This window comes from Nicotiana tomentosiformis, chromosome 11 (genome assembly GCF_000390325.3).
Source record: "Nicotiana tomentosiformis chromosome 11, ASM39032v3, whole genome shotgun sequence".
NCBI classification, from domain to species: Eukaryota; Viridiplantae; Streptophyta; class Magnoliopsida; order Solanales; family Solanaceae; genus Nicotiana; species Nicotiana tomentosiformis.
This window is the reverse complement of record NC_090822.1, coordinates 44,198,773-44,270,861: the sequence shown is the minus strand read 5'-3', so window position 1 is coordinate 44,270,861 and position 72,089 is coordinate 44,198,773. Positions and strand designations below refer to the sequence as shown.

Genomic DNA, 72,089 nt, shown 5'->3' with positions numbered 1-72,089 from the left:
AGAATCCTTGGTTCAAAAATTGATCAGAGCCGGTTATTACTGGAACGAGATGGAAAAGGATGTGAAAGACATTGTTTAAAAGTGTAACGAATGTCAGAGGCACGCACCGATGATCTAACAACCGGGGGAGATACTTCACCCGGTCCTTTCCCTTAGCCGTTCATGAAATGGGGAATGAACATCGTCGATCCCTTGCCCTGGGCACCCGACAAAGCTTAGTGCATCTTACTTATGACTGATTACTTCTCCAAGTGGGACGAAGCACATGCGTTAGAGAAAGTTAGGGAAAAGGAGGTCATAGACTTTATTTGGGATCATATAATAAGCCGGTTCGGAGTACAAGCCATGATCACGTGTGATAATGGGAGATAGTTCATCGACGGCAAGATTAATAAGTTTTTTGAAGATCACAAAATCAAAAAGATTTTATCAATACCTTACCACCCAAGTGCAAACGGTCAAGCGGAGTCAACAAATAAAACTATACTACGGAACCTGAAGAAGAGATTGATCGACTCAAATCAAAAATGGAATGAAATTTTGCCCGAGGTCCTATGGGCATATCGAACAACTTCGAAGTTGTGTACCGGTGAAACACCGTTCTCTCTAGTCTACAACGCATAAGCTCTGATTCCGGTAGAGGTGGGAGAATTGAGCATAAGGTTCCAATACGCTGCAGAGATGTCAAACAACGAGTCCATGGCCATGAGCTTAAATGTAGTAGACAAAAGGTGAGAAGCTGCCTTGGTCCGATTAGCAGCCCAAAAGCAACGAATTGGGAGATACTACAACCGAAGGGCAAAACTTCGACACTTCCAAGTCGGGGACTTGGTATTTAGGAAATTTACACTGCATACCTAGAACCCAAATGACGGAAGACAAGGTCCGAACTGGGAAGGACTGTACAAAGTCACTGGTATAACCGAGAAAAGCTCATACCAGTTCGAGTCCGAAAATGGGGTACAACTAACCAACAATTGGAATGTGGCACACTTAAAGCGGTACAACTGATAAGGTATCAACACAATTTTCTTTATGGTTTATTATGCTTTAAACTAACCCGTGCAGGTACTTAGCCGAAGTCAAATCTAAGGATTAGGTCTAAAAGTATGTGTTGAACTCTTTTTTCCTTGGACCGGTTTTTTCTCGAAGTGGGTTTTATGGCAAGGTTTTTAACGAGGCAACAGTAAAGCGTGCTACCCTAGTTTTGAAGATCGGTCTAAGATCGGGGACTGCAAATCGTCCGTATTAGATTAATAGTATTCGAGCCCTCAAAATTCAGTCTCGAACACTAGGGGCCATCACACCCTAAGTCAAGAACCGAAGTCCTAAGTTCGGAAATTTAGAAGGAATTCTTATTCGATATTTAAAGCCAAGTCTTGAATACTAGGATTAATTGTAAGGGTCAAACGGTCAAATGAATCGTGCCCATATAGCTCATTCTCGCCATGGCAGATAGCTTTTGTACCATCGATTTTTTACACGAAATTCAAACTAATAAAGGAAATTTGTCTTCTATGTTTCATGAACCAGGTCTCCTCCGTGTTGTTGGCAAAGTGACAGAGAAGGGGCACGATTCTCCAAAAGGACGGATGGATCTATCCGAGGCAAACCTCGTATCTCTTACAGAAGTAAAGAACCACAGTGTCCATCGGTCCGAGCATGAAGGGATACGTATAAACAATTAAGTATCCCTCCACATGCGTCGTGATGTCATCATCAGGACCGGGAATGACCATGTTCTTGCCCACCCATTTGTAATCCTCCCGGACCGCGTGGAGCGTTTCCTCGGTAATGGAGCACATATACCTCCATGCCTCCTTGCCTCGATCTCTTTGTTTGGAGGCTTTTTCGATCTTAAAGTCGTTATCTATGAAGCAGCCTACGGGGATAAAGTCTTTAAGAGGGGGTTCCAGGGCCACTACCGGAGGAGTCACCTTGGTGTTTGCGGCTGGGGTAGAAGTTGAAGGAGGTGTATTTTGAGGCATCTATTTTGAAGTTTTTGCTATCTCGACCTAAGAATATGATGGTTTGAAGGTTGGTATGAAGTTTTGAAGGTTGATATGAAGATTTGAAGATCTGGGATGAAGATTTGAAGATAAAATATGAAGGTTTGAATACTAAGGATAAAGAAATGAAGATGTAGAGAATAATTTATGAAGATTTGAGAGAGTGATGAACAAGTAAAAAATTCGAGGGTAACTCAAGATGATTCGAAATCAAAAAATAAAACAGTGAATAAAGGAAACCGTAGCTTTTATAGTAAAGAAGTAATAAATACGTGGCGTTTCACATTCGGTACCTACTGAGGATGGTCAACCAGTGGCTGACACGTGTCCGAAGTCAGAACAACGTGACTGATTGGGCATTTTGGCGGCTTGTTAACTCGTTTGTGGTGTACAGGAAGGAACCGGGGTCAATTAATCACTTCTCGTCGTTTCAATAAATCTAATCTCCGAAAAGTGAGGGACTATCTATGTTCGGGTAAAATCAGAGATAAAGTTATCCCCGATTTTCTGATAAAGAAATAGAGGATGACGTGGTTCATTGCAGGCTTGGGTACAACCGAGGGTTCCCTAGATCAGAACCCTGGATGAATGATACACCGAGATTCGGACATGGCCAAACATGAAAGGAATCGAGCTCCAGCAAAACGAGGAAGCGAGGCTAAAAGAAAGACGGTTAGAAAGGACAAACGAGGGGCCGAAATGTCCGCCCTCAATCGGATATTACGGCATAAATCTCGCCCGATATCAGCTGCGTATCATGATTTACTAAATGAGAAAGATTTTTACCTTATTTAGACTTGTACTAGGATTGAAACTCCCCTACTATATACAGGGGAGAACCTATTCATTTTTCATTCACTGTTGGCACGCATCATAGTAATAAAGTTTATTTTTGTTTTCTAGCTACTATTCATAGTGTTCTTTTGCTGCTTATTTATTTAGTTGCAACCGAGCCCGTCTCAAGGGCTCAATCGGAGTAAATTTTCAATGTTCATCCTAAAGCCAGGCTTAATTGTCCATCATGTTTGGTTTGATCCTTTTGTTTCTCTTTAATTTAATTATTTGTTGTTCATAGAATCATTCGTGTTAAATTAAATCACATGTCCTTTAAACCGCATACAAATTTAATTGTCACTCATTTTAAGGGTAAACAAACTCTTTGATGTTATGTAACTCAAATATTGTAACATTTTATGTTTATACTTTAGTGCACTCTTCGACATACAAAATCAAAGAAAAAATATATGTAATTAAATTTAAACCAAAAACGTAATAGTTGATTTTAATTCAATCTGCAATATAAATTAAAGGTAGAATAGTCAATTAGACACTTGTACTTATTGCGGTTTGTCATCCCGGTCCCTATACTCTACAAAGTTTCATCTAGACACTTTTAATTTATCAAAACCTATATTTTAAACCTCTCTGAAGGTTGACCAAGCTTATATGAAATTTATTTTGCTGAGTCAGATAATTGCGTGGTTACACACAGTTAAAAGCACGTGCATCAATTATTTTGATTAAAGAAGTTATTTAAAAAATCATAAGAAAAAGAAACAATAAAAATAAACGGAAAAACAATTTAAAAATCCCAAAGACACAACCCCTCATAACGCCTTCCGCGACCCCCCGTTCCCCTCTTCCCGTCATCTGCAGTAAGAAGAAAGTGATGATTGGCCCTACTCCTCCCCTTCCACCACCACCACCTTTGTCGTTCTCCTTTTTTTCCTCCTCCACCACCACCTCCAACATCTTCCTCCATTTTAAGATCAGTTGCAAAAGGAGAGATTAAACGTATCCGGTGTATTCTCAAATAAATCGTGTGATTCTTGAAGTTGGATGATAGAAAAGAAGATCTTGTTACTTTCTGAAATATTGGCGACGAAAACTGAAGCAATCAGTACGACGGCTGTAATGGTTTTCTGTGGTGCTTTCTGGTGGCTTCATGTAGTTTTTGAGGCGAGATAAACAAGAATAGTGAAGATATTCCTTGGGAAGAAATTCAACTCCGGCCATGGCTTTTTCCAATTTGGGTATTTGACAGAGGGAAGAAATTTGTGTGAATGCAGAGATAGGTCTAAAAGAAAATTCTGTGTTTTAATGGTTGAATTTGAGTTGAATATAGAGATTGTTGAAAGAATTTGAGTAGTTCAAAGAAAAATGGTGGCAAGCTAGTGGTGCTTATGGTTGAAATTGTATAAATGTGGAGATGGGTCTAAAATAAAAGGTGAAAATGGATGGCGTAGCAATGGTAGTGGGTTTTGCTAGAGATGGGTTGAATTAAATTTTTTTTAAAAATAGCTTTTGTACCAAAAACAAATAGTTTTATAAAATTTGAAAATGATGTGGCATATTGTGTCTGACATGGATATTGATATCAGGGCGTCTGAGAGACACACAAGGTCGGAGGGTTCAAAGTAATGTGTTTCAATAAGTATAAGTGTTCATTTGACAAACCATTGAGTATAGGGACCGGGATGACAAACGAAATAAATAGAGGGGTTTATTAGGCTATTCTGTCTAAATTAAATAAACTTTATTTGCTATATCATATCGAGTGTACATTTATGACAAGAGGACGCACGAAAGAAATGAGAAATACTTTGATAAACACTATCGCCAAATTAACGAAAAAGGGTCAAAACTACTCCTATCGTTTGGTAAATAATTTAAAATTACTCTGGGTAATACCCGCACGTGGCTCCTGGTGTCGGCCTATACATATGGGTAATACCCACACATTATTTGACCTGCCCCAATCTTTTTATCACCGGACTAAAAATAGATTCATTACCCATTCTAACAAAAAAGAACTTTATTACTTATCCTGATTTTGCCACGTGGCTAAATTTAAATGCTCCCCTTTTTACCCCTCCCTCTGAAATCAAACGAGTAGTCTTTGACCACTACCTTCACACCTCCGCACTTCATAGCCATAACCACCGGCAAAAGCTTTAAAAATGGTGAATGAGTAATCATTTGCTCTTTGAATCTTCTTATTGTTTTATGAAATTTAGGAATAAACTCTCTTGTTTTTTGCTTCTTATCACAGTAGAAAACAACCCCAATATCCAATACACATGCAATATTAATATAAGGAACAATCAGAAAAGGACATTCCAACAATTCAATAAAAGGAACGATTATAGAGGCAAAATATTCTGCAAGGTGTAAAGTAGTTTGGGCCAGGCTAAATCAAAAATAATCCGGGAGATTATAGTTCAACAAGTCAGATAATGGTGCACTAATTCAAGTAAAAGATAAACAAGTCGATGTTTGAAGACTGATCTATACACAGATGCGGTGACCAGGGCCAGCTCCATAAGATTGGGGGCCTAAAGCCAAGCTTCACAGAGAGGCCCTAAATTTTAATTTTATTTTTTTTAAAAAAAGGAAAGATCGTCATATATATTTTTATTTAAGTCTACTTTTCTAGCCTTTTTAGATGAAAAATCATTAATTATTATCTTATAATCAATTTGTTCTAATAATTCCTTTTGAATTGATAATATAGCTATTTTTTATGTTATAGGGCTCTTTCTCTCTCTTCGCACTTTCTCTCTCCCCGCTAGTTCTCTCTCTCCCATCTACTGTAAATCACACCGGCGTGATCGCCCGCACCGGCAACCACAGGTAAGCCATCATCTCTCCCTCCCTCTCTCCTCTATACCTCTTCTCTCTTCCTCATCCCTTCTCTCTCTTTCCCATGTTTTCTGCTTCGCGTCATTCCCCGTCGGAAATTTCCGGTCGGCGACCCCAATCGCTTCTCCTATGTCTTTCTTCTCCTCTCCACCATCTTATTTCTTATCCTCCTAAGCCCTTCTCTCTTTCCATGCTGCTCATTTCCCCAACCCTTCTTGTGCCCAAATTTCAGTCCCAAAACCCTAGCCGCCCTGCCGGTGACCTCTGGCCGGCGACCTCCCTGGTTGTCCCTCTCTTTTCACTTCTATCCAGGTCACCCATCCTCTCACCCTCCCCCCCTCCTCTTCCTTTGTGTTTGATACCTCGATTCGTCAACCATCTCCGTTGCACTTGACGGCGGTCTGCCGCGTAGTTTAGTTGGACTGCCCGGGCTATCCTAGAACTAAATAGGTGGAGTGGCAACAGGTTGACAACCCCCCTCCCCTATTGGTTTTATGGTGGTTGTGTGTGATTTTTCAGGGAACTAGCTGCGGCTGTCGAGACGAACGTGAGGCGTACGGGAAAGCAGAGCGGAGCATCCCCGACTGGTGTGTGCAAAGGCTGGTGAGAGTTGGAAGGATGCATGACAGATTCCGTGACCTTGGGTGTGCACCAAGTCATATCTCTGGGTTCTTTCCATCGGGAGTTGGTACCTTCCGCTTTCCTGTTTCTCTCTTTGTGATAGTTAAATTGTGGTAATTTAGTTAGCATTAGTTTAAGCATATTATTAGCGTGCTTGTAGTTGTTACTTGTTATCTTCTAGTTGGGTCCTATTATCTGTTAGTGATTTTTCGTAGTCTGTCGTAGGTATAGTGGCTGTGGTCTGGGATGGTAGATTAAGGTCATGTCTTCGGAGGGTGAATAGGGGTGGGAAGGGGGTGGAAGGGGGTCAGAGGGTGGGACGAGAGGCAAGGAGGGTAAGGGGAAAAATGGAGCTTGTAGGTTGAGGATCGGGTCATGGAACATAGGCACGCTAACGGGTAAGTCTATTGAGTTGACGAAGATTCTCCAGAAGAGGAAGGTCAATATAGCTTGTGTCCATGAGACTAGGTGGGTAGGGTTGAAGGCGAGGAATGCGGACAGGTATAAGCCGTGGCACTCTGGAGTCGTGAAGGGTAAGAATGGAGTGAGTATCTTGCTGGATAGGGATCTTAGAGAGTCTGTGGTTGAGGTTGGGTGGGTGAATGATAGACTAATGTTTATTAAGTTTGTGATTAGTGTTAGCACACCCTCAATGTCGTTAGTGCTTACGCGCCGCAAACGGGCTTGGATGAGAAGGTTAAAAGACACTTCTGGGAGGGTTTGGACAAGATTGTGCATAGTATTCCACCTGCTGAGAGGTTATTTATAGGAGGGGATTTCAATGGACATATTGGGTCGGCTTCTAGTGGCTATGGCGAGGTGCATGGTGGCTTCGGCTTTGGTGATAGAAATGGAGGAGGTTATTCGCTGTTTGATTTCGCTAAGGCTTTCGAGCTGGTGATTGCGAACTAGAATTTTCCGAAGAGGGAGGAGCATCTGGTAACTTTCCAAAGTTCGGTGGTGAAGACTCAGATTGATTACCTCCTCCTCAGAAGGTGTGATAGAGGGTTGTGCAAGGATTGCACGGTTATCCCGGGTGAGACCCTCGTGACTCAGCATAGGCTCTTAGTAATGGACATCGGTATTATAATAAGGAGGAAGAAGAGGTATGGTCGAGGTCGACCGAAGATTAGGTGGAGAGCCTGGAGGACTAGTAGGGACGTGAGCGCTATGTGGTCAATAACAGTGAACTGTGTTAGGGAGGTGGCGAGAGAGGTGCTAGAGATATCGAAGGGTTACTCTGGCAGGCACCAAGGCGACTGGTGGTGGAATGACATAGTCCAAGGCAAAGTGGAGGCGGATAAGGTAGCGTATATGAAGTTGGTAGGGAGCACAAGCGAATGGGATAGGAGAGTGAATAGAGATAGGTACAAGGTAGCGAGGAAGGAGGCAAAGTTGGCGGTCACGAAGGCTAAGAATATAGTGTTTGGTCATCTATATGAGGAATTGGGGAAACAAGGCGGGGATAAGAAGTTGATTCGGCTGGCTAAGGTGAGGGAGAGGAAGGCTCGGGATCTGGACCAAGTGAGGTGCATCAAAGACGAGAACGGTAGAGTATTGATGGGGGATTCTCAGATTAAGCAGAGATGGCAGACGTACTTTCATGGTCTTCTAAATGATGAGGGGGACTGGGATATAGTGCTAGGGAATCTGGGGCATTCAGAGAGTCTCCGAGACTTTAGGTGTTATAGGCGCATTAAGGTGGAGGAGGTCGTGGGGCTTTGCGTAAGTTGAGTAGGGGCAGAGTGATCGGGCCCGGCGAAATTCCGGTTGAGTTTTAGAAGTGTGTGGGTAGAGCAGGCTTGGAGTGGCTGACTGGGTTATTTAATATTATTTTTAGGACAAAGAGGATGCCGGATGAGTGTAGGTGGAGTACACTGGTACCATTGTACAAGAACAAAGATGACATCCCGTATTGTAACAACTATAGGGGTATCAAGTTACTAAGTCACACCATAAAAGTTTGGGAGAGGGTGACAATCCTAAATCCCCTTGAATCAGTTCGAGTTCATGACGGGTCGTTTGACTACGAAAGCTATCCATCTTATTAGGGGGTTGGTGGAAAAGTACAGGGATAGGAAGAAGGATCTGCACATGGTGTTTATTGACTTAGAGAAAGCGTATGACAAGGTCCCTAGGGAGGTGCTCTGGAGATGTATGGAGGCAAAGGGTATGCCGGTAGCTTACATTAGAGCAATCAAGGACATGTATGATGGAGCTAAGACTAGAGTTAGGATTGTGGGAGGCGACTCTGAGCATTTACCGATTGTTATGGGCTTACACCAAGGATCTGCGCTTAGCCCGTTCTTATTTTCCTTGGTGATGGATGCACTGACACACCATATTCAAGGGGAAACGCCATGGTGTATATTATTCGCTGATGACATAGTTATGATTGATGAGACGCGAGGCGGTGTTAACGAGAGGTTGAAGGTTTCACTACTAAAAAATGGCCAATTTTCGACCGAAATATTCCAACTGAAAAAAGTAGTCTGAAATTTCCGACGGAATCGGTCGAAAATGGCATAAAATTTTTTTTTTCAATGTTTGTTAATGTTTGCGGCGGATATTCCGTCTACATCTGTCGCAAAATTTGGCGGAAAATATCGCGAAGGAATTTTCGACCGATTCAGTCGGAAAAATTAAAAAAAAAAAACAAAAAGATTGCGATCGATTCGGTCGCAAAAAATTATTAAAACAAGGTCTGACTTTGTTCGTCTCATTTGCGACCGATTCGGTCAAAAAAATTTAAAAAATTAAAAAGTTACGACCGATTCGGTCGGAAAAATGATAAATAAAAAAATAAAAAAGTTGTGACCGATTCGGTCGCAAAAATTTATTAAAATGAGGTCTGACTTCGTTAACCTCATTTGCGACCAAATCAGTCGATTTTTTTTTATTTTTTTAAATTTCCGACCGATTCAGTCGGAAATAGTTTTTAAAACCCCCCGACCCCTTTCTTTTTTCTATATATATTTTCTTCCTTCTCTCTTTTCTTTCCCTCCTTGCTGGAAACCTACCCCTCTCAGGCATCTGGGTGCTCCGACGACAACCCTCTTTCTCCGGTGACACCTCTCTCTCTCTCCCCCCTCGCGGTCAGTTTTCCCATCTCCCTCGATTTTTTCTTCTTTGTTTCAATTTTTTGCTAAGCCTCATAGAGAAAAACACATTGTTTGCTGAAATTGGTGTTTGTAATTTTCGTTTTTTCATAGTATCTTTATTATCAAAACTCGAAAAGCCACAAAGAATTAATAGTGGAACAAGTTTGGGATGATTTACTAAGAAAGATAAGAGTAAATTAGTATGCACTTTTTGATTTTTTTTTGTGCAACTAATTATTATTCTTATTATGCTTTTATTACACGTTTCATATTAATTTGGTAGTTGAATCTAGGTTTTAGATTGTTGTCGAAGAATTTGATTGAATCTAGGTTTGAGATTGTTGGCTGTTTTATTTGGCAGATGGTATAGTTAAAAATACAGGAGAATTCTGCTAAATATTTTCAAATCTAGAGCGGATTGCGACTGAGTCAGTCGCAAAACATTCTCAGATTTGCGATCGATTCGGTCGCAAATTATGAATTTTTGATTTGTTTTAAATTTATTTATTCTCAAAATTTACGACCGATTCGGTCATAAATTTAAATTATGTATTTATTTTTTTATTTAAATTTGCGACCAAATCGGTCGGAAATTTACCGACCAATTCAGTCGCAAATCTCTTATATTTAAGCGTGTCCTTATTTTTCAATTTGCGACGAATCCGTAGGAACTTTCCGACCGATTTGGTCGCAAATTATTTGCGATCATGTGTTTTCCGACTGACCTTTTTCGGTCGGTAATACGTCGGAAAAGCTCAATTTTTGACCGATTTTCGACCGATTTGATGGTAAAAAATTTGTCATTTTCTAGTAGTGTTTGGAGACGAGCCCTTGAGTCTAAGGGTTTCAAGTTGAGCAGGACTAAGACAGAGTACATAGAGTGCAAGTTCAGCACGAAGTCGAGGGAAGTGGCATGGATGTGAGGCTTGGATAACAAGTCATCCCAAAGAGAGGTAGTTCCAAGTACCTTGGGTCGGTTATACAGGGGGACAGAGAGATCGACGAGGACGTGACTCACCGTATATGGTTGGGGTGGATGAAATAGAGGCTAGCATCTGGAGTCTTGTGTGACAAGAAAGTGCCACCGATACTCAAAGGTAAGTTTTATAGCGCGGTGATTAGACCGACCATGTTGTCTGGGGTAGAGTGTTGGCCGGTTAAGAATTCTCATATCCAGAAGATGAAGGTAGCAGAGATGAGGATGTTGAGATGGATGTGTGGGCACACTAGGATGGATAAGATTAGGAATGAAGATATTCGGGAGAAGGCCCTATGCATGACAAGATGCGGGAAGCGAGGCTCGGATGGTTTGGGCACGTACGGAGGAGAAGCCTTGATGCTCCGGTAAGGAGGTGTGAGCAGTTGGCTTTGGTGTGTACGAGAAGAGGTAGAGGGCGACCTAAGAAGTATTGAGGAGAGATGATCATGCAGGACATGACACGACTACAGATTTTCGAGGACAAGACCCTTGATAGGAAGGTCTAGAGGTCGGGCATTAGGGTTGTATGCTAGGGGATAGTAGAGCTTTTTCTACTCATACCAGGGGTGAGGCTGGTTTGATAGGGTTGATCTTAGACCGCTTTTAATTAATGTTGAGTCCACACTATCCTTTTTATTTTTTATAACCTCGTGCCTTAATTACTGGTTATTGTTATTGCATGTCATCAATTTTATGGTTTTTATGATGTTGCTACTATTTCTATGGTTTCTGTTAACGATACTGATGAATTATCTCTTCTTGTTTTATTTCTATCTGCCTGAGCCGAGTGTCTATCGAAAATAGCCTTTCTGTTTGATCGGGAGTAGGGGTAAGGTCTGCGTACACACTACCCTCCCCAGACCCCACTTTTTGAGATTTTACTGGGTCGTTGTTGTTGTTGTTGAATTGATAATATAGCTAATCCATTCAATCTCTCTTGAGACTTTGTTGATCTTAGATAAGATTTTATCATTTTTAGTCTTGAAAAACTTCTTTCAGTTGAGACAACAGTTACAGGAACTGTTAATATTATTCTATAAGCAACTAGAGGAGGTAAACCTCGTGCTGTGCACGAGCCCAATATTGAAAATCTAAAATTATTTTGAGGTGTTTGAACCTTTTCAAATAATCTTTTCAAGTATTTAAGGAAATATTTATAAAATATTTAAGTATTTAACTGATTAAAATATGTATATTTGCCGAAGAATAAATAAGTATAATATACATTGCATGGATTAGTAATAGAAATTGTTCCAAGTCCATACAAGCACTGAAATTCACGAACAAAAGTGTAGATGGCATCCATAATTAAAGAAACTCAGTAACCATTATTCGGTTGTATTCACCAATAACTTCAAATAGCTTCTGAATTTTAAAATGCCTAATATCCAATTTAATATACATAAAGAAAGATATGTAAGGTTCCAAAATAGGTTGTGCATTAATCAATTTTTCATGTATCAATCATTATTAGCTCGTTAATAAATCAACAAAAAACTGTCCCAATTTATTTCATCCTTATGAATAATCAAGGAGCTTGAATTTTTCTTCTTTGACATTTGATTAGTTAATAATATTAAATAAAATGATATATTTTTTTTTTAACAGGAGAAAAAATAATCATAAAATACAAAAGATAAAGATATTAACCTTTGAAAAGTAATACCATGAGTTCTAATTGGATCCCATCATATTAACCTCAATTTCTCTTGTCAAAGGGAATGCAAAATTCACATAAGATATAAAAATATAATTAATTTACCACTAATATTTAAACTAAATTGGAGCTCGTGTTTTTTTTTCTAAATGGGAATGTCTTGAGTACTGATTAATAAAAGTAACTACGTTTTGATTTAGATGGTGCAATATCATTTAAGAATTAGCCTAATGTAAATAATAAATATAACTTGTAAGAGCTGAAAGATAGAGTATTGTACCACATACATACAATGATATCTTTCAGTAGTAGTGGAATCTAATAAGTAAAGAAATAAGAATATAGTGGGCCCACCATAATCAATGTAGAAGTTTTAATAAGATGCACAAGCAAGGGCAAATATATTATTGATCTAAGCTCCTCTCTTAGTCGCTTCTATTGACCTAATAAGACGCAAAAGCAGGGGCAAACATATTATTGGTGAAGCAGGCATGTCAACGTAATAGAAACTCAAAGGGTATTTTTGTCAATTCACTGGACGACCCTAAGCTCCTCTTAGCCGCTTCTATAATAGTAGTAATATATGTATTTGGAAAAGAATTATTATTTTTATTTAATTTAGTATTTTGATTAGATCATAAGCTTCTACTTTTATTATTTCTCTTAACACTTTTAATTCAAAAAATAAATCTAAACCACCAATATCAGAATAACTATTATGGGTTAAAGAAAATTCAAGGTTAAAACAACGCTTTTTCAATTTCACTTCATCTAGTGATCCTAATTTTTTACCACTAAATAAGAACCAAAAATATTTTCATATGTACATTTTTTTTAAAAAAATAATATATAGAATACATCTTTAAAAGAAAGCCTGGACCCCAAAAAGTTGAGGCCCCAAACCATTATTTTAGTGGCCTTATAGTACAGCCGCCCCTAGCGGTGACCGGCTCTGATAGGTGGCGGTAACAAGCGGAGAGACGGCAAGTTCGAGATTACTGGGGAGGTTAAGTTTATTTTTCTATAAACTAGATTATAAAAGAACTGTGCGGGTCAAATAATGAACGGATATTATACCTATATATATGGACAGATATTAGGTACCACATAGCCCAATAAAATGCTGCCAACGCATTAAAATTATGGCTCACACCTGCTACCATTAAATCAAGGGATATTTTAGCAGTAGAAATAACGATAGGAAATTTTTTGGATCAATAGATAGATGAAGAGTAATTTAAAAATATTTACCAAACTACAGAGATGTTTGGATCAATAGTTTTGACTCTTTACCGTATACAATCCAAAAGCTAATGATGACATGTTCATTATGCCATCGAAGTACTCAAATTAATGCAACAACAGTTTCTTACAAAAAGGGTATTTTGGGGGAGGGGGCAAATGAAAAATGTTTTGGGAGAGGGGGGGGAGAGGAAATGAAAAATGTTCCCTAAAAGACCGCGTAGGGCCCAAACTCTTAAGAATATTAAAAAATGAAACAATCATTTTCACATTCAAATTAAAAAATAGCGTCACCTCCTTTTCCTGTTAATAATGCCAATTAAATACCGATCCCAATATACCACCCTTCATCATGCGTTTCTATTTTACTTGCGTATTTTCTTGTCTTATTACGAATCAAAGGGGGAAAGGATTCCACTTTAAGTTTTTTCCATGTTTGATCAAGTTATAAAAATTAATTTATTTAAGAAATATTTTTTTTAGAAGTATTTTGGGTGAGAATCAATTTGTGTTTGACTAATTAATTTGAAAAACAGTTCTAAACAATAACTAGTGTTTGGTCAAACTTTTAAAAATTGCTTATAAGTGTATTTTTCTTAAAAATGCTTTTCAAAAATTGCTTTTGGAGAGAAACTTTTTTCTGGTTCACCAAAACTACTTCTACTTCTTCTCAAAAATACTTTTTTTCCCAAAAGTTTGGCCAAACACTTCAACTTTAAAAAAAAATATTTTTTTTGAAAAAAAAAAGTTCTTTTAGGATTGGAGAAGCTTGGTCAAACAGGCTATTAGAGACTATTCGATAATGCTTTTAGGAGGTCAAAAGTATTTTTTGAAGTGTAAAACCTATCGCTTCGCTCAAGTGACTTTACGGTATGTATAAGTATCAATCAAGTAAATTTTGTTCTAATTTTACCGGGCTGACATCCATGCCAATACAATTAATTTAACTCATCACTATCTTGCATGGACATTGAGATTTGTTTTTGCTTTTTTTTTTGTTGCTAAAAACATTTTCAAAAGTATTCAAAGAGGAGTTGCCTTTGGCTGAACCTCTAAAACTAGACTTAGGCAAGCTACCAAGCTCCTCTTTTTTCATTCATCACTCTCTACCTCCTGCCCTTGCAGCACTAGTTAGCTTGCACTTTCCTGGCTTGCCTTTTTGAGTTTTCAAAGTAAAGGTGCTTTTTCCTACCAGAACTTATAGTTTTTCAGCCTTTTCCCGAAATCAGATTGGTTTTGACTTGGTTTTGGGGTGGGTTCTCCGTGGATAATGTCACCTTAAATCATTTTTTAGTCTTCAACAAATACTTCCCTTTATTTTAGTAGGCGCTAGTCTTCATCATCTGGCCGCATTGCATCAATATGCATCCAATAATTCATTGGGTGAAAAGTATTTTTTTTGTCCAAAAAATACTTTTTTAAAAAAAAATTTGAGATGTTTGACCAAGATGGGAAAGTGTTTTTGAGCATTTTCTACTTTTGGGATGAAGTTATAAATTTTAGCTTATCAACGAAGTAGAAGCAAAAGCAAAAAATAATATTTTCAAGACACTAATATCCTTAACAAAATTTATTTTTTCAATATCCCTTATTAATTGAACCTTTTTTTTTTTACTTTTTTTTTTTGATTTCTACCATCTCGTTCTTCTTTTCTTATTTCTACTGTTTTTTTTAATCCTTCTAGTGATTTATGGAGTAAATGTTTACTTTATATTACGTGATATATTTTAATATATTTAAATCAACATATAGAAGATAAGCAATTATACCAGATACTCAATATTATTGCTTTGTTAAAAGTATATTTTATATTGATTAAAATCTTTAATATATATTTTATTTATGTTTAAATTTTTTATAATAAATATTTAATTTTATTTCTCTCTTTCAAATAGTACTAATTATAAATTGAATGAACCTAAAAATTAATAGAAAATAGAGCACTGTCGATTTAGACTGTCACACGGGCAACAAGAGCAGTGATAGCATATAGTGGAACGAAACTAGCACTGGATAAGCTATACAATCTATTTTTGTATTTTGACGCTCAGAAGTACTTTTTAAGAAGAATATTGGTCTAATACAAATTGCTTATCAAATAATGCAAAAAAATACTTATCAAATGAATTGGCCAAATATAATAAACAAATATATTTTTCAAAATAAGTAATTATTTGCAGTTTGGCCAAACGGGCTCTAAGCAACCTACCTTATTTTCTTTACTCATACTTTAATTATTTAATGAACTTGTGAAATTAAGCTACTTTTATTGTTGTGCACATTTAACCTCCCAATTTTTTTTTAAAGAAAAACAATGGCGAAAAGGAATTAAAGAGCTAGCTACGTCTGAGCAGGGGCGGCCCGACCATAAAGCAAGTGAAGCACTTGCTTTAGGCCCCAAAAATTTAAGGGCCCCGAAATTACTATTTCTCTATATATAGTAGTATATTATTTATATAATTATCTCTTAATATTGATAAATTTATTTCTTTATTGTCATACTAATTTTTGATAACTCGATTTCTTCCTCTAATTAATATAGCAAATAGTTTTCTGTCAATCTTATTTTACTTTTTTACTTAATTATATTTCTCTATTCATTAGTTGGTCACGTAACTATATCTAATAATCTAACTTAATAATTATTTTCCTTACATAAATTATACTCTCTCCGTCCCAATTTATATAAAAGTGTTTGACTGGACATGGAGTTTATGAAATAAAGGAAGGTTTTTGAAACTTGTAATCTTAAATAAATCATAGAAATCATCTCATTAATGGTAAAAAAAAAAATCTAACGTTGAATTGTTACCAAATATAGAAAGGGACTTACTAAAAAAAAGGAGTCACTTGAGTTGGGACGGAGGAAGTATGTTGGGTTCTCCCATTTCAGTTGTGATGCAATCAACATTAAATTCATTTAATTTTCTGTACTTTATAAAACTAAGTTCTCATTTTTTTTTAATTCTACATCCTCACTTGTCTAATTTTTTAAAAAACGATGTTCATTAAATAATATATATATATATATATATATATATATATATATATATATATATATATTATATATATTAAGGCCTCTTATAAAGGCTTTGCTTTAGGCATCAGATGATGTTGGGCCGCCCCGCGTCCGAGTTACTTATTGTATTGCACATGTGAAATAGACACAAAAGTACCAACGGGATGTACAATCTTTTCTTCCATTGGTTATCAACTAACTATATCCATGTCCTAATTTCAAATAATGGTGGTCCGATGAAGTATCATCTTTAATTCTATAATGTTCAATTCATTTGTTTCAAGTCCAAGGTCATTGGTATTTTATTCAAGAATTTTCACCGAATGTTCTCTTCAAAACTTGGTGTTTAACTTACGTCAAGCATCTAGCCACAAAGTCAGAAACACTTTTGTTCATCCCGTTCCACCAATAAAATTCTCGCAAATTCTTGTATATTTTTGTGGACTCTAGAGATACGGAATACCTCGAACTATGTGTCTCAGCTATAATCTCATCGTGAAGTCCATCAACGTTTGGTACGCACAAAAGACCATTTATCTTCAATATCCCATCCTCGTCGAGAGTAAAAGCAAGGCTATCTTTAGATTGTACACCATTTCGAATATTTATCTAGTTTGTACTTCAAATTGTTTAGCATTGACATGTTCAATAAGAGAGGAACGTGCGCACAAGTAGCAATCTCTTTGGCTATCCGTAAATGTGCCAAAGTACCTTCCGACTTTCGGCTTAGCACGTCGGCTACCACATTCTTCTTTCCCGGATGGTAAAGAATGCTTAAATCACAATCCTTCAATATTTCTAACAATCTTCGTTGCGTCCATTTTAGTTTCCTTTGTTTGAAAATATATTGCAATCTTTTATGATCAGTGTACACTTACAATGCACACCGTACAAGTAATGCTGCCAAATCTTCAAAGCAAACACAACTACGTCAAGTTCCAAGTCATGGGTAGATAGTTCTTTTCATATATCTTCAGATGCCTAGAAGCATATACGATAACTTTACCTTTCTGTATCAAGACACAGCCCAACCCAACTCTAGGGGCATCACAATAAATCGCAAAGTCACTCGAACCTATGGGCAAAGTCAACATTGGTATCGTAGTCAATCTAGCTTTCAACTCTTGAAAACTTCTCTCACAAGCATCCGACCACTGAAACTTAGGAGCTTTCTATATAAATCTTGGTAAACGAAGATGCAAGAGTAGAAAATTCTTCAACAAACCGTTGATAGTAGCCAGCTAGCCCCAAGATACTTTAGATCTTTGTCGGTGTTGTTGGTCTAGGCCAACTCTTTACCACTTCAACCTTTTGAGGATAAACCTTGATACCTTCCCGCGATACCACATGATCTAAGAAAGCAACTGATTCAAGCCAAAATTCACACTTAGAGAATTTGGCATACAACTCATGCTCCAAAAGTGTATGCAACATTGTTCTCAAATAGTTGGCATGCTCTTTCTGACTCCGTGAATAGACTAGGAGGTTATCAATGAAAACAATCACAAACTTGTCAAGGAATGATTTGAAAACCCGATTCATTAGATCCATAAAAGTTGCAGGTGTATTTGTTAACCCAAATGATATCACCAAGAAGTTATAATGCCCGTAGCGGGTTCGTAAAGCCATTTTAGGAATATCCTTCTCTCGGATTTTCAACTGATGATACCCCGAACTTAAGTCAATCTTCAAGAAGCATTTCTCCCCTTGACTGGTCAAACAATTTATTTATCCAAGGTAATGGATACATATTCTTGATAGTCACTTTGTTAAGTTGTTTGTAGTCAATACACATCCTCAATATAATAAACTTACCGGTTGTTTTGAGAATTTAGCCTCATTTCCCCTATTTGACACTTTACATATGTGTAATTGTGATTAAGTGACTTGCCGTGATGGTTGTTTTGGCTTCAGAGAGGTGGGGGAGTGAATTGGAACACTTAGTCCCATGATTGGAAGCTTAAGTTTAAAGAGTTTATCGGAGTTTGACTTTTATGTAGATGACTCTGAAATAGAGTTTTGATAGTCTTAACAGTTTTGTATGGTAATTTTGGATTTATAAGCATGTCCGTATATGAATTTGGAGGTCCGTAGGTTGGTTTGGTACTTTTTGGCGATAGTTGAAAAGTTGAAGGTTTAGAAGGTTGAGAGGTTTGACCGGGAGTTGAATTTATTGATATCGAGTTTGGATTTTGGTTTTGGGGTCGGAATAGGTCCGTTGTGTCATATGTAACTTCAATGCAAAATTTGAGGTCATTCCGTGTTGGTTTGATGTGATTCGGCATAAGTTTCAAAAGTTAGAAGTGCATTAGTTTCATTAGGCTTGAATTGGGGTGCGATTCATTTGATGTGATTTGAGGCTTTGAGTAAGTTCATATTGTGTTGTAGGACTTGTTCGTACGTTTGGATGGTGTCCTAGGGGCCTCGGGTGTGATTCGATTGGTTGGCGGATAATTGCTAGGCCTTGAGGAGTTGCTGAAGTTTGGGAACTTTGGTGCAATTGCACCTGCGACAGATTAGCCGCAGGTGCGAAGCCGCAGAAGCGGCCTGTTGTTCACATAGACGGATGAAGGCTGGGCTAGGGTGGGTCCGCAGATGCGAAAGGGATATGCAGATGCGGATACACATATGCGCGAAGGCCCGCAAATGTGGACTTGGATAGGAGTAGGGGAGATCGCATATGCGGAGGTAGGATCACAAAAGCGATCCTGCAGGAGTGGAGAAGGGACCGCAGGTGCGCATGGTCGGGACTTAAGTGGTTTTCCTGGATGCAAAATTTTAATCGCAAATGTAGCGTCGCAGGTGCGACTTGGTGTGCCGCAGATGCGGGATCGCTGGGCAGAAGGTTTAAAATGAGGGTTTGGTCATTTTCTCATATTTGGATGTTTGGAACTCGGTTTGAGGCAATATTTGGAGTACTTTTCATCCTAATTGAAGAGGTAAGTAAAGTTTATTCACTTTTGATGATAGATATTGATTACACATTGATTATTACACCTAGTTTATGTGAGTTTAAGATAACATTTTGGGAGTTTAGACTATGTTATTGGAGAATGAGATTTAGTGATTTGAAGGTCAATTTATGGTTAGAATTGGATGAAATTGGTATGGTTGGACTCGTATTTGAATGGATGTTCGGAATTTATGATATTTTTCGGATTTCGAGGTACGGGTCCGGGGTTGACTTTGCATATTTAATTCAAGACATTAGCTTTATCATTTAGAATTATTTCCCATAGTTTTTATTGATGATATTAGGTTGCTTTGGCTAGATTTGAGTCGTTCAGAGGCTGATTCACGTGACAAGGGCTTTTTGGAGTATTGATTTACACATTTTGAGGTAAGTAAATATCTAAACTTGGATTTGAGGATATTTAACCCTGTGAACTATGTTATATAAGATGTATCAGGGTGACGTATGCGCTAGATAACATGCGTGTGTGCGTCCACCAGAGTATTCATGATTAGAGGTGGCTTTTAGGCTATTATGGGATTGTTTTGCTATCATACCTTGTTATATCCATATTTTCTAAACCTGTATGATCATTGAAGTTCTGATTCATGTTAGAAATCATGTCTAGGTTATGTGCTACTTGTTTGAGACTTGATAGGGCTATTCTTGCCATTTTGAGTTATTTGCCTTAATTGTATACATACTCTCAGTCATGATGCTATATTAGCATATGATATCTTTGTCTCAGTGCTTTCCTATTTGATTCTTCACATGTTATTGATACCTTATATGTGTAACATTTTTGAATTGGATATTGTGGGATGTGGTTAACTAAGACTTGACCAGTCGATGATTGAACTTGGGCCATAGAGCCGATTTGGTATTGAGTTTGAGGTGACACGTACGACATGTTCATATTGGGCTAAGTGTTACTAATTTGGGATGACGCATGCACCAGACTGTACTATTAGGATATGTGATTATGATTAGCGCTTGGGCAGGATCTACCCCTCCGGAGTCTGATATACCAGCAGTGGGCGCTTGTGATTATACGTGCTTGGATGATGGGCATTCATGCCAGGCACCTGTACTGTGCTAAGCATGGCTGAATGGTTATTCTTGATGGTTTCACTATGATATTATTGATTTGAAATGTAGGCATAAAAATGTACTTTCCTCACGGTAGACGGTAAATGAAATATTTTATCCGTGTTGTGCTTTAGCTATTATACTTTGAAAGCATGTCTAAATTCCTAAAATGTGAACGAGCTGAACCTGATATGATTGAGTTAATTACTTATACTGTCTTCTTTATGATTTGAGCTGTTACTAGTTAATGCTATTGGTCTTTGACTACTGCTTCTGAGCTCGTCACTGCTTTTAGTCCAAGGTTAGACTTGTTACTTATTAAGTACATGGGGTTGGTTTTACTCATACTACACTCTGTACTTCGTGTGCAGATCCAGGTACTTACGGACGAGGTGATTTCTAGAGTTGAGTTGCTACTAGCCATTGGGAGACTACGAGGTAGCTGCTATGTCGCCCGCATACTTGAAGTTCTATTTCATTTATTTTCATTGTTATTGTCCTATTGTTCAGACAGTTGTATTGAGGATTATGCCTTGTATTCAGTTATTTAGTAGTGCTCATGTGCTGATTGAAACCAGATCATTGGGGTGGTTGTAGTAGTATTGTTGTTTCTTTCTCAGTTATTTCATGATATTTTCACTGTTGAGTTTATTAAACCTTGTTTTATCAAATTCGTAGTTATTGTGTGACTGTTGGCTTGCTTAGCAAGTAGTGTTAGGCGCCGTCATAGATTCGATTTGAGTTGGGTCATGAGAAGTTTGTATCAGAGCCTAGGTTGCTTAGGTCTCATGAGTCATGAGAAAGTTTAGTTGAGTCTTGTGGATCGGTACATAGGCGTTTGTACTTATTTTTGAGAGGCTATCGAACTGTTAGGAAAACTTTACTTTCTTGCATTCTGTTGTGCGGATTTGTTATTTCTGAAGTTTGAACCTTGACTCTTCTATTCTCTCATAGATGTTGAGGACATATGCGATCGGATCAAGCGGACGGCCACCAGTGTCACCAATTAGAGCCGCGAAAGGCCGGGGCCACGGAAGAGGCCAAAGTGGGGCTCGCACTAAAGCTAGGGAAGCACATGTGGAGCCACCAGTTAATCCAGTTGAGGAGAAAGTTTTGGATATGTTACACCCCATATTTTCGTACGTGAAAGTACGTCGTTAGTCAATTGATGTAAGCTCGGAAATGAGATCCTCTTTGAAAGTATATAAAGTGATTTAATGATGTTACGCCCCATTTTCGCAAGCCTTTAAGAGTTAACATTCAGAGATGAATGCTTCTAAGGGCGCAAGGATGTTACACCCCATACTTCAGACGTCACTGTCACTATAATATTATCTAAGGTAAGCTCAAAAAGGATGAAATCCTTCTACAAGGCTAAGGAAGATTTATCGAAGTCTTTAGTAAGTTAAGATAAATGAGACTTGGAAATCATGATTTAAATGAGTGTAAAGTCATAATATGACTATATATGATATTTGGATATAAAATATAAAGTTTGGAAAAAATCGGATTTAACTGACGGAAAAATCGAGTTAAGATTTGCCTTGTAACGACCCGTTTTGGGAAATTAAATTCGTAAGTTCTATGATGTTATTTTAAACATATATCGTACCAAAATGAAGGTCCTGGAACCTAGTTTCCAAAGATCCAAACCATTTATTATTACGACATCGGGAAAGAGAAATATGAATTTTTAATGTAGGGTTGCCAAGTCACGTTGCCTCACTTCGGAGAAACTGTCAGGTTTATAGGCAAGGTTGCGAGACAGTTTTCTCCCAATCTATTGAGAGTTAAAGGGAGATAGTTATATTGAGTCTCATGTGTCTAGTTTCCAATTCTGCAAACTGTTTATCAATACGATGTCAGAGTAGAGAGATACAAGCGTCCGAAGTTGCACCGCTGAAGCTGCCAAGCAGGCAGCCTACCCACTTGATTGGAGAATTGAGGCGGTGGGATTATAAGTGATCTTTTACCTTATGTCTCGTCAATATACAGAGAGTACATATACTAAAACACTCTCAAGCTCTTCAAGGACTGCTCCAAGAAATTCCAGGCAAGATCAACATTTCTTTTATGAAATCAAGAAACGATAACATTAGAACGATCCCTACGACGTAAGTATCATTATACCACCACTTTTTTCTTTGTAGTTTGAGTTTTTGAGGGTAATTCATGGTTAATAAAATGCATACTTACTGTATTTAAGCTTTTAAAATCTCAAGGAAGGTTGATAAATTTGTTTCCTAATAGTCAGAACTCACGGGACGGTGATCGGAAGCCATGAGTTTGATTTATTCCACTTGTAGTGAAATGTTTTGTAGTCCACTCATGTTGGCCTCTTGTGCTACTGATTTATGGGGATTGGAAAGTTAAAGGGCGTGGAAAAATGCCACATGTGGTACGATAGTGGGATGGTCATTCGTCGTTGCAATTTCAGGCTAATTGATAACTTGTTGATTGGGTGTGTTATGGTATATTTAAGATTTTTGTTGTATTAAAGGTCCCAAATTGTAGTTAGGTTGTTTTTGAGTTGCTGATTGTAGTGTGTTGTTGTCTCGCCTATACTAGTCTTGAGGAAGCAGTAAAATCAGGAGAAAGACTGCCCGTTTTGTTACAGATTAAGTTACTTTCGTTATATAAATGAGAGAGTCATTCGTAGCTTGACAATAGCTTCACTGTCGTTGTTGTAGATTAAGGTGCAGTGAGCTTAGTTGAGCATTATTGTTTGACATATTTCTATAAGGTATGTTAAGGCTATCCATTCTTTCCTTTTGGCATGATCCATATGATACAACGAAACGAGCAAACACGCAACTTTCACAAATGACTATATTCTTAGAAGTACTAAGGTTGCCTATGTTCTTGATTCCCCATATGTTCTATTATTATATCGTCTGTTCATAGGTCTCCGAAAATACGTAAGTTGATAAAGTTTTTTTTGTGATATTAACCGAAGGCATATTGATCTTATGACATCCCGAGAGATCTTATTGATTTACTTCTTATGCATTGCATTCATTAATATATGTACATTGACCCATGACCAGATGGAGTTATGTACACATATATTATATGTATATGAGGTATGGGAAAATGTTATGACATTATATAAGCACCACCACCTGATCAGTTGGGATACGTTGTTGATTTCGCCCATTGATGCCGAGATGATATGATAGGATGCCCTCAGAGGCTTGATGATATTATGTACGTATATACCTATGCATGATATGACATTTATATGCATATGCATGATATTATATTGATTCACTATGTTATTCAGACTTACAGGTTGAGTCCTTTACTCCAGGTTTCTTTCATGTCTTTTATATACTGCTTTTCATGCCTTACATACTCGGTACTTTATTCGTACTGACGTCCCTTTTGCCTGGGGATGCTGCATTTCATGCTGCAGGTCCCGATAGATAGGTTGACAGTCCTCCTACTAGGCTACCAGTTTAGAGGTGTTGGTACACTCCACTTGCTCCGGAGTTACTATTTGGTCAGTATGCTTTGGACATGTATATATTGTTATGGTGGTGCCCTGTCCTGACCATTATGACGTTTATGTACTCTTAGAGGCTTGTAGACACATGTCATGTATATGGATGATCGTATGGCCTTGTCGGCCTATGTTTTGAGTGTACAAATGATCATTTCGGTCCTATAGGCCCGTATGTCACAGGTATAAGTTTGTATACCATGTTGGGTCGTCCTATGTCGAGTATTCCCTTATGTATTATCTTGGTTATCTCATGACGGCCTTTCCGGCTCATTTACCCATGATAGTATGATAAGAAAGATACGTTACGTAGGTACTCAGTTGAGTAAGGCACTGGGTTCCAGTCACGGCCCATCGGTTTGGGTCATGCCAAAAGTGGTATCAGAGCAGTTCTGTCCTAGAGAGTCTATAAGCCGTGTCTATTAGAGTCTTGTTTATGAGTGTGTTTTGTACCACACTTATAAATAGGAGGCTATAGGGCATTTAGGACTGTCAGTCTTTCTTCTTACTCTAAATCGTGTGGTAGAGCTCAGTTGTAAGAATTCAAACTCCTAAATTCTATTTTATTCGTAATACAATGATACATACATCTAGAAAGACAGTTGGTAAGAGATTGAATGTGGTTGTGAAAGATTTGAGACAGAGGAACTCAATTTTGCATCATGCTTATGATGAGTAAATGTGAGGTCTTCAGCAGATCCTGTGTGTATTAAGACGTGTAAGCTTCTTGATAAGGAGCCCTAAGGCAAGAATATCTATCCACCCATATGGTAAAAAGAAATAAGAGAATCAGAAAGTAGATATAAGTTTCAGCAAGTAAAAGAAGTAAGGTGAAGAAGTGTACGAGGTACCCAGTTAATGAAGATTATCAATATTTACAATTAAGGCAGAGAAATATAAGAATTTTGAGTTACCTTCTACAGTAACAGAGATATATACAATTGACCACACTCATCTCAGTTATGACCAATGGGAGCTAACATATATAGTTTAAGAGAATGCTGGGACATCAAGATCCAGCTGGGGTAGAGTAACCCAAAATGGTGGATGGATTGTTAGTGTTAGCTGACATTTTCGAAGCATATTGCAAATGTGGTAATAGTTCTCCTTGTGAGGCACACGGGTGGTGCACTCTAGAACAGTACAGTCAGATATGAATACTAGAATATACATAAATTTGAGAAGATAAGCACTGGAATCCTAGAAGGGATAAATATTTACTTTAATATGGCTCCCATCCCTAGCAAAGAGAGAATGTTACGCGACCCGAAGAGCCAGTGGATGAAGCAAGGGGAGCTAAAAGTGAAATAATATTTTGTTGAAGTTTTTAGAATAATGTGATAGACAGAAATATTAGCGGGAGAATAAGAAAAAAGTAAATGAAGCATTATGAGTAAGATATGATAAGGGACTGATAACGGTAAATCAAAATATGACAGGATAACATAGTCTATAGTCAAGTGAAGGGAAAGACAAGAGGAGACATGCCTTGAAATAATAAAAGAGTATAAGCTATAAAGTCATATCCTCATTTCAAGAAATAAGTTGGTGACTCCAAAGCGATTACCAGAAGGAAAAGTTAGACCCTCTGGAGTAATAGAAATCAGTATGGGTTAGTGAACAAGATAAACTGAACATGAATTAGGGACCGAATGATTTGATAATAGTCGGCATCGTGAGAATTTCAGAGATTGCGTTCCGATGATAACAGAATGGATAACAGAAGAATAACCTTTTAAGGTCATTCAGGAAGACGCTTCCTTAAAGCGAGCACTGTGAGTAAAGTTAAGCTTAAGGGACTAAGTGTGCCAGTTACACTAGGTGTCACCCTCGTGAGTAAGAAATTTTGTTATCCTTGGTACAAAAGGGTTACTGCAAGGCGAGTAAGAGTCAGTGAAGATGTGAAAAGACGCAAAAGATGAAGAGAGGGGGGAAGATGGTATGATATGGTATTAAGTAGGAGTTATATGGTTAAGGTAACTATGGAATAGTAAAGGAAGAATGTGGTAAAAAGGCGAAAGGAATGAGATTGGATTTATATAGATTCTACATATATGTTACGAATCCAGAACATTATGCAAGCACGATGCCGGGAAAAAGGCAGTAAGGGTTCCTGCCCAGGATGTTATTGATAAATAAGTGCGAATTAACACTTGATACATAAGGAGGTAGTGCAAGAGGTAAGTTAAGACAAAGGAAATAATCCAAGAGAGATTACGTAGAATATAGATATGAGAATGGATCAATGAGTAGTTAGTAGGTTATTCAGGAAGAGTCTAGTTATGGCTAGATAAGAGGATACAGATAAATCAATAGATCGTGCAACGTAAATGTAGTGAACCCAAAAATAGGGAATTCAGTCTCGCAAATATGACGTCGTGATCCTTGAGAAATATTCAGATAAGAGTTGAGGTAGTTAAAGGTACCGTATAGGTGTTACGAAAATAAAAGAGAGTGCCACTAGGGATTTTAGGCCGATTCGCGTGGCAAGGGCTTTTTGGAGTATTGATTTTCGTATTTTGAGGTATGTAACATATTTAAACTTAGATTTGAGGGTATTTAACCTTGGGAACTATATTATATGAGAGTTATTGGGGTGACGTACACGCTAGGTGATGAGCGTGTGTGCGTGCACCAGCGTATTCATGATTAGAGGTGACGTTTAGGCTATTATAGGATTGTTTCGCTATCATGACTTGGTATATCCGTGTTTTCTAAAAATGTATGATCATTTGAGTTCTGATTCATATTAGAAATCATGTGTAGGCTATGTGCTACTTGTTTGGGACTTGATAGCGCTATTCTTTCCGTTTCTGAGCTATTTGGCTTAATTGTACACATACTCTCAGTCATGATGCTATATCCGCGTATGATATCTCTATCTCAGTACTTTCTTATTTGATTCCTCACATGTTATTGATGCCTCATATGTGTAAGATTATTGAATTGAATATTGTGAGATATGGTTAACTGAAACTTGACCAGTTGATGACTGAGCTTGGGCCATAGAGCCGATTTGGTATTGCTTTTGAGGTGACGCGTATGCCAGGCTCATATTAGGCTAAGTGTTACTTATTTGGGGCGACGCGTGAACCAAGATCCACTATTGGGCTATTTGATTATGGCTAGCACTTGGGTAGGATCTGCCCCTTCGGAGTTTGACATACCAGTAGTGGACATACTCTGATGATGGGCATTCATGCCAGGCACCCGTACATAGCTAAGTATGGATGTGTGGTTATTCTTGATGGTTTCACTGTGATATTATTGATTTGACATGTATATTTGACATGTAGGCATACATATATACTTTTGTCATGCTAGCTGGTAGATGTAATGTTTTATCCGTATTGGGCTTTAACTGTTATACTAGAAAATTATGTCTAAATTCTTGAAATGTGAACGAGGTGAACATAATATCATTGAGTTATTTACTTATACTGTTTTCTTTTTGATCTGAGCTGTTACTGGTTATTGTTATTGGTCTCCGACTGTTTCTTCTGAGCTTGTCACATGTTTCAGTCCATGGTTAGACTTGTTACTTATTGAGTATATCGGGTCGGTTATACTCATACTATACTCTGGACTTCGTGTGTAGATCCAGGTACTTTTGGACGAGGTGATTACTAGAGTTGAGTTGCTACCAGCCTTTGGGAGACTACGAGATAGCTGCTATGTCGCCCGCAGACCTTGAAGTTCTTATTAATTTATTTTCATTGTTACTGTCCTATTGTTCAAATAATGGTATTGAGGATTTGGCCATGTATTCAGTTATTTAGTAGTGCTCATGTGCTCATTTACACCAGATCATTGGGATGGTTGTAGTAGTATTGTTGTTGCTTTCTTAGTTATTTTATGATATTTCCGCTGTTGAGTTTATTAAACCTTATTTTATCAAATTCATAGTTATTGTGTGACTGTTAGCTTGCCTAGCAAGTAGTGTTAGGGGTCGTCGCAGTTCCGGTGGGAGTTGGGTCATGACACTCAAAGATCCATCTTTCATTTTTACAAATAACACTCGCGCATCCCGATGTGTTACACTAGGTTCAATGAAACCTTTATCGAGTAAATCATTCAACTGATCCTTTAATTCTCTCAACTCAGCCAGGGCTATTCGGTACGGGGGAATATATATTGGTTGAGTGTCCCACACTACATCTATCCTGAAATCAATAACCTGATTTGGTGGAATACTTGGAAATTCATTGAGAAAGACATCCAAAAACTCATTAACAACTGGTACAGACTAGATGCTTAGCACATCAGCAGTTGTGTCAGTGGCTTTGACTAAATGATAAAAAAAATTCCTTTGTGATCATCTGCTTTGCCTTAAAGTATGAAATAAACATACCCCGGGGCTCCATAATATTACCATTCTATTCACAAACTGACTCATTAGGAAAGTCAAACTTGACCACTTTAGCATGTCAATCAAGAAGGGCGTAACACTTGTAAAACTAATCCATCCCCATGATTATGACAAAGTCAACCATTTCTAGCTCGATAAGATCTACCTAGTCTCTCGATCTTGAATTACCACCACACAACTCCTATAGACATGGGAAGTAATAAAAGAATCTCCAATCGGAGTTGACACAGAGGATGGTTCAAGTAATAGTTCTGGTTTAATCTTAAAATCCAAAGCGAAATACGAAGTAGCATGGGAATATGTAGATATAGGTTCCATATGAGTATAAGCATCAAGAGCACAAACAGTAAGTATACCTATGACCACAACATCTAAATCCTCTATGGTACGCTAAGTAGGCATGATATAGAAATGGGGATGGGTCCCCTGAGAAATAGAATTTGTCTATGGAACCATCCTCGCACTACACCCACTATGGGACCAATTACCCCTAGGTGGGGGTAGTGCAACCGAAGTAGTAGCCATGGAAGGTATATGCTGAGATCTCGAACCCTGTTGCTCGTTGGGGAAAAACTTCTTCATATGGCCTATCTGACCACACTCATAACATGACCCCTAAATAGCAGAATGCGTAGGGAATGAACCAACACTACTATGAGATTATTGAGTAGGCATGTGGTTAGTCTGCGCTAGTATGTTCTAACTTACATGCCTCAAACTACGCACAACTAGAAGGCTACTAAAAGCGATCTGCACTATGGATTGGGGTAGACTAGATGGCCCCCTACTACTCTTACCCTTCCTGGAGCTGGGCACTATGTTGAAAGTACCAAAAGTGTGACCCTTCTTGTTTTGCTCTCTATTGGTCCTTTCTTCATGATGAATCATCTCGAGATCCATTACCAAGTCAACAAAGCCGACAATGTTGGTGTTTCTCCTCCTACTATTTGTATCTTTTTTGATGCCGGTATCAAACCACGAGCAAAACGCTTAATCTTGTCATCATCCATAGGGATGAGGTAAGGAGCATAACGAGGCAACTTCTCAAACTTAATGTTGTACTCCATTACAAACATAATGTCTTGACTCAAAGTCTTAAAAAATACCGCAAGGGCGGCTCTCACCCTTGGCAATAATCGCTTCTCAATGAACATTTTCTTGAACTCTGCCCAAGTCATTGGAGGTGCATCCTCCAGTCGACTCTTCTCTACCCCTTAAACCAGAGGTCGACAATGTCTTTTATATGATAGGCCACCAACCTGACAACTTGATGATCCTTCACCCCCTAGTAGGGTTGTAGCCTTCTCAACTTTCTCCAGGAAATCCTAAGGATCTGCTGTGGGATCTGTACCGGTGAACATGGGTAGCTCAAGTCTCAAATAATTCATAGCCAACTGTGCCATGTCCTCAACCACTGGTACACTCATCCTCCTTGTTAGAGTGACTGAATACACACTTGAAGATTCTGTAGGGTCTGCACAACCATGAGGTCAGCAAAAGTATCCATAGCTTTCTTCATATGAGTTAGTGTCTTCTCCGAGCGATTTGGCTCTGGAGGTGGAGCAGTTGCCTCATCAACCTTTTTGTCAAGATCTTGAACCATCCTTGGAGCCATTAGAATTGGCACAGTTTGTTCCCTTACAAACTTCGAAGGTCGTCCCCTAGGTCTAGAGGCAACCCCTCCCGAAGCCGCATCGGGTGTAGGAGCAGCTTCTAGATTCATATTACTACCACGTGTGTTCACCATATTCTCCAAATTGAGATAGCGCACGAGTTAAGTAACTCCCTTAGATTCAAGCTCTATTGCATCATTCTAGAATAAGAAGAAATAATGAGATAATCCTATAATATCAATGTAGCCTTCCCGATATAAGTGTGATGCACAACATACGGATAAGGAGAACTCTAATAGATACGATTTAATAGAATTTCTAGTACTCGAATTAGAATTTAGTCTTCTGATACCAAGTTCTTCACACCCCAAAACTATGTGACCGGCACCCTACCCGAGTGAACCAACCCATATAATAGTATTACACATCTGTATGCTTAATAGATGCATGCAGATGTACTCTAAGTTAGTTTTACATTTTAGCACTAGCATCAGTACTAGTTTTAGCTTCCTTCATATTGTACAAACTTAGATGTTGTTTTGTTTTGAATTACTTATAAAATTAGCCACTAGGCAATCAACCTAGTGGTATATTAGCATAATAAAATAGATGCATGCAAAAGCATTTTTAAAATCTAAATAATTAATCAATAAAGAGATACGCAAATATCATCTTTAAGTCCATCCTTTCATTTATATGAAAATAAGGAAAAGGAGTTCCATTCCTGCATGCCATATGAGTAACCATAGAATTACAACCCGAAATAAATATTACCACTCTTTATGAAATCTTTATAAGAAATCAAATAGTCATCCGATATATGCCCAGTGACTCAAAATAATAGTAGTAAAGTCATCTACGAACACAAGTGTGAAGTCTCATAAAAAAGTAGTAACAGAGAATGTGGAGCAATCCTATCTACAAGGCTCAAGCTGCACAGGTCCTGTCCCTAAAACAGATAAATGAAAAGTTGGCCGACGAGGCTAACCTCCACATGCCTAGTACAAATCATAAACCATTTCACCAAAAGAAGTGGGACAATTTACACTTAAATAATTAATATAAAAAAGAAATATTATATCAATTTACACTTAGATAATAAAATAAAATAATAATATAAAATATTTCAAAGTCTTCCTTTAGCATTAAGCTTAATAAAAAATCATGTGAGCTTTTACCTTTAATTGGAAGCACTATATGGATACCGATCTAATAGAACAATACTAGGTAATCAACCTAGAAATAATTATTTGACCCTACTTTATCCGGGCTTTCCTTAGTACCGTACAAGTCGGCTTAAACTCATCACTTTAAGTAATGATCATTTACCCTCACAATTGAAAATTTTATCCTACAAACCTCGGCTTAGCCTTGGAATGTGTCCCTACAACGGTATGTATAGTTCCATGATAACAAACTCAAAATTCGAACCAATTTCGACGGTCTCCACTAATAACTCCCAAAATATTTGCATTTACCATTTATGATTTTCATAGCCAAACCAATCGCTTGTGAATAATTAATTATAAAACATATCACAAATCATGTATTTTCATTTAACAAAATACTACAATTGTTATTCCTCCTAGAAACTAAAATAATTTTACATTTAAAGAAAATAATAGCAATAGTATTTAAACATTTTACGATGCAAGGAATAGTGAAATCCCAACCTGCTCGTCCCCACAAGCTAGGACTAATATTTAGAATTAGTTTTAAAATAAATTTACAATATGAATTTGGAGAAAAGCTTCGAGGCTAGTAAGTTTCAACGTACCTCAAATCGTCTTCCAAATCTTGCCCCCAAGGTTCCAATATAACCAACCAACTTACAATTTACATGTAAGCAATCATTTTCAATCAATTAATATTTTAGCAATTATTACTCAATTCAAGTCATAAACACAAAGTGGTCATAAGCCTTGGTTAATCCAAATCTTCATCTCTTTCTCATGTTATACTCGACAAAACAATATAAGATAGTTGAATTGCTTTCAAGACCATGAATAATATCAATTAACTCATATACCACCAAACAGACAGAATTCACTATCTGCCCCAAATATCCATTAAATTCAAGAACACTAGCTATTAGGGTTTACTCAATAACTTGTTGGAATGATACTCTCAACTCAACATCATCATCTACAACTTTTTATACACTAATAAAGAGTTTGGTATAGTTGGATTACCTTTGTCAAGAAACCATAACTCTTTTCTCCTCTTTGGGTTCTTGAAGAATTTCTTGAAATATCTATGTTCCAATGATGATTTGGTGTAATAATTAGCATTTTTAGCTTGAATTTCACCCATAATATCACGATCTAAAATCTCACTAAAGATCATGATGGCACCTAACCTCCAAGATTAGGTAAGCCAATATGCAATATAGATACAAGCCAACAAAATAAGATATAATATGAGTGAAGTAGCATAAATAACAGAATAAATCCTCAACAACATATGATATATATAAGTGTCACAATATTAAATTCCTCAAAACCAGGTAGTACATAGTCATGAACTTTAAAACTAAGTCGAAAGAAATATCTAAATAGTACAATAAATAACAATATGAAAGATAGGGGAAGGTGACTCCAAGGATCTGCAGTAATCATGCAACATTACCTTGAATGCTCTCTGTCAGCAATAAGACTCACTCAAGAGGTTTGCTACTGCAAATTCCCGAATCTGCACAAAATATGCAGAAGCGTAGTATGTGTACGGGACAACGTGTACTCAGTAAGTATCAAGACTAAACTCGGTAAAGTAGTAATGAGTATTAAGCCATGTGATACTCACTAATCAAATAAACCTATGAAATTTATAATGATTTGCAACAAGAATATAACACAAAATGCAATATCATCAAATTTCATATCAAGAGATATCAATTCAACATGGATAATTTAATCTTGACTAACGAGTCAACAACTTATAACAGAGGCATCGAGTAGCATGTTTGAATTCAACATAGAAAGCACATAGAATGCATAACAAGGCATAAAGGATTTATTTGCATGGTCAAAGCTTTCACCTTTATGCTCATAACTCACCATCATCAGATTCTATATTAGAAATAACCAAAATCATTCAATTTATCACAGTTTATATGTATGCCATCAAGAGAGAAACATAAAAGAGCGACCCTAAGGGGTTGGATCCACATCCACATGCTGCGCGGTATATTACTCATACAAAATAGTAACAATATTATCATAAATGCATGACAAAAACCTCGTTCCACCATAACAATACCATAATAACTGCACATGAGAGACCTCATGCCATTTCCAAATCAATATGCTCAATATGTCCATATGTGCCATAATTATAACAATCCAAAATATCATTTCATCATAAAAGAGACATATGCTCACAATTACTTAATAAGGTGCACAAGGGCAAAAATTATAAAGTGCGGATGTGTGCTCTAGATGTGAAGCATGACTACGACCAGATCAATTATAGCAAGCATTTCACAAATAGCCCATCTTGGCCAATTAAGAGATAATAATCCTAAGCATGATCACTAGCATGATAAGATAAGCTCACTTAGTCATACAAATGATTAAGCATGAATCATAGAAAGCATACAATCCAAACAAAGTGTAATACATTTATGACGCTTCTTACACATACTAATTAGACAAATAAGGTCATATCCCAAGGGTTATGCCCTCACAAACAAGGTTAGGTAAGATATATACCATAACAAGCCAAATCTATCTTTCAAAATTATCTTTCCTTTAGAAATCATCTCCAACCGGCTTGAATCTTGACAAATAGTACTCAATAATGTTAAACAACATCACGGGAATTTATTTCAAATAATAAAGCTTCAATATTTAATCAATTTCTAAAAAGTCAACAAAGTCAACCCCGGGCCTACATGGTCAAAACTCGAGTCTAGAGGTAGATCTCGTTTACCCATAACCCCACGTGTCCAAATATATATTTAGTTTTCAAATCCAAGTTCAAATCATGGCTCAAAACTTTAATTTTCACTCTGTTGGATTGTCGGTAAAACCCCCAAATTTCACGTAAATATTCCATATTTTTGTTGTTAATACTCCATATAGATTCTTGAAATAATACAAAAAATGACTACTAATCACTTACCCTTGGACTTGTAATCTCAACGCAAAATCGCCTCTTCTCCAAGTGTAGGGTTTAAAATATAAGAGAATGGGCTAAAATCTCAAAATAACAACTTAAAATAGTCTGCCCAGGGGTACTCTTCACGAACGTGGTCCATGCCTCACTTTTGTGAGGCATAAAATTGCTTCTGCCAAAATTCTCGTATTTGCGATCACGGAAGACCCCTCGTGATCGTGATGCACTGCCTGATCCACCTAGGCGAACGCGACACAGACCCCGCAAACGCGATGGCTTACCTGTCAACCTTCTCCACCAACACGACCAAGCCTTTGCAAACGCGACCAAGCCTTAGCAAACACGACGGCTTTCTCCCAGCTTCCATCTCCTTTTTTGCGAATGCGACTGCCCCATCGCGAATGGAGAGAGCAATTCTCCTCCAGCCCAAATCCTTCATCGCGAATGCGAAACTCCCCTCGCAGACGCGTTGAACACTGGACATCAGAAAAATCTACCAATCCAAACATTGTCCCGGATGGTCCGAAACTCACTCGGGCTACCTGGGACCCGTCCAAGTATACCAAAAAGTTCATAAATACTAACCAGACCTATCCAAAGCCTCCAAACACGTATGACACCATCACATATATGAATCTAGAATCAAACCACAAGTTGCACTTCTCTTAAGTTTAAGAACTTATAAACTTCCAACCAATCATCTGATTCATGCTTAACTACTCCGGATCAGCCATCAAATTTTGCACACAAGTTTCATACAACAAAATAAACCTATCTCAAGTTTCGAAACAACAATCGAAGCTCGATATCATCAAAGTCAACTATCAATCAAACTTAAGAACTCTCCAATTCATCAAATTGCCAACCTTCGGCAAATCGGCTCAGAATCCTATAGGAACATCCAAAACTAAATACGAACATACGCTTAAGCCCAAAAATTAAACCTTTGTCATTTCTTTCAATTTAAGGCTTCCAAAATGAAACTAAGTATTTCTACTCACTCTCAAACCCCGTGAAGACCAAACCACCCATCCCTCCAAGTCACAAAACATTAAAATATACATACGGGAAGTATCAAATAAGGGGAAAGGGGTTTAAACACTCAAAACGACTGATCATGTTGTTACATTCCACCTCTTAAACACATCTTCATCCTCGAACAAGTTTAGAAATGTACCTGAACTGCTAAAAAGATGTGGATATCTGCTCTGCATATCTGAATCGGTCTCCCAAGTAGCCTTCAAGCTCAGATGTCTTCTCTAAAGCACCTTTGCCGATGCGATTTCCTTAGACCTGAGCTTCTAAACCTGTCTATTTAAAATGGCCGCAGGCTCATCCTCATAAGCCAGATTCTCATCCAACTACACTGTGTTGAAGTCCAAAATATGCAACTTATCTTCATGATACTTCTGAAGCATAGAAATATGGAATACCGGATGAACTCTCAAAATACTAGGAGGCAAAGAATGTCTATAAACAACTTCTTCAACTCTCTCCAATACCTTAAATGGACCAATAAACCTCGGGCTTAGCTTTTCCTTTTTCCTAAACCTCGTTACACCCTTCATAAGCAAAACTCTAAGAAGAACTTTCTCACCATCCATAAATGCCGCATCGTGAATCTTCTTGTCCGCATAACTCTTCTATCTGGACTGAGCTGTGCGAAGCCTCTCCTGAATCACCTTCATCTTTTATGAAGCATCACGAACTAAATCAGTGCCTAGAAACCTAGCATCACTGGGCTCAAACCAACCAACCAGAGAACAACATCGCCTCCCATATAAGGCCTTATACAGAGACATCTTGATACTAGACTGGTAGTTTTTTTTGTAAAACAATACCGTTAACAGTAGAAACTAACTCCACTGGCTTCCAAAATATAAAATGCATGCCCTTAACATATTCTCGAGGATCAGAATGGTCCGCTTGGACTGCCTGTCCATCTGAGGGTGATATGTAGTGCTGAGCTCCACCCGTGTGTCCACTCAGTTTGAATGTCCCTCCAAAAGTGCTATGTAAACTAAGTGTCGCAGTCAGAAATGATAGAGATGGGTACACCATGCAAGCGAACAATCTCTCTTATGTAGATCCGAGCCAATTTCTTTGATGTGTAAGAAGTCATAACCGGAATGAAATGCACCGACTTGGTCAACCAATCAACAATTACTCAAATGGCATCATACTTCCTCAAAGTCCATGGCAAACCTACCACAAAGTCCACCGCTCCCACTTCCACTCCGATATATCAATCTTCTAAAGCACACCACCTAGTTTCTGATGCTCATACTTCACCCGTTGACAATTCAAACACCGTGAAACATGCACAACAATATCCTTCTTCATCCTTCTCCACCAATAATGCTGCTTCGAGTCATGATACATCTTTGTAGCAATTGTGTGAATAGAATACGGTGAACTATGAGCCTCCTCTATAATCAACTCTATCAAGACATCAACATTAGGAACACAAATCCGACCCCGAAGTAGCATAATACCATTATCCCCAATAACCACCTTTTTATCACTACGTCACTACATCGTGTACTGAAGTACTACCAAGTGTAGATCATCATACTGTCGAGCCTTAATATGCTTAAACAAGGACAACTACACAACAACACAAGCAAGGACTCTAGTAGGATCTAAAATATCCAATCGCATAAATCGATTGGCTAAGGCCTGAACATCCATAGCCAAAGGCCTCTCCACAGCTGGAATAAATGCGAAATAATCATGCTCTCGGCCTTCCTACTCAAGGAATCTGCTACCACATTTGCCTTACCCATATGATACAATATAGTGATATAATAATCCTTCAATAATTCCAACCACCTCTACTGTCTCAAATTCAAATCTTTATGTTTAAACAAATGCTAAAGACTCCAATAATCAGTGTAAACCTCACACGATACACAATATAAGTAGTGCCTCCAAATCTTGAGTTCGTGAACAATAGCTGCCAACTCTGAATTGTTACACCCCATACTTTCGTACGTGAGAGTACGTCGTAAGTTAATTGATGTAAGCTCAGAAATGAGATTATATTTGAAAGTATATAAAGTATGTTAATAATATTACCTTGGAGGTTATAAATATTTAAGATCATGAATAACAAGTACCAAGAGGGTTGGAAAGCTTAGAAGCTAAACGAATTGAAGAAAATATGTTTCGTCAAAAGTCGACAAGTTTGGAATGTTAAAACATGTACTTTTGGGGTGAGACTCGGGTGCTTAACATGATAAGGTGTTTATGTTATGAGTTTAGTTGTATGATTGTCGTGTGTTATATTTTAAGTCAAGCGAGTTGTGGAAACAAATTTGGCAAAGGTCATCATAAGTTACATTCATAATGTGCTGAAAATTAGGTCAAATGTAGTTGAGCTTTTCTACCAATATACTTGGAATTATGGGATTATCCACATACAAAATAGAAGTTCTACCATTGTAGTGTCCAATGTATTAAACCGTTTTTCAATACGATGTCAGAGTAGATAGATATTCACATTTTTGCAAGACTGCGGAAGCAGCTCCCATGGGACCCACTTAGGCGGTGGGTGATTCTCCAACCTTTAAAGATCAGGGCTGGGCCCATTTGGGGTAATATTTAGACCAAAACAGACCATATAATCTCCCAAAAAACTCTCAAAGTAGTCTCCATGATTCTTGAGTGAAAACCAAAGATAAAAACATGAATCCAACGCTAGAAATCCCATGGTACAGTTCTTCACCTTGAGGCTATTTTGGACGATCCTTCAAAGTGATGTTACCTCAGATTTCATATTGTTCTTGTTTATTAAGGTAATAATCCTTCGCTCCCTTATATATATTAGAGTTTTAAGGAGAAATACAAGTGTTTACACACTAACTTGAACACAAACGTTGATTCAAGAAGAGAATACGACTCCTATAGTTTTGTGGTGTGATTGAGGGCTGTTGTGAGCTATAACAGCTGGGTATTTCAAGTTCTATCTACTGCTTAAGATAATTAAATCATGTTCTTGGTTTTGCTTAAGGTTAATCATGTGTTGGTTGAGTAAAAATCTACAAGATAGTAATTGACATGGCATAAGGAATTATTATCTTTTTTTGTGGGCCGTGTTGAGGCTATATATATAGTTTGTTGTGGCTGGAAATTGTTATAAATAGTTTGATTTTGTTGTGGCTGATGTAGTTAAGCTTATCTATGTGCTAATTCAGTTTATTGAAGAAGATAACATGAAAAACAAGAGGTTGCGATAAAGGTTAAGGTGCTAGGCGTGTGGACTATCTTTAAAGATTATTCTTATGATGTTTTGGGCTGAAAATTATATGGTAAGCATAAGTATGATGTTATAGATATTGTAGGCAGATTCATGGAAAAGGAATTGGATTAAATTATATTTTGTTAATTGTAAATCGAGCTTGCCGCTCAAAATATTTGTTGAAGTAATCAGAGAGCTTATTGTGAATAGGGGAGGTGCCGCCCGGTTTCTTGCAGAATATTGGTATTGAAATATGAGAGTTACAATGCTTATATGAAGACGACAAAGTCGGTTTACTCATAGTAGACGTAAGAAGATCATATTGATCTTGGTTGAAGATTGGAGAGAAGATTGCAAAGGTATGTTAAGGCACTTCCTTCTTTCTTTTGGCATGATCTAATGCATAATGAATGTAAATGATATGCTATTTCATAATGGATCTACTCCTAGAAACTAAGGCTGTCCATGTTGTTCTTTCCTTATATAGTTATTCTAAGCATGTATGTATTATGCTTGAATTCTATTAAGGTTCATATTTATGGTATGATGTCCATAACATTAACCGAAAGTGCAACGACCTTATGTCACTCCGAAAGGTTTAGAATGTGATTCCATGAGTCAAACATGCATTATATATATGTATCTATTTTACTGTCAGTCGGGTACGACACCTATTGTACAATCATTGATCAATTGGATTTTACCGAGCTCCACGTGGCCGGGTGCGATGCTATCGAGCCTTATGATGGTCGGGTACATTTTTACAAAGCCTATTATGGCCGGGTACTATATGATAATGATGATGCCCACAGAGGCATTTGTTTTTGAAAGTTTATGTATATATATATGTATCATGCATTTTATGTCAGTAGCCCTCAGAGGCACTCCGATGTTACATGTTGTATCTTCTCTATCTCTCTTTGCCTTACTATTCTTATTTATGTTTTCCTAACTTACATACTCAGTACTTTATTCATATTGACATCCCTTTTGCATGGGGACACTGCGCTTCATGCCCGCAGGTCCCGATAGACAGGTTGACAGTCCTTCTATTAGGCTATCAGCTTAGCGGAAGGTGTTGGTGCACTCTACTTGCTCCAGAGTCGCCTATTTGGTCGGTATGATTTGGTCATGTATTGATTGGTATGGCGGGGCACTGTTCTGACCTTTATGATGTTTATGTACTCTTAGAGGCTTATAGACAGATGTCATGTATATGGATACTTGTATGGCCTTGTCGGCCTAAGTTTTAAGTGTACAAATGATCATGTCGGCCTTATAGGCCCGTATGTCACATGTATAAGTTTGTATATCATGTCGGGCCGTCCTATGTCGAGTATTCCCTTATGTTTTATTTTGGTTATCTCATGATGGCCTTTCCGGCTCATTTACCAATGATAGTACGATAAGAAAGATACATTACGTTGGTACTCGGTTGAGTAAGGCACTAGGTGCCCGTCGCGGCCCTTCGGTTTGGGTTGTGACAAACTTGGTATCAGAGCAGTTCTGTCCTAGGGAGCCTACAAGCCGAGTCTAGTAGAGAATTGTTTATGGGTGTGTTGTGCACCACACCTATAGGCAAAAGGCTACAGGGCGTTTAGGACTGTCACTCTTTCTTCTTACTCTGGATCGTGTGGTAGAGCTCAGTTAAGAATTCAAACTCCTAAATTCTATTTTATTCTTAATACAATGATACCTACATCCAGAAAGATAGTTGGTAAGAGATTGAATGTGGCTGTGGAAGAGTTGAGTCAGAGGAACTCGATTTTGCATCATGCTTATGATGAGTAAATGTGAAGTCTTTAGCAAATCATGTGTGTACTAAGACGTGTAAGCTTCTTGATAAGGAGCTCTAAGGACTGAATATATATCCACCCATATGGTAAAAATCAATAAGAGATTCAGAAGGTAGATACAAGTTTCAACAAGTAAAAGAAACTAGGTGAAGAAGGTTACGAGGTACCCAGTTAGTGAAGATTATCAGTATTTACAATTCAGCCAGAAAAATATAAGCATTCTAAGTTACTTTCAATAGTAACAGAGATATATACACTCGACAACACCCATCTCAATTATGCCTTATGGGAGCTAACAGACAAGCTTAAGAGAAGGATGAGATATCATGATCCAGTTGGGGTTAGAGTAACCCAAAATGGTTGATGGATTGTTAGTGTTAGCTGACATTCCCGAACTAGAATGTTTAGAATTCAGAAGATAGGCACTGGAATCCTAGAAGAATTAAATATTTACCTTAGTATGGCTCACATCCCTAGTAAAGAGAGAATGTTAGGCAAGCCGAAAAGCTAGTGGATGGCGCAAGGGGAGCTAAAAGCGAAAGAATATTTTGTTGAAAATTTCATAATAAGGTAATAGACGAAAATATTAGAAGGAGAATAAGAAAAGAGTAAATGAAGTATTATGAGTAAGATATGATAAATGAGTGATAAAGGTAAATCAAAATATTATAGGATGACAGAGTCTATAGTCAAGTGAAGGAAAAGACAAGTGATGACAGGCTTTGAGACAATAAAAAAGTATAAGCCATAAAGTCATATCCTCATTTTCTATTATCAAATCTTCCGATCCCTAATTCATGTTCAGTGTATGTTGTTCACTAGCCCATGTTAATTTCTATTACTCCTGAGATTTAATATGGGCTAGTGAACAACATGGGCTAGTGAACAACATACACTGAACATGAATTAGGGATCGGAAGATTTGATAATTGTCGACATCGTGAGAATTTCAGAGATCATGTCCGACAATAATAGAATGGACAATAGAAGAATAAGCTTTAAAGGTCATGCAGAAAGACGCTTCCCTAAAGCAAGCACTATAAGGACATAGATAAATCAACAGACCCTGCAATATAAACGTAGTAAACCCCAACATAGGGAATTCAGTCTCGCAGATATGACATCGTGAACCTTGAGAAATATCCAGATAGGAGTTAGGGTAGTTAAAGGTACCATATAAGTGTTAAAAGAAAGTGCCACTGGGGAGACAGTCAAAATTTCAGTTCAGAAGCAACCCTACAGCACAAGGGTACGGAGTTAAGTAACTAAGGAAAATTATAGGTGAGTAAGAGCATCAAAAATTCCTTCGGGTATACGATGTAATAAGCTCGCAGCTTTGCGGGAGTCAGAGGGTCTCCACTATGTACTACCATAAAAGACTAGCTGGGGAAGTAAAGAAGAAGGCTTCAACCTATGTATAGTGACCTAAAGAAGAAATGGTCTTATAACAACAGTCTCACCACAATATTGTATGCACTCCATAAGAAAGTGGCACCTATCGTAGGTAATGAACGAGAAGCAAAAGAAAAACTTCAAAAGTAATATTCGAGACCATATGGGTTCCATGGAATTCCAATATGTGTCGACACTAAGATATGCCAAGTATTCATTCATAAAGTGGCAGAACGACTAGGAAAAGTAATTGCACATTTAAAGACAATTGAGAAGGCACGAAAGGAAATCTATTGTGCTAGCAAGTTAATGGAAAGTTGCGAGTAGTATAAATAGATATGTGTAGGTCGCAAGCTAAAGTATGGTAGAGCGATAAGGTTTTAGGTAGATAAGAGTATGGATAAGAAAAGGTGGGTGAGAAGGTGACAAAAATAGTTAAGGCCTCAGAATTAATCCCATCAAAACAAGAGAGCTGACGGTTTCCGTAAGTTATAGAAAGCTCAGTATAGCCTGAATGAACTCAAAGGAGTCTAAGACTAGGAGCATTTAGAAGAGATGGAATATTTCCCTAGTAGTAGAATAAGGGGATGATGCTTAGGACTTTGACTGAGTAATGATTTTAAAAAAAGGGATTTCATGAATTGCACGGAATTAGAATACCCCTATAAGATGAATCACGTTGGGATGTTATGAAATATGGTTATTGAAGTATAGTATCGTTCCTAGGTGGATTAGGCAAATCACTTCAAATGTTACCCGATGTGAAGCAAGCCGTAGTGGCAATGTATTATGTAAGAGGTTTCAAGTTATCAATGGTAGATTATGGATCAACATTAAGGTGAATCAATAATGGATGGCTAAAAGTTACAAAGTATGAGATGAAATTAGGCTGTCATTCTTAAGATAAACAATAATGAGGAAACATAAAAGGACTTATATATATATATAGGATATAGCAGCAAGAGAGTAACCTGGAGTTGGGTAGCAGACCTCGGTAACAATAAACCAAAGTAAGTGTTATGGTATCATATAACCTGCCTAGATGTAGTAAAGCCATAAGAATAGATAACCAAGGCTATGAAACAAGATATAGAAATAGTCATAAGTTCGACAAAGTACCAAGCGAAGGAATTCAGTACACCTATAGATGCCTAGAGGGACAACTTGTCATAGTTATGTATATGGTCACAAAGTGAGGCCTAGAGATTGGCTAAAAGTTGGAGGAAAAAGGAGAGAAGAGTCACATAGGAGCATATACAAGGACAAAGTCGTACAGACTGCATGACAGAAGGTAGTAATAGTTATGAGTATGGAAGAATTCCAACCACAAGTCGTGGTGTGAGAAAGAGGCTAAATGGCGGAATGCCCTAGCCTTTGGATTTATTCACATAATAGTTTCCTAGATGGAAAGGACATTATTAAAGTATTCATAAGAGCAATAGGTTATGAGCCTGATAAGTGCATCAGTCAACATTCGAGGACGAATGTTCTAAGGGGGGAATGATGTTACACCCCATGTTTTTGTACGTGAGAGTACATCGTAAGTTAATTGATGCAAGCTCATAAATGAGATTATAATTGAAAGTACATAAATTAAGTTAATCATGTTACCTTAGAAGTTACAAATATTTAAGATCATGAATAACAAGTACCAAGAAGGTTGGAATGTTATAACATGTACTTTACGGGTGAGACTAGGGTTCTTAGCATGATTAGGAGGTTATGTTATTAGTTATTTTAGTCGTATGATAGTCGTGTGTTACGTTTTGAAGTCAAGCGAGTTGTGGAACAAAAGTTGGCAAAGGTCATCACAAGTTACATTCATAATGTGTTGAACATTAGGTCACATGTAGCTAAGCTTTTCTCCCAATATACTTAGAATTACGGGATGATACACATATCAAATTGCATTTCTACGAGTCTAGTTCCCTACGCATTAAACCGTTTGTCAATATGACATCGGAGTAGAGAGATATTTGCGTTTTTGCGAGACTGCGCAAGCAGCTCCCATGGGACCCACTTAGGCGGTGGGTGATTCGCCAACCTTTAAAGATCAGGGCAACGCTCATTTGGGGTCATATTTCAACCCAACTAGACCATATACTCTCCCAAAACGCTCTCAAAGTAGTCTCCATTGTTCTAGAAACATGAATCCAACACTAGAAATCCAGTGGTGCTTCCTAGATTGTAGTTCTTCATCTTGTGACTGTTTTGGAGGATCCTTCCAAGTGATGTAACCTCAGATTTCGTGTTGTTCTTGTTGATTAAGGTAAGAATCAGTACCTACCTCTTATATATTATAGTTTCAAGGATAAATACAAGTATTTACACACCAACTTGAACACAAAAGTTGATTCAAGAAGAAAATACAACTCCTATAGTGTTGTGGTGTGATTGAGGGTTGTTGTGAGCTATACCAGCTTGGTATTTCAAGTTTTATCTACTTCCTAAGGTAATTAAATCATTTTCTTAGTTATGGTTAAATTTAATCATGTGTTGGTTGAGTTGTTTGAGTGAAAATCTACAAGATAGTAACTGACATGGCATAAGGAATCATTATCTTTTTTTGTGGGTTATGTTGAGGATATATATATATATATATATATATATATATATATATATATATATATATTCGTGTCTGGAAATTGTTATAAATAGTTTGATTATGTTGTGGATGTTGTTGTTAAGCTTATCTATGTGCTAATTCAGTTGATTGAAGAAGATAACATGAAAAACAAGAGGTTGCCGATAAAGGTTAAGGTGCTAGGCGTGTGAGGACTATTTTTGAAGATTATTCTTATGATGTTTTGGGCTGAACATGATATGGAAATAATAAGTATGATGTTATAGATGTTGTAGGTAGATTCATGGAAAAGGAATTGGATTAAATTATATTTTGTTAATTATAAATTGAGCTTGCCGCTCAAAATAGTTGTTGAAGTAATAAGAGAACTTATTGTGAATTATATTGTTGTTGTTTGGGATATTTGGATATTTTAGTAACTTATGAGATGTAGTAAAAATATCGGAGGTGCTTTCTGTTTTCTTGTAGAATATTGGTTTTGAAATATGAGAGTTACAACACTTATATGATGACGACAAAGTCAGTTTACTCATTGTAGAGGTAAGAATATCATATTGAGCTTGGTTGATGATTGGGGAGAAGATTTCAAAGGTATATTAAGGCACTTCTTTCTTTATTTTGGCATGATCTAAAGTTAAATGAACGTAAACGATACGCTATTTCATAATGGATCTACTCCTAGAAACTAAGGTTGTCCATGTGTTCTTTCCTTATATAGTTATTCTAAGCATGTATGTATGATGCTTGAATTCTATTGAGGTTCATATTGATGGTATGATGTCCATAACATTAATCGAAATTGTAACGACCTTACGTCACTCTGAAAGGTTTTGGAACGTGATTCCATGAGTCCATTATGCATTATATATATGTATCTATTTTACTCTACCGAGCCGCGCTATAGTCTGTCGGCTATGACACCTATTGTGCAACCACTAATCAGTTGGGTTTTACCGAGCTCCACGTGGCCAGGTACGATTATACCGAGCCTTATGATGGCCAGGTATATTTTTACTGAGCCTGTTACGGCCGGGTACGATATGATGATGATGATGCCCACAGAAGCGTATGTTTTTAAAAGTTTATGTATATATATATATATATATATATATATATATATATATATATATATATATATATATATATATATATATATATTTATTTATCATGCATTTCATGTCAGTAGCCCTCAAAGGCACTCAGATGTTATAGGTTATATCTTCTTTATCTCTCTGCCTTACTATTCTTATTTATGCTTTTCTGTCTTACATACTCGGTATTTTATTCATATTGATGTCCCTTTTGCTTGGAAATGTTGCGTTTCATGCTCGCAGGTCCCGATAGACAGGCTGACAGTCCTCCTAGTAGGCTATCAGCTCAACAGAAGGTGTTGGGCACTCCACTTCCTCCAGAGTTGCCTATTTAGTCAGTATGATTTAGACATGTATTGATTGGTATGGCGATGCCCTGTATTTACCTTTATGATGTTTATGTACTCCTAGAGGCTTGTAGACATATGTCATGTATATGGATACTTGTATGGCCTTGTCGGCCTATGGTTTGAGTGTACAAATGATCATGTCGGCCTTATAGGCCCGTATGTCACATGTATAAGTTTGTATATCATGTTGGCTCGTCTTATATCAAGTTACCTTATATTTTATGTTGGTTATCTCATGATAGACTTTCCAGATCATTTACCCTTGATAGTACGATAAGAAAGATATGTTACGTTGGTACTCGGTTGAGTAAGGCACCGAGTGCCCGTCACGGCCCTTTGGTTTGGTTTGTGACATAAATCATGCACCAGATAGTTCTTTTCATGGGGCTTCAACTGGCGCGACGCATAGGCGATCACCCAACTGTCCTGCAACAAAACACACCCGAGGCCAACACCCGAAGCATCACAATAGACAGTATACATCCTTGATCCTAAAGGCAAAGCCAAAACTGGATCTGTAGTCAAAGCAATCTTGTGCTTCTGAAAGATCTCCTCGCACTCGTCAAACAATCTTAATGGAACTCCCTTATGAGTCAACTTGGTCAATAGAGCTGAAATAGATGAGAAACCTTCTACAAAGCGACAATAGTAGTCAACAAAACCTAGAAAACTCCGGATCTCTTTAGTGGTAAATGGTTTGGACAACTTTGAACTGCCTCAATCTTCTCCAGATCTACCTTGATCCCATCACTAGACACCACATGGCCCAAGAATTAAATTGAATCCAACCAAAACTCACACTTGAAGAACTTAGCATATAACTTCTTATCCCATAGAATCTGAAGCACAATCCTCAAATACTGCTCATGCTCCTCCCTACCACGGGACTATATCAAGATATCATCAATGAATACAGTAACAAAGGAATCCAAATAAGTCTAGAACACACCAATCATCAATTGCATGAATGCTGCTAGGGCATTAGGCAAACCAAAAGGCATCACCAAGAACTCATAATGCCCATAGTGAGTCCTAAAGGCCTTATTAGTAACGTTTGAAGCCTTAATCTTCAACTAAAGATAACCCAATCTCAATTCTATTTTTGAGAATACCTTGGAACCCTGAAGCAAATCAAACAAATCATCAATGCGAGGCGATGGATACTTGTTCTTGATGGTAACCTCATTCAATTGCCTATAGTCAATGCACTTCCTCATGGAACCATCCTTCTTCTTCTTCTTCTTCTTCTTCTTCTTCTTCTTCTTCTTCTTTTTCTTCTTCTTCAGAAACAACATCGGTGCACCCCAAGGTGAAACACTTGGCTTGATGAACCCCTGATCTAGCAACTCCTACAACTACTCATTCAATTCCTCCAACTCAGCTTGAGCCATGTGATACGGTGGGATAGATATGGGTTGGGTGCCTGACACCAAATCAATACCAAAATCAATATCCCTATAGGGTGGTATGCTCGGTAGGTCTATAGAAAACACATCTGGAAACTCTCTCACTACGGGGACTGAATCAACCTAGGAGTATCAACACTAACATCTCTAACAAAGTCAGATACACTAAACACCCTTTCTCAACCATCCTTTGATCATTTAGAAATGAAACCTCCCAACTAGGAGTATAACCAAAAGAACACCTCCATTCCAACCTTGGAAACCCCGGCATAGACAACGTCTTGATCTTAGCGTGAAAATCAAGAATAACATGGTACGAAGATAACCAATGTATACCCAAAACCACCTCAAAATCACCCATATTAAGCAACAGAAGATCAACCTTAGTCTCATAACCCCCAATAGTAACAACACAAGAATAATATACGCGATCTACCATAATAGAATCACCGACAGGTATAGATATATAAATAGGAATACCAAGAGAACCATAAGGCATATCCAAATATGATACAAAGTAGGATAACACATACGAATAATTAGAACCCATAACAAATAATAATGAATCATCTACATGATAGATCAAGACAATACCTATAGTGACTGCATATGACACAACCGCCTCAGGCCTACCAGGAAAAGCATAACAACGATCCTGGCCTCCAGCTCTGAGATGACCTCTACCCGCCTGACCTCCACCTCTAGCTGGCTGTACATGTGGTGTAGCACCTAGTGCAGGAATCATAGTCTGGGTGCCCTACTGAGTTACGCTCATACAAAGCCTAGGGAAATCCCTCATCATGTGCCTTGAATCCCCACACTCAATGCTAGCTCTTTGCTAACGGGGCTGTGGGGATTGAGCCTGTCCCGAACGATTGGAATAACTAGTGTAAGAACCACGTGCGGCAGGTAAACTAAATGATGACTGCCATGAACGAGTACTCTGAAACCCATGTCTAGCTAAAGCACCACGTGAGGCCAAAAGTGCTGACTGAATTGATCTACTGTAATAGCCTCTACCATGATGACACTTGTGTCGTGCCCCATTTTCTCATGAAAGCGGGTTTCGACGTGTGACAACTATTTTAAATGAAGGTATTAAAAGGGAAGAGTCGCCACCTAACGATTTTTGAGGTGCGTTAGGACACCTATTTAGAAATAACTCTGTTTGACTAGTCCGTGTCATCAAAGATAGGGTAAGGGCTCAAATTACCTCAAAGAGAAGGTGTTAGGCACTCTTCGAGGTCCATAACTATGGGTCCCAGCCGAATTTTAAACTACGTAGATTATGTGATTAGGCTAGGTGATCAAATAAACAAAGGGAATTTTAGAAGTCGAAGAGTCTTACTAAAACACATGAGAATTGGTACAAATCTTAATGATCACAAGGATGCAACTACATTGGTCTATGTGAAATGACTAAATGTAAATAACAAGTATATAAAGAAAATGGGGGGGGGGGGGGGGGGTCCTATGTTTTTTAGCCTAAAAGATCACCCTGTGCAACATAAATAATACTTTGCAACTCCCTTAAGGTAGGGGTTGCTCATATTATTCAGCGGGTACAGACTATCATTTTCTGCTACCCAATTACTATGTTGAAGTTGTTACCTAAAGGCGCTCTAATTCAATTATAAATTGTATCCTATGCGTGCACTACCCATCCTGTACCTACGGTTTAAGAGGCGTTGGACCTATTATTTGGATGGTTCTACACTCCACCTAGACTGCTCAAAATGATAAAACTAAGAGACATTCAAAACAGATAGGACTCCACATAGAGAAAATTAAAGGACCAAGTTAGCCTCCGCAATAAATGCACGCGGGTCATTTAGGCAGTACATAGTTCTAGAATCGAGACTCCGAGTCCTATAGGCATGATTTCTAGGTGATTCTGAATTCTAGTATCGTATATGCATCGTTATTGTTCTAAGTGGCTTAGGCGAGGAGGCAGTAAGCTATTTGCAGACTCAGGATTATTAGCACTGATTTTATAGATAGGCGTCTCAGGTGAGTGACACTGTCCTATAGGCATGATTTGTAAGTTGTTTGCATAATGTCAGTGAAAGCTATTAAAACTAGGAATTTCCAGTGTTTGATTCTATATGCTTTCTAGGCCAATAACAGTATTCTGTAGGCAAGATTTCTAATAATTTGTATTTGAACTCACTGTTAACATAATTATTCCTATAGGAATGCTATCTAGGTGGAAGTGTAATAAAACAACAGAAGCAGTTGATTAAGATATTAGTGTCCTATGGTCATGATATCTAGATGGACAGTGCACCAAAAGTAATAGAAGCAATTTGATCAATTAATTATTTGAAGTCCTATAGGCATGATATCTAGGTTAGCAAAAGCAAATAATATACGTCCTATTGGCATGCTGTCTAAACGCACAGTATTATCAAGTATGGCGATTAATAGCATGTTTGAGATAGTGTACGAGTATTAGACAAATTATGTGAGGTGTGTGAAATTCCTAGAGACATGATTTCTACTAGCGTGCAGAAGTAGAGCAAGTTAAACATGATAACAAATAAAACATGTAGAACCTATAGGCATATTCTCTACCCTTTATGCAAGAACAAAGAACACCCATTCCCCAATTTTATTAACACCCCAATTATGCGTTATTACAAATTACAGGACCAAGATGGAATAATACAAACTCAAAGATGATAAAATACAGACTGAAACAAGTACATGCCCGCTATAAAATAACCCAGTGAATTTCTGGGCCTTCAGCAGCCTCACAAACCAACAGACCCAAATCTCAGGCTCATAAGGACAGTAGAATCTTCCTGAATCCAATACCTAGGTCCAACAACACATATGGCCTAACACCAGGCCCAACGAATAACTTACTTAGACAAATAGATGCCACACTTAACCATAAAGGTGACAGACCACTCGTGGAATTAATTAAATAACTTTTCACACTTAACTCCTATAGATATAACTAATCAACAGTTCTAACCAAAGCACATAGACAAGATCACATGAAATACTGGAAAGTTTACAAGGCAGGTTCATGCTTGTATTCTCAGAAACAAAGCTAAAGTGACAGGATTGACCATCATAGTAGAGTGAACTATTCCGAAAGAGTTTTAAGAGTAAACTGATTCAGAATTAGCCTAAAAGAGCTTTAGACACAAGATTTAAACATGGAAATCTAATAGAGTCATAGACAAGAATAAGTAGAGTATAGCCTTCACATGAAAGTTTTAACATGAAGACCTAGTGAAAACAACATAACAGAACAGGTTCATGATCGAGCAATCACTTAGTAGAAGATAAGAAAACTTGAACATGCTGAATATCAGTTACAATACCAGTAGAACTTAAAGTTTACAGAAGACATGTCAATTTTCAAATCAACAGGACAGACAAGCATCAAACCTTGTACTAGTTGGCCACATATAGGCGAAAATGTTGATTATGAGATTTACTCTAAAAGTCTTAACTAATACTGAAAAACACAGGATTGAGCAAGTCAAGAAAAGCACACAATAGAGTTACAAAAAGCATGGGAACAAGTCATAGCTAATAGTAGAACTCCAGAAAGATAAAAGTTGGGCAGGAATATATCAACAAGAATTAGAACACATTCTGGGCATGAGTTGGCTATCACAATAGTACAGAACAAGGCAAGGAACCAAAATCAGAATAAGCAACATGTATAAGTAACCAACTATTCATAAGCATAATAATTAGAAATTATTTAGGTTGGACACACCTAATGAGCATGCATTAAGGCTAGCATATTAGGCTAAGTATTGAGATAGACTTGTAGAGAAATAGCAAATTATGCATAAAGGATTCAACATGAAGAAAGAAATTTGAGCAAGAACATATTTCATAGGGGTTTTGGTACAAGAAATCAAAACAAGGTTCAACAACCATCAATCAGGTTTCAATTACGAATCGGGCAGGCATCATGAATCAACTTAGCTATCCACATGTGAGTTAAATCAGAACTCGCATAGAATTGAAGCTAGAAGAACTACGGAGTAGTACTAAAATAAACAGAATTGTATACGAAGGGGCATAATATTGAAATTAACTCAGGGAAATCCAAATAGCACTAATGCACATAACACAAACACGAACAGAAAGAAGTAGAAGTGCGAGAGTATACGGAACTAACCAGTTGCATGCAAACTAAACAAAGGATGAAGAACTTGAAAATCTCAGGAATAGCTGTGATTATTGAAGGCCAGTAAAACCTCAACTCCCCAGTGCTTCAGAGTTCACAGGAGCCTCAAAATAGACTCCGAGCAATGCTTGCACTGGAGGAAGGTGAACAACATCCGGTGGCCTTGGCTTTCAGCCGACCGAGAGATCAATTTCACAGCAGTACAGAATAAATAAGAGTGAGAGAATAGTTCTTAAGGTGATTAAAGTCTGTCCAAAAGGGAAATTGGGGAGGGGTTATATAGTGGTAGAAATCGAGCAAGCAAACATAGAAAATAATTAATCAAACAAAAATAAGGAAATAAAATCACATGCAATCGATAATAGAACGAGTAAAGGAACAAATTGAAATTTCAAACACTAGTTAGACGGAAATCAAAGATTGGCCGAGGATCTTGTTAAATTGGACCCATATAATCTGGTAGTGAGTGATTATAGATGAAATATCATCTAAGTCTCGAAGATTGAGGACTATTGTTCATAACTCAGGGCCTGGTACTTGCCAAAAATAGGCGAGTACTAGGTGATGCCAAAATTGTATAAGTAACAAGATGACAGAACGCATAAGGTAAGGGATTCATGGATTGACTCCATTTTGGGGCCGGATTCGGAGATGATTTGAGGGTATGGCGGCTAAGGTTTCTCAACGATGAATGAAATAGAGAGGTTTCATAGGCAACTATTTGGGGGGGGGATGTCCCTAGGGCTTAGGTTAATGGGATATAAGGAAAGGTAGGGTATGGGTCATTGATCATTTGAGATCAACAGCCAGGATCGAAAGGGAATGAGGCGAGTTGTTTAAATGGCACCGGGTTATTTAAAAGAGGGTCATTTGGTTTGGGCTAGGGCGTTATTGGGCTAAGGTGGGGTGTCTGGGCTGCCAATTAATCCGAAACATGGCCTGGTTTGGGCCAGCTTTAAAAAATAAAGGAATTAAGGAAAACAAAATTAATAAAAATAGATAAATATGTGTAAAAAATAATATCTAAGCAAATAAGAATTTTAAAATAATAGCTGAAGGTTGTAAATATATAAAAAGTTATTTTGACTTTGAATAAAATGATAAAATGCAATTAGTTGCAAAATATAGGCTACAATCGTAAAAATGTGTAAATAGCACAAAAAATGCAAATGAAATTATATAAAATGGAATAAAATATTGTAAAGCATATATGTGGTTGTAAATAATAAATATGGGTGATTAAATCATCACAAAATTATTTAAAGGGGATAATTAATATATATTCAAATAATTTAAATGCAAAACAAAATCAATTTTAAGGCTTTCAAAATTATGGAAGATTATAGAAAATACTTGTATGACTCTTGTAAATTGAGTAATGATGCAAAAAAGATGTTTTGAAAGTATATATATATTATTTGCAAATATAAGGGCAAAATTGGGTATCAACAACTGCCCCTTTTTCCCCGGGAATGATGAAAGAATTGTCGGGTAAAGAAAATGATGAATAATTTTGTCCGAAGTGAGTGAGGAATGATGTGTTTTGAAAGAATGGGGCCGAACCCTGGTTCTTGAGTTGCCTACATATCCCTGGTGTTACAGGAATCAGACCGTGTGTAGTTCTGGATCCAACAGTGAACGAAACCGACAGAATTGTTAGAAGATTGGTCGTGTGTTTCGAAAAAGGATCTTTTGAGTGGAATAGTGTCATGAGTAACAGATAATTTTAGGTGGGGTTATGAATGCAAATTGAACGTTACAGATTTACAAGGCAGGTATTTGAACGGTTATAGAACAAAAGGTAATTAATTACTGATCATCGGTTACATTTGAGGTGATCGAAGGATGTGAACGTTGTAAATGACAACCAGAGTGAGAATTGCTCTTGTTTGTAGAACGGTTACCTCCCGAGTTACTTGCAAAACATAAAACACGATGCATGCGAATATATATGGGTTATTGCAAAAATTTAAACATGATGCAAATTCCCTTCGGACCTTGAGAGTTGTCTTTGGACGATGAGGATGATGTCCTTAGACTATGATGTCCTGGGCCATGAAGCATTTGATCAGGGATTAGCAGGCCATGAAATAATGACCTCGGGCCATGAGAATGGTGGCTCTGGACTATGGCGCCTTTGAATAATGATGTGCAATTCCGAGAGATCCTCAGGCCATGGCATTGTGTCTTCAGGCTATTAGGATGGTGCCTTTGGACTATGATGCCTTCAGACAATGTGGCGGTGTTTCAGCCCATGAAATGAAGTATGTGGTAATATTGATAGCTTGATAAAGGAAACAGGTGACGCTTAGTCATTCGCTAAAACGAGACAATACAAGGCTTAGTCTTATATGAGATGAGTGCAACACTTAGCCCGTTGCGAAGAAAAGAGATAATGCTTAATCTTATGCAGTGTAGCGGAGATAGAGTTTAGTCTCATGCAAGGGAAGGCAATGCTTAGCCTTATGCAATAATGGAGGCAGTGCTTAGCCTCGTGAGAGAAGAAGAGACAATGCTTAGTATTATGCGAGGAAGGCAATGTTTAGCCTTATGCAATAATGGAGACAAGGCTTAATCTCATGTGCGGAAAGAGAATTCTTAGCCTTATGCAATAAAGGATGGCAATGTTTAGCCTTATGCAGTAATGGAGACAATGCTTAGTCTCATGCAGGGAAATGCAATGCTTAGCCTTATGCTATAATGGAGGCAATGCTTAGCCTCATGCAAGGAATGGAGACAGTGCTTAGTCTCATGCAAAGAAAGGAAGTGTTTAGCCTTATGCAATAATGGAGACAGTGCTTAGTCTCATGCAAAGAATGGAGACAATGTTTAGTCTCGTGCAAGAAAAGGCAATGCTTAGCCTTATGCAATAATAGAGACAATGCTTAGTCTCATGCAAAGAATGGAGACAGTGTTTAGTCTAACGCAATGAAAGTCAATGCTTAGCCTTATGCAATAAAGGAGACAATACTTAGTCTTATGCAAAGAATGGAGAAAGTGTTTAGTCTCATGCAAGGAAATGAAATGCTTAGCCTTATGCAATAATGGAGACAATGCTTAGTCTCATGCAAATAATGGAGACAGTGTTTAGGCTCATGCAAGAAAGACAGTGTTTAGCCTTATGCGGTGATGAGGGCAATGCTTAGCCCTATGCAAGAAGAGTAATGATTGAATGCGAGAGGGCAAAGTATTTCTTATCTTGATGCGTTTGCGTTTGGCGATTTTTGTCACAGTGTGAAGATAGGGATCTTGTTGTGTGTATATATTTGCGGATGTTTTTGTTACGTCCATCGTGCCTGCATCCAAAAATAAAATCGTGAGTTTGGAGGGGGGAAGGTTAGTTCGCGCTCTCAATTCCTTGCTTTGCCTTTGCTCTTGTCTTGAGCACCTGTTTGAGTCACCCCGAGTAGCGTCTGGCTATTGTAAAAAAATAAAAATTTTGAAAATATGCATTTGTGATAAATCATTTGTAGTTGCTTGAAATATATGATAATGCCTGAGAGTAAACAATTTTGACGAATTGGCGACTGTGACACGTTTTTGAGACATTGCAACCTCCTTAACTCGGAATATTGAGGATCCTCCTCAAAATTCTGCCCCAGTTTAAATGCATACTTTTGGCGATACATTCCTTGGCGATTCTAAACATGATGAGATCGGGAGAGCTTGAGATCTTGCCCCAGTTTTCGAACATAGGGGGAATGAAGATTTTATTATGATGTGACCGAATCCAAAGGGCTGCCTACGTATCCCCTCTTAAATGGGAATCAGGTCAAGCGTAGTTCAGGTTACATCAAATAGAAAGTGCAAACATAATCTTAAATATAATATCTCTTGACTGCGTCTGAATTGATAGGTTTTGGCCATATCTCTCCATCCATATCTGCAAGTATAAGTGCTCGTCCTATCAGTACTCGATGAACCATGTAAGGGCCTTACTAGTTGGGTGAGAATTTCCCCTTTGCTTCATCCTGATGTGGGAAGATCCGTTTCAGCACAGTTGCCCCGGTGTCAATTTCCTTGACCTAACCTTTTTATTGAAAGATCTTGCCATTCTGTTCTAGTAGAGTTGACCGTGACACATTGCATTATTCTTTTACCATAAATGAGAGCTAGCTGTTCATACTGGTTCCGTACCCATTCTGCGTCGCTGAGCTCAGCTTCTTGTATGATTCTTAAGGAAGGGATCTCCACTTCGGCGGGAATAACGACTTCAGTACCATAAACCAGTAGATAGGGAGTTTCCCCAGTTGATGTATGAACTGTGGTTCGATACCCGAGTAAAGCAAATGGTAGCTTTTCGTGCCATTGTTTGTAGTTGTCCACCATTTTCCTCAATATCTTCTTGATGTTCTTATTGGAGGCTTCTACGACTCTATTCATTTGCGGCCTGTATGCTACAGAATTCTGATGCTTTATCTTGAATGTTTCACACATGGCTTTCATCAGATAACTGATGAGATTGGCGGCATTGTCAGTGATGATTGACTGAGGGACTCCAAATTGACAAACAATGCGATCCCGGACAAAATCTGCTACGACCTTCTTAGTCATAGCCTTATAGGACGCTGCTTCAACCCATTTTGTGAAGTAGTCTATAGCCACCAAAATGAACTTGTGTCCATTGGAAGCAGCGGGTTCAATTGGTCCGATGACATTCATGCCCCAAGTAGAGAAAGGCAAGGGCGAACTCGTTGTAGTGAGTTCGTTGGGCGGCACTCGTATCATATCAGCGTGTATCTGGCATTGGTGATAGTTTTGAATATATTTGATGCAGTCTGTTTCCATATTCATATAGAAATACCCTTCCCTTAATATATTCTTGGCCAAAACGAAACCATTCATGTGAGGTCCGCAAGTTCTGCCATGTATTTCTTCAAGCAATCTAGATGCCTCCTTGGCATCGACACATCGCAGTAATCCCAAATCAGGAGTCCTTCTATAGAGAATTCCTCAGCTTTAAAAGAAATGATTGGCCAATCTTCGGAGCGTGTGCTTCTGAGTGTGTGTAGCATTCTCTGGGTATTCTCCCGTTTCCAAGTAAACCTTGATGTGATGGAACCACGGATTTCCTCCAAACTCTTCTTCAACATGAGTACAATAAGATGGCTTGCTTATGAATTCCTATTGGGATAGGGTCGATGAAATCCTTGTATGGATGTTGTATCATGGAAGACAAGGTGGCTAATGCATCTGCAAATTCATTCTGAATCCTTGGAACATGCTTGAATTCTATTTTCGTGAACCTCTTGATCAGCTCTTGTACACAATGCAAGTATGGCAATATTTTGGTATTCGGAGTAGCCCATTCTCCTAGAACCTGGTGAACCAATAGATATGAATCTCCGATTACCAGCAACTCATGAATGTTCATGTTGACGGCTAACCTGAGTCCCAAGATGCAAGCCTCGTATTCTGCCATATTGTTGGTGCACGAGAATTTGCATTTTGCGGATACTGGGTAATGTTGACTGGTTTCTGATACTAAGACAACTCCGATGCCCACTCCCTTGAAGTTTGTTGCTCCATCGAAGAACATCCTCCAATGGTCATATGCTTCGATAATATCTTCTCCTACAAATGATACCTCTTCGTTGGGAAAATACGTCTTCAGTGGTTCGTATTCTTCGTCTACGGGATTTTCTGCCAAATGATCAGCAATGCTTGCCCTTTGACTGCCTTCTGAGTTACATAGACGATGTCGTACTCACTCAGCAATATCTGCCACCTTTCTAACTTACCCGTAGGCATGGGCTTCTGAAAGATGTATTTTAGCGGATCCATCCTTGTTATGAGATATGTAGTGTATGCACAGAAATAATGTCTCAAATTTTGGGCTATCCATGTCAAAGCACAACAGGTGCATTCCAACAAAGAGTACCTGGCTTCGTAAGGCGTGAACTTCTTACTCAGATAATATATCGCATGCTCCTTCCTCCCAGTTTCATCATGTTGTCCTAGAACGCAACCAAAGGCCCCATCCAACATGGACAAATAAAGCAGTAGAGGTCTTCCTGGTTCTGGTGGGACCAACACGGATGGTTTAGATAAATACTCCTTGATTTTGTCGAAGGCTTTCTGGCATTCTTCAGTCCAGCTTGTTCCATCATCTTTCCTCAGCATTTTGAAGATTGGCTCACATATCACCATTGAGTGTGCTATAAAACGGCTTATATGATTGAGGCACACTAGAAAACCCATCACATCTTTCTTATTCTTTAGCGGTGGCAAGTCCTGGATACCTTTTATTTTTGATGGGTCTAGCTCAATACCTCGGTGCCTGACGATGAAACCTAACAATTTTCCAGCAGGGACTCCGAAGGCACATTTTGCAGGGTTCAACTTCAAGTTGTATTTTCGAAGCCGATCAAAGTATTTCTTCAGGACAGCTATGTGATCCAAACTCCTTTTAGATTTGATGATAACATCATCCATGTACACCTCTATTTCCTTGTGCATCATTTCGTGGAAGATAGTCTTCATGACCCTCATGTAGGTGGCCCCAGTGTTCTTCAAAACAAACGACATCATTTTGTAATAATATATTCCCCATAGTGTGATAAAGGCGGTCTTTTTGACATCTTCTTCATCTATCTAAATCTAATGGTATCCTGCGAAGCAATCCACAAAGGATTGAAGTTCATGCTTGGTGCAGTTGTCAATCAATATGTGTATGTTAGGTAGCGGGAAATCATCCTTAGGTCTTGCTCCATTCAGATCCCAGTAATCAACACATACTCTAATTTTCCCATCTTTCTTTGCAACCGGCACAATGTTGGCTAACCAGGTCGGGTATTTGACCACTCGGAGAACCTTGGCTTTAATTTGTTTAGTGACCTCCTCTTTTATCTTTAAACTCATATCTGGCTAAAACTTTCTGAGCTTCTGTTTTACCGGTGGACACATGGGATTGGTAGGTAGCTTGTGAGCTACTATGGATGTGCTCAACCCAGTCATATCATCGTAGGACCATGCAAAAATATCCTCATATTCTTTTAGAAACCTGATATACTCTTCCTTTTTTGTCGGTGATAGATGGATGCTTATGCGAATTTCCTTGACTATTTCAGAATCCCCTAAGTTAACGGCCCCAGTTTCCTCCAAATTAGACTTCGGTTTGTTTTCAAAATTCTCTACCTCTTTGAAAATTTCCTCAGGTATTACATCATCCTCTAGATATTCCGAATCAATGTCTTTATGTTGCGTTGTCTCACTACATGTCACAGTCATAGGTTCATCGGGATATGTAATAATTATACTGAAAACAGGTAGAAAGATAATAATAAATATGAAAATCAATAATGCATTAATGAAACTTTTAAAATCTCAACAAGTATGACTCAATGGCTTGAGTAATTATTTCAAAACAAAATACTCAAAAATGTCTTAAATGCTCAAAATAATTTGAAAATAAGTCATGCTAATTTACCAGGCTACCCAGGAACTCGGCGAGCCCGAGATAGTGCAGCGGTCCAATTCTTGAGAACAACTTCTTCTTCCATTGTCTGAATGATAAGGTTTTCCTCCTCCTCCACCTCCTCAAAAATTACACTAATGTCCATGTCTTCTTCATCCAGAAACTGCTTCCTCATGCCAGCTTAAATCTCATCTTCCTCAGATCCCCACATTATGTCAGCCTGATGAAATGTCTGGTACAGAGGTGGTATGGGTTGTTCCAGCGGATAATAAGGGGCGCGCCATGGTGGTGTCCAATCCTGATGTTCTCTCACGGTATATTCATACCCAAGTCCAAAGGTCGTGCCATGATACTGTGGTTGTATGGGTTTGGTGATCCCCTGAAGCTTTTTACCAAGACCCTTGCATGTTTCGTATCCCTTCCACAACAATATGCTTTCTATCTTGTTGCTCCACAATCAGTCCTTTTCAATTATGTTAACCCATTCAATGCGATGATATGTTTCTCCGCCCAACACCCTACTGTTTTCGATGACTGGAACGATCTGATTGTTGTAAATGATGTTTCTCCTATATCCATGAATGATCACCTCCTTATGATTCCACTCGAACTTCACAGCCTGGTGCAGAGTAGAAGCCATAACCCCAGCTGCATGTATCCATGGCCGTCCCAATAATAGGTTGTAAGTAGCTAATATATTCAGCACTTGGAACTCAACATCAAACCAAGTCGGACACATCTGTAGATCAAGGTTGATTTCTCCGATAGTGGCTCTTTGAGATCCATCAAATGCCTTCACATTCATGCTTCACATCTTCAGAGTGATTAGTGGACATATGTTCCGACTAAAACCTCCATCTATCAGGACCCTGGCAATGAACTTGTCCTTGAGCTGCACTGTGATGTGCAACACCTTGTTGTGAATCAGTCCTTCTGGTGGTAACTCATCTTCATGAAAAGTGATTTTGTCCCTCTCTAATACATGTCCGACCATGTTAGACATCTCTATACTAGTGATGCCGGTGGGTACATAAGCTTCACTTAACACCTTCATCAAAGCATTCTTGTGCGCGTTTGAGTTTAACAACAGTGATAAGATAGATATTTAAGTAGGAGTCTTGTTTAGGTGGTCAACAACAGAGTATTCCCTTGCTTGTATCTTCATCCAATGATCATCAGTGCTTGTCTCAACAACATGCAGCGTAAGTGCAGCTTCCTTGCTTGTTCCCCCCAGATTCTCAGGTGTGTAAACTCTGCCAGTTCTAGTCATACCTAGTGCGACACCTGTTTATTCCATTTTGGCTTTTCCCTTTCTTCTTGCTTCTGCAACATAATCCCATGGGACGACATCAGGCTTGTAAGATGGTGTGGGAGATATTATTACAGTGAAGGGTGTAGCTACCTCAACTTCAAATGGCACCTGGGTTTGTACCACAACTGGCGTGAGGGTGACCGGAGATGTTTTAGGAGCATCTCCCTCTCGAATAAGTCCAATGGACCCTTCCTGATCCCACCCTTCATCAGTTTCTATCACGTTCACTCCCTCAACTCTTTGATCTGAGAGAGGGTTGTTGTGGACGTTCAGTGCAGCTTCCTTTGCTTATATAACCTTAGTGTCGACCAGTGTCTGAATCTTGTCTTTTAACGTGCGACATTCCTCAATGGTATGACCCTTCATGCCTGAATGATAAGCACATGTTTTGTTAGGGTTGATCCATTGGGAAGGATTTTCCATAACAACAGCAGGAATCTGGGTGACGTAACTAGTGGCCTTCAGTCTTTCATACAGTTGGGCTATGGGTTCAGCAATTAGGGTGTATTATCTAGGAGGTCTGTGGTCGAAATTTAGATGTGTCTTTGGGTAGCTTTGGCGGGCGGGTGGAGGTGAATGGTAATATGCAGGTTGAGTGTTGTAGGTATGGTAGGTGGTGACAGGGTATTGGTATTTTGGGGGTGAGGGTTGATATGTGTATGGAGGTTTTTGGTTTGTGAGGGGAGACTTAGGGCCTTGGGCTACCATCGCGGCACCCAATTCTTTCTTCTTTGAAATGCCTCATGATTGCAAAGCTTTATTCGTGGCCTGCAGCGCCTCGAAATTAGTTACCATCCCACTCTTGATTCCTTCTTCTATTCTTCCCCTTACATGATGATGTCTGAGAACAAGTGATTTTTGATGACCATCAACCATTCATTATATTACGGATCTTGTGCTCTAACAAAGAACTTGTTCATTTGTTGTTCTTCAAGTGCTGGCCTTACCTTTGCGGCCTCTGATCTCCAACGAGTAGCATACTCGCAGAAGGTTTCCATCTGCTTCTTCTTGAGGTTTTGAATGTAGAAAATGTCTAGCGCGTTTTCCGTGTTGAACCTGAATCTGTCCATGAAATCTGATGCCATACTTACCCAATTAGCCCACTTCTTTGGGTTTTGACTGATATACCAAGACAAAGCGTCTTCTGAAAGGCTTCGCATGAACAGTTTCATGTGGATTTGTTCATTCTTACCCACTCCTATAAGCTTGTCATAATATTTTCTTAGATGCACCTTTGGATCACCAGTACCATCGAACATTTCAAACTTTGGAGGTTTGTAACCCTCTGGCAGTTCCACATCTGGCTGAATGCATAAATCTTCGTAATTCAGACCTTCAATGCCTTTACCACCTTCAACACTCTAGACTCTCCCTGTGAGTTTCTTGAGTTCCTCCACCATGTTTCTAATGAGCAGGTCCTTCTCAGTCGGTTCACGTATGTATAGGGTTTGCTGCGGGGTATGTGGTAAGGTTTCTACATATATCATATTGCTTTGACGAGTCCCTAGAACTTGGGCATATGGGTGATCGTTGGTCGAGTTTTGGGGATCGGGAGTAGGTTGTGGTGCATTTTGGGGAGTGAGATATGTAGTGGTTTGCGGGTATTGAATTAGATGATGGTGATGTTGTTGAGGGGTTTGCACTGGTGGTGGGTTAAGGTTCTGGGGTGGTGCAGGATTATGAAACTAATATGGTGCAGGAGGATTTAGAGCCATGGGTGGTGGGTTCTGGTTTTGTGTGTTTTGTGGTGGTGTTGGTTTTGGGTAGTCGGGTTTTGATGGTTGATGTCGGGAACATTGAGAGTAAGGGAAAGTTTTGCCAAATTTCGGACCTGCCCAAGCTCGCCCTGTAGTTCCAGGATTTTCTGCTCAAAACGTAAGACCAACTCGTTCTGCCCCGGAGTACTTCTACCATCTGAAGTTTCAATATTTTCTGCCACAACAGCATTGTCTTTCCGGATACCACTTAAATCATCCATTTCCCCTTTGCCCTTGCTTTTGCTTTTTGGGTCGCTAGGTGGAGGAGGAGGTGGAGGACCTCTAGATCTAGTGTAGTATGCTGATGATGCCAGTATGCATGAACCAACCTTTGGGAATGGGAATAATCAGAAAGAAATAAAAAGCAAAAGGTAACCAAGTCAGTAAGGTGAAATAAAAGAGTGTTCGCAATATTTAAACATGTTTTACAAAGTCATGCAATAATTCACGTCCTAATTTGGAGACCTCATTGTGCTTGAGGTAGGCCTAAGTGACACATAAACTTGGAGAAAATTGGTGCCAACGTTTGCTTAATTTCATTTATGCGAAAATGAGCCAAAACAATATTTTACTAAACCGACAATAATATAATAAAGTTACTAATGGCATTTAGCCTTATTACATCAAAATCTAATCTAAGCTAGAAAGCAGTAAAAAAACACCATCTCCTAATCTACTTGTTCCCTGAAGGACCTTCTCTATGCTTGGCTCTTTTGACCCCATCAATCATGTTTCCCAGATCGCGCATATCTAGCAATAAGTAACCTTTTGCTAGCTTTCCTCCTTCATTGTCGTCCATGCCTTGACAATCCGAAAGTCTCTTTCTCATCTTCCCTTCTAGCTCCATCAGTCCTTGTTCTAGGTATTCCAATCTTTCGGTTGACTTAGTGGCAATCTCCTTCCATTCTCTTATCGCCTCCATTTTCACTTTGTGCTGCTCCAGATGTTTGGCTTCATACTCGAACACACTTTTATGTAGCCTCTTGTACTTCACCCGTGCCTCAGCCACTTCATCTATGATCCTATCCTTTAGATTGACTCCTATTTTGATGTCCCCAGCTACATTGTCTTCTAACCATGATAGATAGTAGTACATATGGCGGGCGTGATACATGTCAGGATCAATAGTTTCGCCTTCCACAATGGTCTTTTGGTTCCACATGTGTTGTGCTTCTAACTTAAATGGGATGACATCTCCCTTGAAATCTGCCTTGTACTGGACCATGTTGGAAACTCGAGGTATGACTTGTTTTCTTCCAGCTTTCTTCATTACCCTTATGGGAGCGTAAGGATAGATACCTCACAGCCCAATCAGGACCAAGTAAGTAGTCCCTTTTGATCTGATGATGACCTTACTACTAGGAAACCATTCAAACATCAAATGCACCTGTTCGTTTGTCAGATTACTGAAGAAAAACACCCAACTTACAGTATTTCTAGGCTATGCAAACCTGTCTGGAATAAACGTCATTTTCTTTGGGTGATGGTTGGCTATGTAGTCATTCAGTGGCCTTCGTAGAAGCTGTTGATGATACTCACCTTTCTGAAAGTTTTCCAGCAGCCAGACTTATAGCAATAGATTGCAACCCTCAAAGTGTCCAAACCCATGCTTGCACCGATCTAGAGCACGGTACATCTCAGCTAAGATCATTGGGATGATAGTATAAGTTTGTCCTTCAATACCATCTGTTAAGGTCCTGGCAACCATGGCTAAGCGAGTATGAATTCTTCCTCCTTTCATTGGAAAGATCAACAACCCCATGAAGCAGACACTGAAAACATAAACCCAATGATTCACCCATCCCAAAGAAGTAATGGCTAGTTCATCACGATGAAGATCATATGACTTGCTATGCCCATAATGCTTGTAAAGAAACTTAAAAGGGATGTATGATTTCTTTAGGCAGAGCAATTCATCATTCTTCTTAAAACACAACAATTTTAGAAAACTGCGGGGAGTGCGATTCTATGGTACTAGCAGTCCCGGACTATCCCATGGTAACTTGGTGAAACCCCCTATTTCTTCTAGGAGAGGAGTAATTTCTATATTGCTAAATCGAAAAATAGCTCGTTTCTCATCCCAGAATATGGTAGCGGCTGGTATCGCCCAAACTCACACCACAAATATAGGTAATGAGGCGGTCGAAGCAATAATAAAACCCAATGCAAGTCGGGGTCGAATCCTCAGGGGCTTAGAATTGGGATTAGGTATATGTTTGTGTAATTGTACGATATGCCTTAGATTACACTTCCACATTCTTATTTGATGTTTCTACTTCTACTTTAAACTATTGATTGCAATTATAAAACTAGAAGACAATATTTTTTGGTTTTGGTTATTTGCCAAATGATAAAAGATCTAGGGTCATTACTTCCACCTAGGTGGTTACCTAATGGGTTGTAAACTCTAGGACAAGTTTGATTGTTCGGGGTTATAATATAGCAATCACACGCAATTACCCACTCTATACCTCTCGATAGTTTGAGTGATTTTGCCCAATTTAGCTTTCTCAAGTCCAAATAGGTATTGTCCCCAATGCTTAACAAAAATAAGAAGAGGGAAGGGTAGAGAGTTAAGATAACTTCCTATGTGTTCTCAGTCTACATGGGATCTGCAACACCCCCTGTCTCCTCTAGCTGTATCTCATCATCACTTGACTGAGGGACAACAGGGTTGCTGAGCATCTGGATCATCTCCTCAGTGGTGTGGGCAGTCGCAACCGGCTCCTCAGACTGGACGACTGCTATATGTGATGCCTATGGTACTGCTGGTGCTGAAGGTGCTCCCTCCACAAGTAAGTCCAGTGGTAGATCTCCGGCTTATGCAATTTTGGCAACCACTTTCCTCAACTTGTCCACTGACCTCTTCGATGCCTGAGACTTCCACATCTTCTTTGTTTGCTTTCCAACTCTTCAATGACCTCCCCATGCGCCACTAGAGTCTCCATAATGGTCTTCTGGTTGTCCAGAATCTTCTTCAATGTTTCCTCTACTGACGAAGGTAACTGTTGTGCTGCTGGGGCTGCTGACTATTCTGCAACAGCACTGGATATGTCAGACAGCTTTGAAGTAGCTGCCTGTATCCAGTTGTTGAGACTCACCAATGTCTAGGAGACTCACAACGCAGTCTGTGGATAAGTAGATGAAGCTGGCACTGCTAACGGCACTGATAATGAAGCTGGTGGTCTAGAAGACGACAATTGTGGCATGGCTGCTGTCCCGGTGGAAGGACCGACTGCTGTGCAAGGCTCAACAGCTGAATCAGTAACTACTACCACTGGCTCCTCAGACTGGCTAGAGGAGGTAGTTACCTTATCCTTGAACTTCGGGTTGTTAGCACCCTGCAGGTGGTACCATGAGAAAGGCTTCTTGGCCTTTACTTCTATATCATATTGCCTCGGCTCAACCTTTTGATCTTTGAAGTATTGTGTGAGGAAGTTCGGGTACGGGTATGATGTTTCATCTTTCTGGACAACTAATGTGATGTTGGTGGACATGATGGCACCAACATTAACCGGATACCCAACCATAATCGAAGCCATCAGGACTGTACGGGGAAGTGGGAAGTTGTTCTCATTTAGGCACGGATCAATGCGGCTGCACAGAAATGTTTGCCACCCTTTTGCTTCAAAATTTAGGGTGGCACGAACTATGGGAACCCCTTCTGTAAGCCACGGAAGTGTTGATCCTCGAATAGCCAAAATCTCAGCTAGCCACGGGCGAGCTGCATCACCCATAGCCAGCTTTTCCAAGTATTGGGCTGCCTCCATTTCTTCAAATCCGACATAAGAGTTTAAAGCACAGGAGTCGAGTCGGATTTTCAGATTTCGCACTTTTGTCACCTTGGTACCCTTCTTAATGTGAGCCACATTGGCATAAAATTCTTTAACCAAGTGCTCATTTGCATTGAGGGCGCTTTGGGTGAACCATTTCCATCATTTTCTCTCCTGGAAATGTCTGAGGACATTTGGGTTGTGCTTGCCCAAATCCTTCTTCAAGAATTGTCGCTCAAGAGTAAGTGATCTCTGGGGCCACCACTCTCTAAATCTGTTGAAGGCAATCAAGCTGACAAATCTGTCTTCCCACATCTCCCTTTTCCTCGACCTCTCTAAACCCCCCACTGTAGCATCACCCCCTCTACCATCATCCAGGATATCATCATCATCATCCATATTGATTAGTGCAGCCGGGGCATGTGAGGAAGATGGCTCAAAATCTGGGCTACCCTCTTCCGAACCATCAGAAGAACTAGCAGGGGAAGATGACTCATCTACCAAGTGGAATCTACCCGAGACTTGTTGTGATTGGGCTTCCGGCTGTTCCTGCACGGAGTTACCCTAAGAAGATTCCCCAGATGGGAGATATTCACTGGTATCGGAGGGTTCAGGAACTCTATTGGCGGTTTGTTTCTTGACTATGGTCCTCTGAATGGCAAGTGGTAGGTTACTCTTGCCTCGGCCTCGGCCTTGGGAGGGTTCTGCCCTCCCTTTTGATGTATCTCCTCCACCACGTGATCTAACCATCGTCTGCAATTCATAACAATATGAATCAGTTAGAGTTCAGGTTCATAGGACACAGATATATGCATGACAGTTGCAGGCCAGTTGTGGAAAAATAGAAGAGACAGTGCGGACCGCACAAAAGTGAGTGCAGCCGCACAACCAAAAGTGCGGACCACACAATTTTGAGTGCGGCCGCACAACCAAAAGTGCGGACCACACAATTTTGAGTGCGGCCGCACAGCCCCAGGTTCAGAATGCTGGGCTCTTTGATCATTTATCAGTGCAAACCGCACAATTTTGCTGCGGATCGTACAATTTCACTGCGGACCGCATATTTTTGAGTGTCCGCATAATTCAAGCGCATAGAAGCCCTAAGTTAAAGGACTGCAAACCGCACAAAAATGTGTGCGGCCGCACAATTTTGATTTTCACGGGCAGTAAACTAGGGTTCATGCAATTTTTCACAATTTAGACATGGATTGCATAAATTGACAAGCTTAGTGGTCTACCTAGTCCCTAATTAACACATACAAGGCTACCCACGTGATTTTGAAGCACATATTAAGCACATTTGACATTTATAGACAAAGAAATAACTAACTAATCAAAGAAAACAAGAACACAAATTAAGAAGAAGGAACAAAAATATAACATGGATTGAACATACCAGTAGTGAATGATGCAGGTGAGAATCTAACTTGATGAAATGAGGGAAGATTTAGAGCTAATGGGGTATGCACTGTGCTTTCTTAGAGCTTGAGCTTTCAGAGAGTGTAAAGTGTGAAAAGTTTTGAAAAGCCCTATTTATAGGTTGACCCGTCGGGCCCAGGACATACCTGAGTGCGACAACACAATTTTTAGTGCGGTCCGCACTCCTTACCTGTACCTAGAATGACTTTCTGCGGTCCGCACAAGAATAAGTGCAGCCGTAAAATTTTTGCGGCCCGCACAATTTTTTGTGCGGCCGCAATTTGTTAAGGAAATTTGACAGGCCAAACTTCAGGGACCATGCATTTTTGAACTTCCAGTTGTGTGACCGCACACAGAATTGTGCGGCCGTAGAGTGATTGTGCGGTCCGCATAATTTTGGTGCGGTCCGTACTCTTGTGACACTTAGCCAATTTATCTTGCACAGACCCTGCAATGCACACCCATTCCTGCATACACTTCAAAACTAGTTAGCACAAAACAATGCTATCTAACAAAGAAGAAAAACAAGAAAAAGAAAAAGATGCATGGGTTGCCACCCAAGAAGTGCCTGATTTATCGTCGCGACACGATGCAGATTACCAATCATTTGAAATGAAGAACCTCCACAATGTGGCCATCATCATCCTTGCCAAGTTAATGTTTAATGTGGTGCCCATTGACTATAAACACCTCATCCTTCTTATTTTTCAAATCTAGAGCACCAAAGGGGGTTACATTCACCACTGGAAAGGGGCCACTCCATTTTGACTTTAACTTGCCCGGAAACATCCGTAACCGGGAATTTAACAATAGCACAAGATCACCCTCTTTAAATTCCTTATTGTGGATGTACTTGTCATGGAGGTACTTCATCTTCTCCTTGTAAAGAGACGAGCTTGTGTAGGCATGATACCGGAATTCATCAAGCTCATTCAATTGTGACATCCTTAGATTTGCCGCGACATCCCATTCAAGGTTCAAATTCTTCAAAGCCCACATGGCCTTATGCTCAAGTTCTACCAGAAGATGGCATGCCTTTACCGAACACTAACCGGTATGAAGACATCCCGATCGGTCTTTTGTAGGCCGTTCTATAAGCCCGAAGAGCATCATCAAGTTTTCTTGACAAATCCGTCCGGTTGGCATTGACTTTCTTTGATAAAATACTCTTTATCTCCCGGTTGGAGACTTCAACTTGTACGCTTGCTTGAGGATGGTAGGGGGTTGATACTTTTTGAGTGACACCATACTTTGTGAGTAAGGTATCAAAAGCGTTGCTGCAAAAATGCGAACCCCATCACTAATAATGGCTCTTGGGATAACAAACCTCGTGAAGATGTTCTTTTTCAAGAATTCCACCACACTCCTTGCTTCATTGTTGGGCAAAGCAATGGCCTCAACCCATTTAGATACATAATCCACCGCAACTAGAATGTAGGTGTTCCCACAAGAGCTAACAAACGGACCCATAAAATCAATACCCCACACATCGAAGATATCTATCTCCATAATGGTGGTGAGAGGCATTTCATTCTTCTTTGAGATCCCACCGGCACTTTGGCATTCATCACACTGCTTGACAAGCTCACTAGCATCCTAGTAGAGAGCAGGCAAATAGAATCCACAACTCAAAACTTTTGCTGCCATTCTTGCTCCACCATGGTGACCACTATACGGTGAAGAGTGGCAATCCTCAAGAATACCCATTTGTTCTTCCTTCGCACACATCGTCAGATCACACCGTCGGTACATATTCGGAAAAGATACGGCTTATCCCAATAATAGTCAAGGCAATCCCGTTTGAGCTTCTTCCTTTGGTTTGAGGAGAACTCATTCGGTACAATGCCACTCACAAGATAGTTTGCTAAGTCAGCGAACCATGGCATCCCGGTCATTGAAATGGCTAGGAGTTGCTCGTCGAGAAATGAATCATTGATCTCAAGGCCGTCATGTGTCCTCCCCTCCTCCTCCAATCGGGACAAGTGGTCCGCCACTTGATTCTCGCTACCCTTGCAGTCTTGAATCTCTAGATTAAACTCTTGCAATAGAAGCACCCACCGCATCAACCTTGCCTTAGGATCTTTCTTGCTCATCAAATACCAAAGCGCCGCGTGGTCGGTGTGAACAATCACCTTTGTGCCCATCAAGTACGGGCAGAACTTCTCCATAGTAAAGACAATATCAAGGAGCTCTTTTTAGGTCCCTGTGTAGTTAACTTGGGCATCATTAATGGTCTTGCTTGCATAATTGACCGGATGGACGATTTTGTTGATGCGTTGCCCTAACACTGCTCCAACCGCCACATCATTTGCATCACACATGAGCTCAAACATCAAGCTCTAATCTGGTGCAGTAATAATAGGAGTAGTAGTTAACTTGAACTTAAGCAACTCGAATGCCTTCATGCAATCTTCATTGAAATGGAACTTGGCATCCTTCTCCAAAAGTTTACACAAAGGGTTCACCACTTTGGAAAAATCTTTGATGAATCGGCGATAGAACCCCGCATGACCCAAGAAGCTCCTCACTCCCTTCACGGATATAGGGGGAGGGAGTTCGGAGATCACTTCAATTTTGGCTTTATCAACCTCAATACCATACTTTGAAATCTTGTGACCGAGGACAATGCCTTCCTCGACCATGAAATAACATTTCTCCCAATTCAAAACCAAGTTATTTTCCTCACATCTTGCCAATATCTTGTCCAAGTTGTTCAAGCAATCATCAAAAGAATTCCCAACGACGGAGAAATCATCCATGAAGCCCTCAAGAATATCTTCCACCATATCGGTGAAAATGGCCATCATACACCGTTGAAAAGTCGCCGGTGCATTACATAACCCAAATGGCATCCTCGAGAATGCAAAGGTACTGTATGGACAAGTGAAAGTGGTATTCTCTTGGTCATCAGGAGCAATAAGAATCTGATTGTAGCCGGAGTATCCATCAAGGAAGTAATAAAATGCACGTCCGGCCAACCTATCCAACATTTGATCAAGAAATGGAAGCGGAAAATGATTTATCCGAGTGACTTTGTTGAGCTTCCTATAGTCCATGCACACTCTCCACCCGGTGACAGTTCTTGTAGGGATCAATTCATTCTTGTTATCTGTTATCACAGTCATGCCCCCTTTCTCTGGGACACATTGCACCGGAGAAATCCATGAGCTATCGGAAATGGGGTAAACAATCTCGGCATCCAACCACTTTATGATCTCCTTCTTGACCACCTCTTGCATTGCTTTATTTAGCCTCCTTTGATATTCAACGGAGGGTTTGGGACCCTCCTCCAATATCATCTTGTGCATGCAAAAGGTGGGGCTTATGCCCCGGTTATCCGCCAAGGTCCATCCGATTGCTCTTTTCCTCTTTTGTAGCACCTCCAATATGGACTCTACCTGCATGTTAGTCAAACAAGAAGAAATGATAACCAGTAAAGTAGAAGAAGGGCCAAGAAATTTATACCTGAGATGCGGAGGCAATGGCTTTAACTCCAAAGTGGGAGGCTCCTCGATTGAGGGATTTGTTGGCGGAGTCTTTCGGTTTTCAAGATCTAAAGATAGCTTGCGGGGCTCATACGTGTACGAACCCATCCCTTGCAATGCATTCACACACTCCGCATAGCCTTCTTTCTCCTCATCATCATCAAGATTAAGCAATATGACTTCCAAATTATACTCAATATTCATTGTGGCACTAGTATCATCAACAATTACTTCGGTCACTAAATCCACAAATGAACAAACTTTGTTGTTATTTGGTTGCCTCATCGATTTGCACACATGGAAAACCACCTTTTCGTCACCCACACAAAAAGTGAGCTCATAGACTTCCACATCAACAAGAGCCTTCCCCGTAGCAAGGAAATGTATACCCAAAATAATAGGCACCTCATAGTCAACCTCACAATCAAGGATCACAAAGTCCGCTGGAAGGATGAACGTATCAACACGGACTAACACATCATCAATAATTCCTAATGGCCTCTTCATAATCTGATCCGCCATTTGCAAACTCATAGATGTGGGTCTTGGTTTTCCAATTCCCAATGTTTTGAACATAGAGTAGGGCATCAAGTTGATACTTACCCCCAAATCACATAAAGCTTTGGCAAAGTCGGCGCTCCCAATAGTGCAAAGGATTATGAAAGCACCCGGATCTTCCAATTTCGGAGCCATTGAGTGCACAATAGCACTCACTTGATGTGTCATCTGGATAGTTTCACAATTCATTGACCTCTTCTTGGTGACCAAGTCCTTTATGAACTTTGCATAACCCGGAATTTGTTCCAACGCCTCAACCAATGGTACATTGATAGACAAACTCTTCATCATGTTAATAAACTTTTTGAATTGGTTCTCACTATTTTGCTTTGCAAGCCTTTGAGGGTATGGAGGAGGAGGCTTTGGCATTGGTGCCTTAGCGTTTGGCACTACCGGTTCCGGTATGTCAATCCTGTGCTCCCTAGACGGGTTCACCTCTTCTTGCGTCTCCTCCACATTTTCATCAATATCAATTCTCACTTCGTCATTAGCTTCAACAACATTGCTTGGAATTTTATCTTCTTGAACCACAACATCATCATCCACAATTCTTCTTTGATTTGAGGTGGTTGCATCTCCACCTTTTCCACTTCTCGTAGTCATGGCCATAGCATGTCCCCTATTATTCCCACCCTTTGGGTTCACCACCGTATCACTTGGTAGTTCCCCCTTAGGACGAGGGTTCAATGCTTGTGAGATTTGGCCAAGTTGAACCTCCAAATTGCGGATTGAAGTGTTGTGGGAGGCTAATTGAGCATCAGAGTCAGCATTTTTCTCTACCATTTGTTTGAACATATTTTCAATCTGTCCCATCTCATTGTTAGAAGAGCTCGGGCCTTGCGAAGGATAAGGAGGTGGATTTCTCGGTTGTTGGAACATCGGGGGCCTTTGAAAACCCGACCCCCGGTTGTTGTTGTTGTTCCACTCTCCTTGATTACCTGCCCAATTACTTTGATTTTTGCCACCCCATTGCCTTGGTTTCCGTGATTATTCCAATTGCTTTGATTATTGTTATTTCCCCAATTGCCTTGATTGTTATTGCCACCAATCTAATTAGCTTGGTTGTTCCAATTTCCTTGATTTCCTTGTGAACTCCATTGTTGTTGATTTTGAGCATTGTTTCTTTGACCTTGATAATTGTTGACGTATTTTACTTCTTCTTCTTGCTCATTATACGAATCACCTTGGTCATACCCACTATCATCTTGCATGAATTGTTTCGGATGGCTTTGCCCTTGTTGACCTTTTTGCCATCTCTTGTTCATCATCATATTTACGCCTTCCATCACATTCACTTGTTTCGATCCTTGAACTTGTTGCAGTTGAGCTTTGGCCAATTGGTTCATTGTGGTTGTTAACTCTGCGATAGCTTGCCCATGATCATGTAGTTCCTTTTGTAGGTGAATGGCATTGGGGTCACCTTGCGGAACATTGGCCC

At 39.1% G+C, this 72,089-nt stretch overlaps 4 protein-coding genes and 1 long non-coding RNA gene across 5 annotated transcripts in view; 3 read left to right on the top strand and 2 right to left on the bottom strand.

Annotated features, from left to right (window-relative positions):
- The first annotated feature begins 7,343 nt into the window (after positions 1-7,343).
- Positions 7,344-8,133, top strand: LOC138901353 (uncharacterized). Its single transcript, XM_070189108.1, has 2 exons — positions 7,344-7,997; positions 8,113-8,133. The coding sequence occupies exons 1-2, from the start codon at positions 7,344-7,346 to the stop codon at positions 8,131-8,133; spliced, it is 675 nt and encodes a 224-aa protein (XP_070045209.1).
- Positions 8,134-8,282: 149 nt separating this feature from the next.
- On the top strand, positions 8,283-8,768 carry LOC138901352 (secreted RxLR effector protein 78-like). The gene has a single exon (XM_070189107.1). The coding sequence runs from the start codon at positions 8,283-8,285 to the stop codon at positions 8,766-8,768; it is 486 nt and encodes a 161-aa protein (XP_070045208.1).
- Positions 8,769-9,281: 513 nt separating this feature from the next.
- On the top strand, positions 9,282-21,603 carry LOC104112169 (uncharacterized). The gene is made up of 3 exons (XR_689917.2): positions 9,282-9,367; positions 20,684-20,750; positions 21,267-21,603. It is a non-coding gene; the product is annotated as an uncharacterized lncRNA (long non-coding RNA).
- A 25,286-nt stretch (positions 21,604-46,889) lies between these two features.
- LOC138901351 (uncharacterized) lies at positions 46,890-47,516 on the bottom strand. The gene has a single exon (XM_070189106.1). The coding sequence runs from the start codon at positions 47,514-47,516 to the stop codon at positions 46,890-46,892; it is 627 nt and encodes a 208-aa protein (XP_070045207.1).
- A 21,417-nt stretch (positions 47,517-68,933) lies between these two features.
- LOC138901350 (uncharacterized) overlaps positions 68,934-72,089 on the bottom strand; it is a 3,187-nt gene continuing 31 nt past the window's right edge. Inside the window, exons 1-5 of the mRNA XM_070189105.1 lie at positions 71,806-72,089; positions 71,087-71,320; positions 69,813-70,819; positions 69,450-69,587; positions 68,934-68,952 (exon numbers count right to left, since the gene is read on the bottom strand). The exon at positions 71,806-72,089 is cut by the window's right edge and continues 31 nt beyond it. Of these exons, the coding sequence (XP_070045206.1) occupies positions 68,934-68,952; positions 69,450-69,587; positions 69,813-70,819; positions 71,087-71,320; positions 71,806-72,089 (1,682 nt within the window). The remainder of the gene's footprint in view (positions 68,953-69,449; positions 69,588-69,812; positions 70,820-71,086; positions 71,321-71,805) is intronic.

Coding starts and splice junctions, on each gene's coding strand:
- LOC138901353 (XM_070189108.1), top strand. CDS start 7,344: ATGGACATCGGTATTATAATAAGGAGGAAGAAGAGGTATGGTCGAGGT. Junction 7,998..8,112: donor AGGAGGTCGTGGGGCTTTGC/GTAAGTTGAGTA, acceptor TATTATTTTTAG/GACAAAGAGGATGCCGGATG.
- LOC138901352 (XM_070189107.1), top strand. CDS start 8,283: ATGACGGGTCGTTTGACTACGAAAGCTATCCATCTTATTAGGGGGTTG.
- LOC138901351 (XM_070189106.1), bottom strand. CDS start 47,516: ATGATTCCTGCACTAGGTGCTACACCACATGTACAGCCAGCTAGAGGT.